This window comes from Capricornis sumatraensis, chromosome 21 (genome assembly GCF_032405125.1).
Source record: "Capricornis sumatraensis isolate serow.1 chromosome 21, serow.2, whole genome shotgun sequence".
NCBI classification, from domain to species: domain Eukaryota; kingdom Metazoa; phylum Chordata; class Mammalia; order Artiodactyla; family Bovidae; genus Capricornis; species Capricornis sumatraensis.
This window is the reverse complement of record NC_091089.1, coordinates 28,679,615-28,751,703: the sequence shown is the minus strand read 5'-3', so window position 1 is coordinate 28,751,703 and position 72,089 is coordinate 28,679,615. Positions and strand designations below refer to the sequence as shown.

Sequence of the window (72,089 nt, the reverse complement as noted above, 5' to 3'; positions counted from 1 at the left end):
TTTCTTTCTAATGCCGCATTATCCATTAAATATTTTTTTTTAACGCTGTCCTTATTTCTTTGAAGTTTTCTTCCAAATTGTGCTCAGTAAGAGTGTACTCTTCAATTTCGATTACCTTTCAAAATGTATTTTTAAAATAAATAAGTGAAACAAACAATAAGTCAATTCTTATTATAAACTTGCTTCCTTGGTGGCTCAGACAGTAAAGAATCCACCTGCAATGTGGGAGACCTGGGTTCGATCCCTGGGTTGGGAAGATCCCCTGGAGGAGGGTAAGGCAACCCACTCTAGCATTCTTGCCTGGAGAATTCCCATAGACAGAGGGTTGGCGGGCTATGGTCCAGGGGTTTGCAAAGAGTTGGGCAGGACTGAGCAACTAAGCACAGCACAGCAATAAAAAGAAGCCAATGAATGAATTCCCAGGCAGTTGTGGTGAACCTGACCGTGTCTGCTCGTACCTTTAATAGATGCCATTGACATGTGCCACCGTGGAGTGCTATAAACAAATATATCCTTAGAACCACAGAATTTTGAATTATTTACTAACTACTTTGACAAGTATTATTCAGTATCTACTCTGTCTCCGGCATGCTCCCAGCACTGAGATTGCTGTGGTGCCTAAAACAGAAAAGGCTTGTGCTCCAGGTAAACACCTAAGGCAAACACCTCTTCATCTGCAATTCATCTCATGCTGATGCTTTTGTAAAAGAAAAGGCTAATCTCAAGTTAAGAGATTTGTATGTATGCATACATCATTTATGTATGCAAAATGATACATAAACAGCATTCTATAAGGATGGAAAATCACCTTGCATAAAAATCATTTGCGATGTTAATCTCTCAATTTGTACTTCCCTCTCGTTCCCCCACTGTGTCCATAAGTTTGTCATCTATGTCTAGGTCTCCACTGCTGCCCTGAAAAATAGATAACCAGTGGGAATTTGCTGTATGATGCAGGAGTTCAACCCAGTACTCTGCGACAGCCTAGAGGGGTGGGATGGGGTGGAAGGTGGGACAGAGGATGGAGGAGGGGACATATATATACCTACGGTTGATTCATGTCGATGTATGGCAGAAACTAACACAAGAATATGGTAAAGCAATTATCCTCCAATTAAAAATAAATTCATTTTTAAATCATTTGTTAAATCTGCTCATGAATCGCAAACTGTTACCACCTTCTGAGGGCCTCTCCCTGGTGGCTCGGTGGTAAAGAATCTGCCTGCCATTGCAGGAGACCCATGTTTGATCCCTGGTTGGGAAGATCCCTTGGAGAAGGAAAGGGCAACCCACTCCAATATTCTTGCCTGGAAAATCCCATGGACAAAGAGATCTGGCAGGCTACAGTCCATGGAGTTGCAAAGAGCTGGGTACGGCTGAGCGACTAAACAACAGCCTTCTGAAGTGGACCTAGGGACAGGAAGCTCACTGTTTTGTGGGATCACTTCACCTAGAACCTATTTGCTCTTGGCTTCTCTGACAGCCAAGTCTCCTGTTTTCTTTCTCTGCTGGCTGTGTCTCTGCATTCTCATTGCCGGGCTTCCTCTGCATGATCTGATCTCTGAAGACTGCACGCAAACACATCTTTTCATATCTCTGGACTCAGGAGGCTCCTACCATCGCTGGGTGCTTTGCCGCTGCTCTTCCCGCCTCCTGGAACTCTCTTCTGTCTCTCTCTCCTGTCTCTCCTCCCACTCATCCTATAAATAGCAACCCTTATTTCCTTCCCCACAAGGTCAAACCTTCTCTGATAGGGTCAAATCTTTCTTACCAAACAGCTGCCTCTTCTTTAGAACACCTGTCACAATTACAATGTTAAATTTGAGTCATTATTTGATTAATATTTGCAGGAGACACCAGAGATGTGGTTTCCATTCCAGGGTTGGGAAGATCCCCTGGAGAAGAAAATGGCAACCCACTCCAGTATTCTTGCCTGGGAAATCTCATGCACAGAGGAGCCTGGTGGGCTACAGTCCATAGAGTTGCAAAGAGTTGGACACAACTGAATGACTGAGCATGCACACACATTCACCAAAGACTACATTTTCATGACTGCAGTTGAGTTTTTTTGATTCTGCCCATCTCACCAGCATTAATCATCATGAGTCCTGGCACATAATAGATGCCTAATAAATATTTATTGAATGAGTGAGTAAATGAATAAATGAATGAATGATTCCTGACAAGCTCTTTATTTTCCTAATTTTAATGCTTATTGGCCTATTAAAATAAATCGTGTCTTGAGTCAAATTCAGCAGGGTGGGCATTCCTCATCTGATCTCAAACATGATGGAGTATTGGTATATTTGTCAAAATGTAAGCTGGGCCAACCAAGAATTTCTAGCATGGTTTTTGCACAAAAACAAATAGGCTAAAGAGCCTATTTTTAAATTAAAATTCAGAAAGACACCAGTGCAGAAACAGGAACTTATATATGATGAAAGTATGGACAGTATATACCACCGGAAAAGAAAAGAAAATTATTTAGTGGTCTTGTTAGGAAAACTGACTCATTATTAAAGAAAAATAAAACTGATTCTCTGCTTAACCTCAGTGAGAGATAAACTCATGTCCAAGTTCAGGAGTTTCCCTTTAAGGTCATGAGCAGTATCTTAAGTAGGCTTTAGAACTGCCCAATAGTCTTACTCTATGTCTAGTCCTTTCGCTTCCTCACTCTCCTTGGCAGTATTTTTGTATTTCCTTACTTCTGCTCAAGCTTCCCAAACACCCTCCTTTACCCTCAGTTTCTGTTACTGACTTAGCTTTCTATTTCACAGAGAAAATAGAAGTTATTGAGGAAAACTATCAAGCTTCCCCACACTGACCCAGCTGTCTGCATCTGTGCCGTGTACATGGCCTTTTCTTCTATATGTGGAGGAACTCTCTGCTCATGGTTAGGGTCACCTTTTCCATTTGGGCATCCATTCCCATCTCTCACCTACTCAAGAACATCGCTCTAGCAATTCTTCTCCTTCTTTCCTATGTCTTCAATTTATTCCATCTCTATCTCCCCTGGGCTTCCCAGGTGGCACTAGAGGTGAAAGAACCCTCCTGCAATGCAGGAGACCCAAGAGATGCGGGTTCTATCCCTGGGTCAGGAAGATTCCCTGGAGGAAGACATGGCAACCCACTCCAGGATTCTTGCCTGGAGAATCCCATGGACAGAGAAGCCTGGTGGGCTATAGTCCATAGGATCACAAAGCATCAGACAAGACTGAAGCAACTTAGCACACACCATGTCCCACAAGTGTATATATATAAACAAAATGAACTTCTAGTTACAACATTGATTTGTAATTACAAGCATAGAAATTTAATTGTCATAAAGACAATTCTGTGTAACTCCCTCCAAAGAAACTGATAGTAGGGATTAATTTACTAAACTGAGGTTAAATGTTTTTCATCTGATCAGTTTTGGGGAAGCCAGTTTAAAAATGTGGAGAGATACACAGGTAGATATATACATAAAGCTATAGATAGAGAGAGAGATATTTGGTATGTAGGGAAATAGGGAAAGCTGGTCAACAGGTGCAAGCCTTCAATACAAGATGAATAAGCTGTGCAGACATAATGTACAGAATGATGACTATAGTTAATAAATTATGATTGTTGTTCAGTCGCTCAGTCGTGTCCGAGTCTGTGATACACCCAAACAAAAAAATTAAAGTATGTGAGTTGATGAATGTGTTAACTTGATTCCAATAATCATGTCATAAAGTATACAGATATGAAATCATCATATTGTACACTTTAAGCATATCAATTTGGTCAGTTGTACCTCAAAAAAACTGAAAACAAAAACAATCCAATCATTCTCCAAGCATTTACCTGGCCAGATACCACATTAGTATTTTTAGCCTAGCTCCACACGGAGCTCAGTCCCAGCAGAGTGGGTTTTCTGGGAGACATAGTCACTAATCTAAAGTTTGTTTTTAATTCTGAAAAGCTGTTCAAGTATTTCAAATATTTTTTATTGCTAGGGCTCAGGGCTGCTGCTGCTGCTGCTAAGTCTCTTCAGTCGTGTCCGACTCTGTGCGACCCCATAGACGGCAGCCCACCAGGCTCCCCCGTCCCTGGGAATCTCCTGGCAAGAACACTGGAGTGGGTTGCCATTTCCTTCTCCAATGCATGAAAGTGAAAAGGGAAAGTGAAGTCGCTCAGTTGTGTCTGACTCTTAGCGACCCCATGGACCGCAGCCTACCAGGCTCCTCCATCCATGGGATTTCCCAGGCAAGAGTACTGGAGTGGGCTGCCATTGCCTTCAGCCATCTCAAAACATGCCTCCATGGCATAGTGATTATTTTGAGTTAAAGTTATTTAAGAAATGTCTAATACAGAAAGGACACTCTGACCCTCCTCTCTGTCTCCCTGAAAGTGAGAAATAAATCTCTCTATGCCTTCCTGGATCTGGAGGTAAAAGGTCATCCTTATCACAGAGACAAGGAATTTGGGCTGAGAAACCTGTATAAACAAACCTTTTACTTCTTTAATTGACTACCCCAAGCCCAAACTCTGTTTAGATTCTTTACCAATTAAGCACCAAAACCTAAGCTGCTTTGTCCTGTCAATTCCTCACAAATTTGTTTCTTTGTCTAAAAAGTATAAAAGTTGCCTGCTTTCGCCACTCTATGACACTTCTGTGCTTGCAAATTAAAATGTTTTTTTTTCTCCCATTAATCTGTTTCCTGTAGATTTTATTATTAGTCTGGGCACAAGAACTCAAGAGGATAGAGGGGAAATTTCCTCTTCCCTGACACTAACTAGCCTTTTCAGGAATATTCTCAATACACAGCAATCGCCTCTAAATTGTCTTCTTAGGGACTTTCCTGGTGGTCCAGTGGTTAAGAATCTGCCTTGCAGTACAGGATTTGATTCCTGGTTGTAGAACTAAGATCCCACGTGCTGAGGAGCAACTGAGCTCTTGCTCCACAACTGGAGAGTCCTTGAGCCACAAGGAAAGATCCCATATGAAGCAACGAAGCTCCCATAAGCAGGAACCAAGACTTGACACAGTCAAATAAATACATTTTTTAAAAATATTTTTTTGCTGTGGCTAACCTTCTGAGTGCCCTTTATACAGTTTGCTGCTGGTTCCTGAAAATTTAAATGTACCTTTTTTTCTACTTTTTGCTTTCTCAGCCTCAGCAATAACAATCATCACCACATAAATAAAATGAACCCCCTCCTCACTCTCTGAAGTCTTTTTTTTTCCATCTTTTTTTCCTTCACTTTTTTTAAATTTTTTAATTTTTTTATATTTTTACTTTGCATTACTGTATTGGTTTTGCCATACATTGACATGAATCCCTTTTCCTTCATTTTTTGATAAAAGTTTCATCCAGATATAATCCACATCCTTTCTCACATTGATTTTATTTCACCCAAAAGTAATCCTCACTGACATGCCACTGACAACTTGATTTTCATAACAAAACCCTCTAGCTTAGAGTTGGGGTGAGGAGTTGGCGGGGAGAGTTGGGGGTCAGAGAATGAAAGAGGTGTAAGGGGAATGCCTAGTCAGTCCTCATCAAGCAGAGGAAGGAAAAAATGCTTTGAATATACATGCAGGAAAAAGTAGTTATACCATTTATTAACTAGATAGAAAACTAAATGTTAATAAAAAGTGCTCCCTGTCCTAAGTGAGCATCCAGTGTTTGGGGAAGGATTACATGGGTATTAAGCAATAAAGAATGGGTAGTGGGTGTGCGGAGCATCAAGTCTGTTCATTGAACAGGAAGTACCTTCCTGAGACTCCTGTAAATACCACAAGCTCAGAATATTCCAAACAGCAGCCACTATCTCTCCACAACAAAACAGCTTTGCTTCTCTCCTTGTGATTAATGGTTTCATGATCCTCCCACTTACTCAAGAAAGTATCTAGGGCCTCGTCCTCACACCCTCACATACTGTCAGTCTCCAGATTCATTGCTGTGTTTAACCACTCAACCCTTACTGGACCATCTTCACTGGTCCTCCAGCTCTACAACCTCTCCAGCCCCGCCCCTGCCCCCAAGTGGTTTTCAAACTGTGGTTTTGGGAGCTCAAGTAGACCTTGGTTTTTGCTTGTTTCATTTTGCTTTGGGTCACTTGCTTTTGGCTTTGCTTGGGTTTGGAATCCTTACTTTCGTTCCACCTAGAATGTCTTCTACCACTTTATTCATGGAGCTTTCTCTACTTGCCCATGGAGGGGAAGCATTGTGAGTTTTCTGTGTGCTCACTAGCTTTCATAGTGTGCCTCTGTAATCTGTTATCTGGTCAAAGTGTTGTAATTATTCACTTCATTCATCTATCTCTTTTGGATGCATTCATGTGCTATTCTTTTTATGCTCTGCTAATTGCAGAATTCTGGGTTTGATGTTTGTTTGGACAAAGAGGCGATGGTGTTGTTACTAACAAAGTTAGGGATGGCAGGAAAGTGTTAGTGCATGTAGGAGTTAAATCACCTGCTTTTGAAGGTACTGAATTTGAGATTTCTGGGAGCCATCAGACCAGAAAAAGCAGTGAAATGAAGTGAAAGTCACTCAGTTGTGTCCGACTCTTTGCTTCCTCATGGAATGTAGCCCACCAGGCTCCTTTGTCCATAGAATTCTCTAGGCAAGAATACTGGAGTGGGTAGCCATTCCCTTCTTTAGGGAATCTTCCCAACTCAGGGTTCGAACTTGGGTCTCCTGCATTGGCAGGTGGATTCTTTACCATCTGAGTCACCAGGGAAGCCTGGAATAAGCAGTATGGATATGGAATTCAAGACAGACATCTGCTTTGGAAATGCAAATTTGCCTACTATCAGGATATGAAGAGTTAAGAGCAATTCCACATGGAAGCCATCTATTTAACCCATTGATTTTGATGTGGAGAGAATGAGTCTGATGTGAGGAAGATGATGTGTCTTCCTCTTTACCACAGAAATGTCCCAAGTGAAGATCAAAATTTATATTATAAAAGGTTGTATGTAAAATATTAATATTTAACACAGATTCATAGGAAGCATATTTTCTTTCAGGATTGATAAGCTTAACATGCTTTTCCCACTGTATTGTGGACCTGAGAGAGCCATTTCAGGAACAATGCTCACGGGGTCATCTTTGCTCAGACTTTGATTTAAATCTTTGCTCTATGGAAGCCTAGCAGTCTGATCTTAAGTGAGTTAACCTCTCCCAGCCTCAGTTTTCTTATTGGTCAAAGGAGAGTAAACATCTAAACTTGGAAGTATGTTAATAATTTTTGTCAATGAGATAACATTTGTATATGTATCCTATAATGCTTTCACATAGTAGGGGCTCAATAAATGTGTTCAACAAATATTTACTGAGTTCCTTCCATGTTTGAGGCACTGTTCTAGACACAAAGATCTCTGCCCTCATAGAGCTTCCACTCAAATGTGAGGATGGGAGTGAAGACAATAACAACGAACGTAATGAAGAAGCAAATTACACTGCACAGAAAATGGCAACATAATCCATTTTATATTGAAAAGTCATGGAGTGCAAGCAGTCATAACCTTTAATGCCTGCAGGGTCCAGGAAAGTAATTAAACTTATTAGGTTGCTTTAAAAAAGCAGTGCTTTTTCATTACTCTGCTTTTGAGAAGATAAAAGCACAGAAAATATGTCTCTTGTCTTCACTACATCTACCTTCAGAGAACAATAGTACAAATGTCATAATAAATGGCAGTCGACAGCCTTCTTATCTGAGACAGAAATGGCAAGCCTCAGAGGGCACTGGCGCTGGCAGGGGCCCTCAAGAAGTCACTTGTCACTTCTTAGCAATTGGTAGCCTTTGGGAATATATACTCAGTGTTGCCACACCTGCCAATTTTTCAAGGGAAGTCACAAATTTGCACGTGGAGTGAAATGTCCTAGTTTTTTAACATAGCAGTTTACTCGTAATATTTTCAACTGTAAAAGCTTCTCTTCTCCTCAACCTCAACTCCTCCCTCCCCTCCCCCAACAAAATTTGCAGGTCACATCTGGCTTAAGGATGTAAACAGGTTTTAATCTCTGAAAAGACTGAGGTTTTATTTGTGTGACTTTTAAAACTTATGCTTTGCAATATTTTTTAAAACTTGACAAGTGAAAGAGCATGACCCTTCAGCCTAACTACTCTGTAGGCCCTTAACTATTATATAAGTGATAAATATTTTGTTAAGAATCTTACTTGCCTAAAAAAAGTGAAAGTATTGGTCACTCAGTCGTGTCCCACTTTTTGCGACCCCATGGACTGTAGCCCACCAGACTCCTCCATGGGGTTCTCCAGGCAAGAATACTGGAGTGGGTTGCAATGCCCTCCTCCAGGGGATCTTCCTAACCCAGGGATCGACTCCAGGTCTCCTGCATTGCAAGTAGATTCTTCACTGTCTAAGCCACCAGGGAAGCCTCTTATTTGCCTGGAGCAGGATAATACTGGTTAAGAATAAGAAACCATGGGCTTCCCTGGTAGTCCAATGGTTAGGGCTCCATGTTTCCACTGCAGGGGTTGCAGGCTCGGTCCAACATGCAGTGCAGCACAGCCAGAAAAATTAAAATGAGATTTTTTTTTAAAAGACTAAGAAACCATATTTTCCCATTGTGTTCACCCACAGATTACCTCCTATCATTATTAAACATCTTCCTTAGTTACAGTGCCCTGACTTTAGTCAGCTGAAATACCACATTTCTCACTCTCTCTTAAAGATAGGGATAGACAAGTGACTAAGTTCTACAAAGTGTATGTAGGCAGAATTTGTTGGAGGAAGTCTCTGGAAATGCTCCCTAAAAAGAAAGTCTTCCTCCTTCCTTGTTTTTCTACTCCAGACTCAGATGTGATGGCTGGCATTGCATTACCCATTTTGTGATTGTGAAGCAACTTGTACAGAGGATGGTTGAGCAGAAAAGGGGAAGGCTCCTGGAATACAGATGACATTAAGAAGACTTCGTACAAGTCCAAGACTCTCTAAACTTGTTCTACATTAGTGAAAATCAACTTTTACCTATTGATTTTCTCAAACCACTTTATAAGTAATTGATTAAGAGATAATTAGGAGGCAGAGTGAACTGGCTGTAATTCTATGTGGGATACCGATGTGGGGAAAGGAGTCAAGGGTGTTGCCTATGGTTCTGGCTTGGACTACTGGGAGACACTATGCCCTGAGCTGACGGGATCAGATGGTGCATGACTTAAATATAAATAAATAAATAAACCACTTTATCTCTGTCATCAAATAGTCTAATGCAAGTCCTAGCTAATTCACTGAGGTCATTTTAAAAATATCTTTTTGTATAGTCTCTAATACGAAAGAATAGAATTCCATCTAAGTCAATCAGTATATGGGATCACCATTTGTCATACAGCAAAACCATAAAGTTGTCTTCTTTGTCACCTGCTGAAACTTCTTCAACTTCCTGTGTTTGTTGAACTCACCTTTACTCATTGTGAAGTCTAGTTGAGTTGGCATAAGAAGCATTTTAGATTGTGATGTAATTCGTTAGATTGAATAATAGGAAAATAAGTTGTATTTATTTTTATTTATCTGTATAGTAATTGGGGCTTTCCAGGTGACACTAATAGTGAAGAACCCGCTTGCCAATGCAGGAGACATAAGAGATGCAGGTTCGATCCCTGGGTCAAGAAGATCCCCTGGAGGAAGGCATGGCAACCCACTCCAGTATTCTTGCCTGGAGAATACTGTGGACAGAAGAACCTGGTGGGCTACAGTCCATGGGGTCACAAAGACGTGACTGAAGCGACTTAGCATACACCTATAGTAATTAACTGAAAAACAATGCCTTGGGATATTAGAATGCAACCAAACATTGAATCCCTCAGGCTTAAGGGAGCACATCCATTTGATCACACAATTTACAGGGACAGAGACTGAAGCAGTAGAAATAGTATGTTAAATCTTTAAACGTGTGTTTTAAAATTAGAGAAGATATTTTTATTAAAGATTTTTACTTAATGCATCAATTAAATATTAAATGTCATGTATATATACTATAAACATACACACAAGCAAACAAATAAAAACCCTTGTCAAGCACAGGTATAAGGGAGAACACAATGATGGCTGAAACATCATCCTTGCATTGAAGAACATCTGTCTGGCTGATAAAATCAACAGTAAAATCCTTTTTATAGTTGAAGAGTTGAAGTAAATGAGATTCAATGAATTGTTAAAGATCATACACCAGATTAATAGAAGAATCCAGATCCTTTACTGCTAAAAACATGGCTTCTGACAAAGTCAGGCTTCAAGAGTTAAAAAAAAAAGTGTGTTCAAATGACTCAGAAAAGGTACCTCTTCTGGACTTCCAACTTCCCAAGTAACTCTCAGTGGTAACGAATCCACCTGCCCAGCAGGATCTGATCCCTGGGACAGGAAGATCCCCTGGAGGAGGAAATGGCAACCCAGTCCTGTATTCTTGCCTGGGAAACCCCACTGATAGAGGAATCTGGCAAGCTACAGTTCAGTCACAGAAGAGTCCGACACAATTAAGCAACAAAACAACAACAAATAATTAATGCTTTATTTTGTCTCGGGACTGTTCAGAGAACACTGAACTATCTTCAAAATCAACCATTTTTGACATCTTAGTCTAAATAAAATGAGTTCCCAATGCAGATTAATTTTAATTTTATTGAATCATGACTTAAGTAAAGCAATTATTTCTATCCAACCTCTATTATCCCTACATCAGATTAGACTAGCTACTTTTAACAGAAAATCTAAAATTGCCTTGCTTAAACACAGAAAGCTTTATTCACTCAAGTGGACAAGTCTAGAGGCTTGAAGTCCAGGCTCCACAAAGCCACTAGGGATCCGGGCTCCTTCTGTCTTTGTGCTCTGCCACTCTGAACAAGCCGCTCATGGTTACCAATTTGCAGCATCACAAGATGGCTGCTTGAGCACCAGGTATCACATCTATGTTCCAGAAATCATGAAATGCAACTGAGGGAAACAAAACAAACACAGAAACTAAAGACATCTTCCAGCTAAATCAGCTCCTTTAAAACACCTACTCAAAAATTTCAGACACAGCAATACACTTACTTCTCACTGACCAGAATTTAGTTTGAGGGATTGGGACATAATGGTTTCCTATAGCAATCTCAAATGAAATTAAGCTCAATCTGTAAGAGATAGCTAGGTTAGGGGATAGCTGGTAGACAATCAGCAGGGTCCGCCAGTGGACTCTCATGAGATATCAAGGGATATATGTTTGTCAGTGTCAAATGTCTCCTTAATATTTAACTTTATTTTCTTTAAGATTTTTTTTGATGTGGACCATTTTTGAAGTCTTTATTGAATTTGTTATGATGTTTAGGTTCTGGTGCTTTGGCTGTGAGGCGTGTGGATCTTAGCTTCCTGCTCAAGGGTCAAACCCACACTCCCTGCATTGGGGAGCTAAGTCTTAACCACTAGACCACCAGGGAAGTTACTAATATTTAGCTTTAAATAGGTTTAATATTAAAACATCAACACTAAATTAACATTTAATTTTTAATAAGTATTTGTAATATTTGTTGCTGTTTAGTAGATAAGTCATATCTGACTCTTTGCAACCCAATGGACTATATCCCTCCAGGCTCCTCGGTCCATGGGACTTCCCAGGCACTAATACTGAAGTGGGTTGCCATTCCCTTCTCCAAAAGATCTTCACAATCCAGGGATGGAACCCATGTCACCTGCACGGGCAGATGGATTCCTTACCTCTGAGCCACCAGGGAAGTCCATTTGTTATATATTTAATATCATGTATAAGGGGCTTCCCTCGTGGCTCAGAGGTTAAAGCGTCTGCCTCCAATGTGGGACACCTGGGTTCAATCCCTGGGTCGGGAAGATCCCCTGGAGAAAGAAATGGTAACCCACTCCAGTATTCTTGCCTGGAGAATCCTATGGACAGAGGAGCCTGGCAGGCTACAATCCACGGGGTCGCAAAGAGTCAGACACGACTGAGCGACTTCACTTCACTTCAATCATGTATAAATATTGAATTATTAAAATGAAAGTAACTCTGAAAATTTGTTTTCATTTTCTTCTGCTTGATTTTCCAGTTTGAAACTAAAAGAAATAATAATGAAAGAATATGTTTACTCAGTAAAACACAACTGGTTCTGACAACTTCCTAGCCACACCTATGATACTCTAAGTCAACTACACCCAGAAAAATAAAAGGTTAAAAAGGTACGTGGTGATGAACTGGCTTAGTAAGAAAAGAATATGTCAAGACACCTATTTGCTAAAATGATCTTAGGGTACTGCATGCATTGCTTAAACTGTCCAGGTTATTCAAGTTGGTTTTTAAACATAGTTTGGTAAATTTGTTGCCTAGACATAATCAGAAATACTGTCAAAGTCTACCATTGTATATTCTCCGACATATGGCACCATAAGGTACAAAATTCACAGGGAGTCAATTATCCAAGTACAGAATAACACAGAGTGGGGTGGAGGGTTCTGCTGTGTGGGTGGACAGAAGACAGAAGACAGCTGGTCTTGAACTGGGGTCACGAGGTGAGCCGGGACAAATTTCCCTACCCTTTGGCCCCCATAGACCTGCTGTCTGAGACTATCTGTGCACTCACTTTAACTGGCTAATCGTGTTGTTCTTCTATCAGTTTTTTCTGATTCCAATCATGGGATCGTCTACACAGTGCATGTCAAAATTTCACATACAGAGGGATTTCCTGGAGGATCTTGCTGAAGTGCAGATTCTGATTCAATAGGTCTGGGGTGGGGCCTGAATCCACCTTCTTCACCTGCCCTCAGGTGCTGTGAACAGCACTGAGTAGCAAAGACCTAGTGCAGAGTTGTGAACTTGTACCCTGCAAACACCTGGAGGGCCTCCCCTGGGAGTTTTTAGTGAATCTGAGGAAGAACCCAAGAATTAGCATCTCTGGCACATTCCCAGGTGATGCTGATGCTGCCAGTTCAGGAATCACACTTCAAGAACCACTGGTTTAGAGTTTTCATTATGATCTCCAAGAGGTGAGAAATATGGTGCATGTAGAATAATCTGTCCCTCTTGTGGAATGCCTAGTATGAACAAAAGGTCTTTGTGAAGTTGGATTTTAAATTTTGTGTAAATGAATTATATAAATGTCATTACACTCTTAATTTCTAAGTTTTCTAAATATTTTAAGAAAGACAAAATCAAAACAAGAAAATTCTTTCATTTCCACATTGGGTCAAAGGGTTCCTTTTAGTTTCTCTCGAACTATGCCTGGCAGAAAATAATTCTATTTGAATTTTTGGTATGAATTCTAGGTAAAAACTCAGGTATCTCAAAAGAAGCATTGAAGTTTCTTTTTAATAATAATTCCATGTTTTAGCATTTAACGGTCCCTAAATATGAACAAATAAAAACACTCCATGATTATAGGTATTCACCATTGCACTCTGACAAATAAACTTTAAACATTTTGAAATCTCATGTATTCTCAGGCCAAATACAGAGGACAGTCACACTTATTTCTTAATTGTTTTTTCTCTAACATTAGTAAATAAACATCTTCTCTACAGACTGATTTTATAGAATGCTTTTTATTCCTATTGTTCAAAACACTTTAAGAAGTAAAGATTTTTAAATAATTTGATCTACCTGCATGAAACGCATATTATAAATATACTTGCCACATAACATTTCTTAAACAATTATTCCACTTATATATTAGAAAGTGGTTATCATTTCATTTGTAGTGGCAAGGATTTGAGATCAACTGTGGTTTTTACTTCTCATGCAACACTATCCTTTCAAAGAATTTGTTTAAAACTATGCTCGCTCAAATTTACTAGGCCCTATGAAATATGCAAAGGTCTATCCATTCTTAGTAATGCTTTCTGCTGCTATAAATAGTCCTCTTTTCTTTAATCTAACCATGTAGTAAGACAAATGCAACGTCTGGCCAAATGAAAAATGTTCCTTCAGATTTATTAGAAAAGCAGATAAAAGAGACCAAAAATATGCAGCAATATACGGTTTGTTTCATTAATCTAATTAAGGAATTTCAAGTAGTACAGGACTTGTATGACTAAACACAACAAAAAGAGTTAGCTTTTCCTCTCTATGATAATGAAAGTCCTCAACTCTAGAACAACTATTGTGAATATTTTCCAAATAACAGCATATTCTGTTCTCTAAAAGTAAACACATGCATAGATATCAAGTTTTACAAAATATTTTTTTAAAACCTAGGAGGAATTAAAAGCTCAATAAAGTTAAGGAAGTATTTAACAAAAGTTCATTTATAACAATTATGTCAATTTTCTTCTATTTTGGAGTTTCTTGATGGAGTTTTCATCAAGTTTTTCACATGAAATAGTTGGAGATCTTGATAAGATAAGAAAGTTTTAATTGTATGTTTTCCATAACTATAGATTTTATTATTGAAAACAATTCAGAATGATTAACTTACCAACAATTAAGTGAAAATTAACATACATGAAATAATTCATAATATACAATATTCTATTAACTAAATTCATAAACAGTCTAGCAAAGTTTCATAAATTTCATTAATCATATAATTAACATTTGATTTTGAGTGTAACTAGAGAATAACTTTGAAATTCCTAAATCAAAATACATCATAGTTCTTCTATGAGATGAATTTTAATATTTTGAAACATCTTAAAATAGTCAAAATTCCTTAATATGAATTCATTTCCTACACTTTCTAACAATTCTGGTCATAGTTTTAAAGTATCTTCTCTTGTTGATTTGAGAAATCAGCCTTTGGCCTTTATTTGTACCTTATGTTCAGATACAAATTTTCTTTTTCACACTTAAATTTAAGAAATACGAAGACATAAACAAACATGTAAGCTAATTTTCAACTAATTATTTTTAATTGCTCAGCAAACATTCTGCACCTATGTTCAAAAATATAACTTAGAACATTATTATGATATATTTCCAAAATTTTAATATTATAAAATTTCAAAACTAGCATCATTGTCAGAATAACATGTACACCAGATAACAGATATTCAGAATCTGCATTACACTCCAAAATTATTTTACTGACAATGCCCATAAAAATAATACATAGAGGAAACCTTTTAAAATAAAAATTTTACTTGCTAAAGCTACTTATTTATTCTGCTCTACTATTCAGTTTCATTTCAAGAAACATCTTTATTTAGATGCTGTGACTAAGAAGGAGAATAATTCACAAAATTTAAGAAAATTAGTCACTCATTATTTTTGAAGATTAAGTAGCTAAAAGATGAAAAAAGATTTTTTGTCTGAATGAAAAATTTCCTTGTGATATATACTGCTAATGTTTTATGAATCTATAGCATTTGGCACAAAAAATTAAAATATTATTTAAATATATGTTTTTTTCTAAATTAATAAAATAGAATATCTTATTAAAATGCTATGTATTCAAAATAGCTCATTAACTCATGTTTTCATTCTTTTATCCAGCATCACTGAACAAATGTTTGGTAAGAATTGAGTTAACATATTTCAGTTTTTTAACATATATATACCAGACACTTTTTCTTATTTAACATTTTCTGAAAGTGATTATCAATGTAGCCTGAGTATCCATTTCAGTATGGATAGCCATTCAGTGTTTAGCATATTCAAAGGGCTATCAGGGTTGTAAGTCTAATGCCTACTGGTCTAGTTACTCAAATGCTTGAGGATGGTGGGATGGTGTCAAACTAGAGAGAATATGTCCTTGCCAAGGTATTTACATTTTTAAAAAGTAATAATGCATCACGGTGGACCAACAAAACAGATTTGCGTGTTTCAGTCAACCCGTGGGCATTAAGGCTGCAAGTCATTCATGGAAATGCTTTTCTAAAAAAAATCTCAATGACTCAAATTTCTGTGAGCCTTTTCTGGTCCACATCTTTCCAACAATTCTAGAACCTGTAGGAATCTGATAACGCATCCACATCAACAGAGATCCCAGGATCAAGCTGGGAGCACCTCCACAGGGTGAAAACACAATGAAAGATGAGCTCTTATTCACCAAATCAAAGACTGCATCAGAGAATGCACAAAAAATTCTTCAGCATAAGCCATTCAGGTAAAGGAAGCAATTCTGTAGCACCAAAAACAATACTTCTAAAAGCATAATTGTCCCCAAGATTCTGAAGAAAATGTTTCATTTTCATCTAAAATAACAAGGTATTTTTCTTTAATCTCCACAATCCCTGACTCCCTCACATACTCTTCCAGAGCATACCAAGTAACATAAGTTTTCAAACAGAAGGTGTGAGAAGCACACAGTGCAGGCCCGGAAAGGGCAAGAAAATGTACATGCATAGAAAAGGAAATTAACAAATGAAACACTGATTTCTAGAGAAGACAAAAGTTATCTCAGACAAGGAGAATTTAGGGGAGCCGGAAGTTTACCTCCATAAACAAATACTTTAGCAGATGCTGCTATTGTTTTACATTCAATAACCTCCTACATATGCGCTGGTAGATGTTACGCTATTAAAAGGCACATTTTATTTCTTTACACATGTTTTCGCTAGCGTCCTAAATTTGGGTTCCAGATGATCTAGGAAGTCAAGCCCCTCTTCTTCCTGCCGATCGCTGCAACAGCCCACTGAGCCGGCCACAGACCCTTTCCCTTCATAGTTATAGGAGCGAACGTAGTCTTCGCAGAGCTTGTGTTCCTCGTCTTGTCCACACAGATACACCTTCTGTGTTGAGAAAGAGCACATTTTATTAGTTTTTTTAAAAAACACCTAAATGTATTAGCTTAAAAATAATGGCTTTGATTTACCTTTTACTGTTTAATTTTTAACCAGAGTGTGTCCTCTAATGGATTCCTACATATAAAAAATGCACATGATTGGTCTGTATTATATTCATTCTTAAAATATAGCAAATATATAAATGCTCCTACTGAACACATTGATAAAAACAAAAGCTCCACATGCATCACACAACTAGCTTGCAATTTCCCATTTAAACATGAGATTTGTATCACTGAAATGTGTCTACAACTTTTTTTACATATTTAGGGGAAACAAATATAAGCTATGACCCTTATGTTTATACATTATTACATACTTATAATAATATATATAACTGGCTAATATTAATCTACATTGACTGATCTGAACATAAAATGAGGAACTAAAACCCAAAATAAAAGCTTAATGATCTGTCTGGTTGATGGCAATCATTAAGATTTCATAATCACATGGAAGATTCAGCATACTAAGAATATTTATAATTTGTGATCCACGTAGTGCCCTGTAACATTTCACTGTAGGTGATTTTCCCGGCAATTTTTAGGAAAGAAGCTATGCTGCTGCTGCTGCTGAGTCTTTTTATACTTACTACAGTAGAGAAATGCCTACATATGCCACTCCTAGGTCAAGTTTTGGAAACCTTATTTTAAAAACTGATACGAGGTCATTTTTCTCTTTGGGTTTGGACCTAATATTCATGTATCCAAAAAGGTGGTGAGCTCCAGATGTATAAGGAGTGAAACTTTGGGGAAATCCTGATTTATAAACAGAGTTTAACTTTCATGTAAAGAAATGAAGATGAAGACACTGGCACTTACTTCGCCGAGCCGAGGTTGGGTGAAGTTGTGCCAGTCACTGTATGTGTATCTGCCAGTGTCCGTCACTCCCTTAACAGATTCCAGGGTCTGATGTCCGCCTCCTTTGTTGGTATCCAAAGTGTAGCCGCCTTTGACCATCTCAAAACTTTGCTGTGTTTTGACTCCTTGGCCACCAAGGGTGCCAACAGACATGCTTGTGTCACCAACGTTGGACGTCTGTGTGGGGAGTCTAATATTTGCATCCTAAAATAAATAAATCAAATTGTAACAAACAGTTTTCTTTCATTTATTTCCCACCATGGACAAATCTCATAGGGGTAAATCTGAGGGCTTCCCTGATAGCTCAGAATCTGCCTACAATACAGGAAACCCCAGTTCGATTCCTGGGACAGGAAGTTCCCCTGAAGAAGGGATAGGCTACCCACTTCAGTGTTCTTGGGCTTCCCTTGTGGCTCAGCTGGTAAAGAATCCGCCAGCAATGTGGGAGACCTGGGTTCGATCCCTGGGTTGGGAAGATCCCCTGGAGAAGGGAAAGGCTACCCACTCCAGTATTCTGGCCTGGAGAATCCCATGGACTGCATAGTTCATGGGGTTGCAAAGAGTAGGACATGACTGAGCAACTTTCACTTTCACAAGGGCAAATCACTTAACTGCTGTGGCTCTCTAATTCCCCATATGTAAAATCAAGATAATAATAATACTCATATCATTGGTGTTATAGGTCAAATCGCATCCCCCACCCCAATTCAATCATTAAAGTCCTAACCCTCAAGTGTCTCAGAATATGATCTTATTTGAAGATAGAGTCATTTTGAGTTGAAATTAGTTAAATTAAGAGAAGGTCCTCATCAAATAAGATGGGTCTCTAATCCAAAAGGGGAAAGTTGGACACACACACACATACACAAAGCCATATGAAGACTCAATCAATGATGTCATAAGCCAAAGAACTACCAAAAGCTGGGAGGGAGAAGTGTAATAGAATCCTAGCACCTTCAGAGGGAGTAGGATTCTGTCAACACCTAATCTCTAATATTTAGCCTTCTGAACTGTGAGACAATAAATTTCAATTCAGTTACATTCATTTTGTCATGCTTTGTTATTGTGTTGCCATGCCCTCCTCCAGGGGATCTTCCTAACCCAGGGATCAAACCCAGGTCTCCTGCATTGCAGGTGGATTCTTTACCAACAGAGCTACCAGGGAAGCCCCTGTTTGGCTTAGTAAGTGCTCAAAAGTATTCAGTTCATTTCAGTCACTTAGTCATGTCCAACTCTTTGTTACCGCATGGACTGCAGCACACCAGGCTTTCCTGTCCATCACCAACTCCTAGAGCTTGCTCAAACTCATGTCCACCAAGTTGGTGATGCCATTCAACCATCTCATCCTCTGTCATCCCCTTCTCCTCCTGCCTTTAATCTTTCCCAGCATCAGGGTCTTTTCCAATGTGTCAGCTCTTTGCATCAGGTGGCCAAAATATTGGAGCTTCAGCTTCAACATGAGTCCTTCCAATGAATACTCGGGGTTGATTTCCTTTAGGATTGACTGCTTTGATCTCTTTTCAGTCCAAGGGACTCTCAAGAGTCTTCTTCAACACCACAGTTCAAAGGCATCAATTCTTTAGCGCTCAGTCTTCTTTATAGTCCAGCTCTCACATCCATACATGACTACATCCATACATGGCTAGAAAAACCATAGCTTTGACTATACAGAGCTTGGTCAGTAATGTTCCTGCTCTTTAATATGCTGTCTAGGTTTTTCATAGCTTTATTTCCAACGAGCGAGCATCTTTTAATTTCATGGCTACAGTCACCATCTGCAGTGATTTTAGAGCCTAAGAAAATAAAGTCTGTCACTGTTTCCATTGTTTCTCCATTTATTTGCCATGAAGTGATGGGACCAGATGCCATGATCTTGGTTTTTTGAATGTTGTTTTAAGCCAGCTTTTCACTCTCATCTTTCATTTTTATCAAGAGACTCTTTAGTTCCTCTTCGCTTTCTACCATAAGGATGATGTCATTGGCATATCTGAGGTTATTGATATTTTCCCTGGCAATCTTGATTTCAGCTTGTGCTTCATCCAGCCCAGAGTTTCTCATGATGTACTCTGTATATAAGTCAAATAAGCAGGGTGGCAATATACAGCCTTTTTGTACTCCTTTCCCAATTTGGAACCAGTCTGTTGTTCCATGTCTGGTTCTAGCTATTCTTCTTGACCTGCATACAGATTTCTCAGGAGCATTAGCTGTTATCATTATTTGGGCTTTCCAGGTAGCGCTAGTGTTAAAGGACCCAATTCCAAGGCAGGCAGGCTTAAGAGACTCAGGTTTGATCCCTGGATCAAGAAAATCCCCTGGAGGAGGACAGGCAACCCACTTTAGTATTTTTGCCTAGAGAATCTCATGGACAGAGGAGCCTGGCAGACTGCAGTCGATAGGGCTGCACAGAGTTGGATACGTGCAGCAACTTAGCTTGCATGCAGGTTATCATTATTACTATTTTACATAATAATCAACTGTTATCATTGAACTTGGGCTTCCCTGATGCCTCAGATGGTAAAGAATCTGCCTGTAATGCAGGAGACCTGGGTTTGACGAATAAGAGAATGGCAACCCACTCCAGTATTCTTGCCTGGAGAATCCCACGGACAGAGGATCCTGTGGGGCTACAGTCCATGGGGTTGCAAAGAGTTAGTTGGACTTGACTGAGTGACTAAGCACAGCACAGCCTCATTAAACTACCATACCAAAAACGGTGAAATCTGATTTACCATCACTTCTTCTCCAGGTCCTTCAGTATTTGATACAATTAAATTTTGCTGGGCTACATCTTCTGGAAAACATTTCTTTACTGTTTTCTTAACAGTAACACAGAAACATGTGAACAAAATACCTAAAAAATAAAAAATATATAAGTAAAATCACAATTTTTCATGCTGGCACTGTAGATCATTTGATTTATAGTAAATTATTATAATCATTTGAATTATATAGTAAATCATTTGAATCAGATTTTTTTTAAGTTTCTTCACAGAACTTTAAAAAATTGGTTCCATAAATTGAGATTTCTTTGGGTCATACAATTTAAAAGAGATTATTAACAAATATATACAGACTATCTCTGTCTTAGTGAGGTTATGTTATTAGGGTAAACAAGAAACAAATCAATAGAAAGAGGAAGTGAACATAGTCTGTGAATAGCTCTCTTCCCAGGTTCAGATTTCAACCTTTTCCTTCTTTTCTCCACACTGAAATAGTAACTTCATTTGATTGGACTTTAAGCTAGTATTATTGGCATTAAAGTCCATAAGGAACAACTCAAAGATCTTAGAATCACAAAACAAAGAACATTAGACATAAATCAAACAGGAAAAGCCATTACATAAAACCAGTGCTTGGTTTTGAAAGCATCCATCAGGTGCTAAGAGGAATATCCAGTTTAACCCGAAACACAAATCACTGGACACAGACACAGCAAAGGCTATGGGAAAAGTCTGTAAATGCAAATAGACTGCGTGCAGTCAAACAGATTTTTGAAAAAGAAAGAAGGAAGGAGGGAAGGGAAAAGAAGCAAAGGAAGGAAAAAAGGGAGAGGAAGGGAGGGGAGAAGCCTGAGCAAAGATTTCCATCACTTTTGCATCTCCAAAAACCAGTTTGCAGAATGCAAAAATCTTCCATTGCCTTTCCTCAGTGACTCATCATATGCCCGTTTCCCTCACACTCTGGAGTCTAATTAAGATGTGTGCTAAATGATGTCATTAATATTCATTAATATCATTGACCACAAACATCTAAGTAAATTTTTAAACTACTCTTTTCACTAACTCTTTTCATGCATCCACTCCATGAATGTGGCTGGTTGAAAGATAATCATACTTTGCATGGGAGGGAAACTTATTAATTTTACCCAACCTCTTCATTGCACCATTAAAAGAGCTTAAAGAAGAGGAAATGATTTATCCAGTGTCTCACAGCTAATTATTGGAAGAACTGTGGCCATAGTTCTGAAAACTCCTTTTCTTCTATGACTCACAACTCCAAGCCATTGAATTTGCACAAGATTTTTAAAAGGACACACTTCTCAAAGGCTATCAATGTCACTAATGTAAAGAATTGTCTTATATTTTTTAAAATATTAGATAACATTTCTAATATTAAAATATTACATAACACATTCTATATAATTATACTTACATAACAACAACACAGAACCCAACACCATGGCAAGAATTGCCCATTTTCCAAGGAATACATTTGCTAGTGACGCCTCTCTCGAAAGTTTATTAGGCATTCTACATTCGGATGGAATTGTACAATCACATACTCTCACTGATAACATGTGTGTTGCAGAAGCGCCATGTCTGTCTTTTATTTGGATAGGAACAGTGTAATAGTTATAATCAAGATCTTGCCGCCCCCGAAGAATGGCAGTTTTACCTATGCGGAAAAAAAAAAGAGATTTTGATTTCTTGAAAAGACAGGAAAACTAATGGATATTGCTTTATGCTCATCTTTACTATTCTATATTTACTATGTTATTCAAATATTTTATTAAAATGGATTTGTCTGTTTTCTTAAAGATATTCAGAATAAGAATCTAATCATATTACTCATTGTCTTAAGAAACAAGGTATTATCCTTTATCTGGGATCAATAAAATATTTTACTAAAATTAAGATTTATTTAGTATAAGTAACTAAGGTAAAAGTCTAGGCCACCAAACATTCTAAGGTCCTATTGATTAGAAGGTTTAGCATAATTACACACCATCCTTTGTCTCTACTGTCCAAAGTTTGCTCGCAGATTTCTCGAGAATGAATTGAAAAGGTGGCCCATTGTCAGGTCCATCTTGATCTGTAGGTTCGAGGACAACATAATCCTTATCATGCCGGCACATTGTCAGTTCTTCTTCTTTTATCTGCGGTGGGTGGTCGTTTTTATCTTCCAAAAGAACTACTAACGTTCCAGTGCAAGATCTGCCGTCTAAGAAAAATAAAAGATAGGATCTTTCTCCACTTGAACACTTCTTTTCAACAATCTCTATGATGTACAGTTGACATCTGCTTTCTACTAGTTGTCTGAACTTGAATTTCACACTTTCCAAACCACAAATACCACTGCTACCAGTACAAAATAGTGACATTACTCTTCCCTGGAGATTGGTAGCTGTATCAGATAAGTGGTTTTTAAAATTAAAAGGTATGAGATTATGAGTAATGTCACTACAGAATGACCGATTTAGAAGATAATGGATTTCTTTCATCCTTCTTTGAAAGTGCATTCGTGTTTAAAATATAAACACTTTACATTAGGTCACAATCACTTCCTGACTTTCTCTCCTGACCCTTTTCCTCATATACTCATTGTTCAAACTTTGTCATGAGTGTGCTTAGTCAATCAGGCATGTCCAGCTCTTTGCGACCCCATGGACTGTAGCCTGCCAAGCCCCTCTCTCCATGAGGATTCTCCATGCAAAAATACTGGAGTGGGTTGTCATGCCCTCCTCCAGGGGATCTTCCCAATCCAGGGATCGAACCCAGGTCTCCCACATTGCAGGCAGATTCTTTACCATCTGAGCCACCAGGGAAGCCCAAACTTTGTAAAACTGATCATCAAATCCAGAAACTGTGCTCCATCCTGTGTGCAGCTTTGGCACATGCTATTGCCACTGCTGGGAATACTTTTCTCCTCCCCTTTGCCTGATAAAATCTTATTATCCTTTAAGAATCCATTCAAATGTCTCCTCTGCATGAAACTTGCCGTGACTTCTATGGACAATGCTTGCCACATTCTCCTTCAGTTTCTCAAAACCCTTGTTCATCTTTAGCTCACGCACTTAACTTTTCATCCTAAGGGCTACTTTGTTTTCATCTTGACAGTTCAGTGATCTGCCCAGTATTTCCTGGCTAACTGAACACTTGTAGTTCAGTTGCTAAATTGTTTTGAACTCTTTGCAACCGCATGAACTGCAGCACCCCAGACTTCCCTGTCCTTCACTGTTTCCCAGTTTGCTCAAACTCATGTCCATTGAATTGGTGATGCCATCCAACCATCTCATCGTCTGTCACCTTCTTCTGGTTTTGCCTTTGATCTTTCCCAGTGTTAGGTAGGTAAAATAGGGAAAAGGAGTCCAAAATGGCAGTGGCTAAAAGACAAGGAAGGGAAAAGCCCACAAAAACAGAACAAGAGAAGGTCTGAGGACCGGAATGAGGACCTCAGGTAAACAAAACAACACTCCTGGCTGGCCCAATTTACATAGGACAGGCCCAGGGAGAGAGAAACATATAAATAGAGGAGCCAAAGCTAGCTCTCTCTCTCCCCCACACGCTGGGGCGCTCTTCTCCTCGTGTCTTTGGATTGATTTTCCTGCTATCTTCTAAGTAAAATAGAGCTGTAACACTGACCTGATTTGTCTAAGAGCTATAACATGGTCCATTCGAGACCTGAGAGCTATAACACGGTCTATCCAAGACCTAAGAGCTGTGACACACCTAGGGGGCTTTAATGTCCGTCACTCCAAATCTTTGTTGTGACGAGACAAAGAACCGAGGAACATACACTTGCGTGACACCAGCATCAGGGTCTTTTCCAATGAGTCAACTTTTCGCATTAGGTGGCCCAACTATGGGAACTTCAGCTTCAGCATCAGTCCTTCCACTGAATATTTGGGGTTGATTTCTTTTAGAATTAACTGGTTTGATCTCCTTGCTGTCCATAATTTGAAGGCATTAGTTCTTTGGTGCTTAGCCTTCTTTATGGTTCAACTCTCACATCCTTACATGACTACTGGAAAAACCATAGCTTTGACTATTTGGACCTTTGTCAGCAAAGTGATGTCTCTGCTTTTTACTGCTTAGATTTGTCATAGCATTAATTTTTATACTTAAAAAAATCAATCGAACAAACTGTAAAAAAGTTGTATCCCCCCCACCCTAATCTAATTAATATGCTTTTGAGAATAAGAACTCTTACCTCCAGAACTCCACTGTTAATGGCCTAATGCTTCAACACATAAATCTAAATAAATATCTTAAATTAGCATAATGCCCATCGTGCGTGTTTAAAAGAGAATGAAGTTTAGAGAACATGTTCAAATTTTAAAGCTTGTGATAAAATTACAAACTACTCTAAATAGTAAGGTTTCAAAATTGAAATAAACAGAAAAATAACTGATGAAATTCCTCTCTTTTGTTGCTTTGAATGCTGGTCTAAATTTTGGTGCATAAACATTGAATTTATCATATAGACTACCATAAATCATGTGCAAATTTAATGTTCTTTCTTTTTAGGTTAAAATAACAATTAAGCCATATCAAGTAGCATATTTCAGTGAAATTTTTTTCTGTGAATAAGAATTTATTCAAAGTGACTTTTAAATTAGTTACTTACAAGGTAACAGCAGTATATACCTATTTAAAAACTATTCAATCTAAACAAATTTAACAACATCTAGAAATTTAAGAGAAATAACAAGTTTTGTTTAAAAAAAGTCTACAATAGCATAGATATCTCCCTGGTGATTCAGATCGTAAAGCATCTGCCTGCAATGCAGGAGACTCGAGTTTGATCCCTGAATTGGGAAGAGCCCCTGGGGAAGGAAATGGCAACCCAATCCAGTACCCTTGCCTGGAAAATCCCATGGATAGAAAAGCCTGGTAGGCCACAGTCCATGGGGTCACAAAAAGTCGTACAGGACTGAAAGATTTTACTTTCACAATAGCATATAAACATTTTGAGATTGCTATGAATTTGTAAATAAATTTGAGTACAAATGACAACTTCAACACCTAAAAAAGAAGTGAGAAGTGGGAAAAAATAAGCTTTTTTTAATGTAAAAAATAGTTACAGGTACTAGTGTGAATCAACATGTGTGTTAGGATTTTAACTATTAAGATATAAGAAGAAAGCTATTTCTCTTTAAGGTACAATAGAAATCACCCTTTAAAAAGTGAAATAAAGAAATAGGGCAGCCATCCAGCAGCAAATAAAGATTCATTTAATTCCGTATTCAACCAACATTTATCACATAAATCATTATTTTCCATCACACTCTCTGTTTTAAGCATGTTAAAAAAGGAAAACTCAAAACTGTTAAGACGGATAGTAGGCAAAGCCACAGCTGAAAAATAAGTCCTAGATGTCTTCTAAAACTACAAAATCCTGATTGAAATTTTTTTCCTTCTGGGAAACAGAGCAAAAAAAAAAAAAAAAAGAAAGTAATTCCTGATAATAGTTGAAGACTGTGAAAAGGTAATTAAGTATGTATGTTTGCCCGTTTCTAAACCTTATTTTGGGCTTTCCAGGTGGCTCAGTGGTAAAGAATCTGCCTACAGTTCAGGAGACACTAGTTCAATCCCTGGGTCAGGAAGATCCCCTGGAGAAGGAAATGGCAATCCATTTCAGTTCTTTCTTGGGAAATCCCATGGACAGAGGAGTCTGGCGGGCAACAGTCTGCGAGGTCGCAGAAGAGTCAGACACAACTAAGGAACTAAATAAGAACAAACCTTATTTTAAGTTAAACACATAAGCAAATGCCAAGAATCAGTGAGTAAGGGATGTCATAATCTCCAGGCTAGAAAGTACATCTTGGGTTAACTAAAATCTAAATTTACAACAATAAGAACTCTGAAAAGCAAGAGTTCCCCATTGTTATTTAAATGTTTCCAGGAACAGAAAGTTCACTGGGTTATAAATCAGCCCACTACATATACAGAACTCTTTCATTAACGATTGGAAAGTTTTCAGATTCTTTCTTACCAAGCTGTAATACATCTCCTAATCATTTCCAATTTTTTTCTTTTTTTGGACTATACACGCAAAAAGTTTACCTCTTCCGCATGACAACCCTGAAATACTCATTTTAAGAGAATTCTTTTTACACTCAAGCATACCAAAGCATTTGTAAACTTTTGAACTCAAGTTTCTACATTAAAACTAAGTGATCCAAGTGCCTGTTAGGCACCTGAATTTGCAAAGGTCTAAGCAATAAAATTCACAACCTGGAACCTGGAGACTCACAGAACAGCAGAGGAATGGCGAATACCAGTACCTACACGAAGCAAACATGCCAAGATCTCTGCTAGATGCTTGGTAAAAAGATATTTAGCAGAGATAAGGGTCTTTATATGAACATGAGTTCATAGCCTCGCTAGAGGGAAAGACTGTATATGAGAAACAAAGAGAGCTCCATTTTTATAGAGAAGACACATCATCTATATGTGTCTTATACTTAATTATATATAAGTATATATACTTATACTGTGATAATTACAGTATTGTTCCCAGGGAAGCAGGGTTAAAAAAGTATTCAGAGAGGAACTCAACAAAGATTAGTGAGAGTTATCACAAACGTCATCACTGCCATCCATTTGAAGAAGCAGAGGGACCTGAATTTCAAACAGAAGGGGCAGCCTTATTGTAGGTGGAGAGGGTACAAACCAGTGCTTTTAGAACGAAAGCAGAGAAGCAAGCAACCTGGTTGACAAAAAAGAACTGACACAAAAGATACAAGGAAATTAACTGGATACCTAGATGATCATCATGAACTATATATGAGCATCAAAACTAAATATTCATGTAGAAATATAAGTAATTACTTATATATTTGACCCTTGGAAGCATATATTAAAATGGATTAAAGTTTAAATAACCAAAATCCTTCACCATATAATCTTCCATTAAAATTTCTAACACCCTATCTTTCCTTCTTGAGCACATCCAGGTTATCCATGAGCTTGAGACATAGATATGACATTTCATTTGTTTGTACTATGATCACTATACTTACAGACATTCTTTTATCACCAAAAGACAAAGTTAACTTCTTATATCTCTGTTTTCCATATTTTCCTTCTCCCTGAAGAGTATTTCCTTTTTTATCACCATTTCTGTGAAATCACCTCCCTTTATCCTTTCAGCTTGGTAACACTTTAACTGCTTTCACTTCTTATGATATTCATACATTCTTTGATGGGGAAAGTTTTCATACCAGAGAATCTTTTATAAGAATATAATCATCCTTCAACTGATATTATGTGAAAAATTTGATTTTGTCTTATGAATCCTAGTTTTCATGGCTTAGAACTTAGGACTTAAAAGACAATCAACATTGGTGCAATAAGTGAGTAAATATAAATCCTTATTTCACATCATAATTGTGTTCCTGAACCAATCAGATTTCACCTTTGCTTTTTTATAAGCAGCAAATCACCATGATTATAAAGTAGTGGCAGTTTTAAGTGTATTTCTCAGTTCTTGTTTCCCCCAGGGTTTAGTAGGGTATTTTCTTTTCCTACTTATACTGAAAGATTTATAATAAAAGATTCTGTGAGAGCTGCCAAGAGGAGAGGAAGGACTTGTCTAGTGGTCCAGTGGTTAAGAATCTGCCTGTCAGTGCGGGAGACACAGGTTCGATCCCTGGTCGGGGAAGATTGCACATGCAGTTAACCCCGCACACCACAACTATTGAACCAGTGCTCTAGAGCCCCCAGAGCCACAGCTACTGAAGCCTGCAAGCTCTAAAGCCCATGCTCTGCAACACGAGAAGCCCCCGCCATGAGAAGCCCTCACATGGCCATTAGAGAGTAGCCCCTACTCAGTGCAACTAGAAAAGAGCCCATGTAGCAATGAAGGCCCAACACAGCCAAAACTAAATAATAAGCGAATAATTTAAAAAAAATTAAAGGAAGATCATATCACATGATTAGGCAACAATATTCAAATTGTGGTTTTCTTTCAGACTTTGAAACTGAAATATTTTCCACTCGTGGGCATACTTTTTTCAGACTGCTTGGTTTTCTCATTGATTACGACGTGCGACAGACCATTCCCATTCCCAGGCAACAAGAATACACCAAGGCTGAGAGAGAAAGCAAAGAAAAAACCTAAATGGGACAGATGTGAATGGACTGGCTTGCCCTTGCCATGTACATCATAAGCAGCAGCATCTTTATTAGTTTAACCTTTGTCTCTCAACAGAAAATCTATTTTTTTTAAAGTAGATGTGGCTTTTATTGTAAAGCTATAGAAAAAAGTAGAAGTATAATATGTGAGAAAATATTTGTCTTTATCTTATTATCAAACTATTAAAGGGTAAAATGAACCAGCATGAAGAAGTAATTTTTCATAAAATGAACAAGTCATTTCATGGCTTTGGACCATTTCTGCTTTTTTTTATTTCCATGGGATTGGACTTGTTTATTCATGCACTTGCCCATTCCTGCTAAAGAAATTCAATGGTTCTATAGAAAAAGACCAAAAACAGAGAAAAAGACCACAGCATTGCTGTACCAGCTTGTTTGTTTTGAATATCCAGTGTATAAAAATATGCTAACCATACCATTGTAGAGCTCTATACCAAGATCACAGGTATAGAACCCTGCACCAATGTCACAGGACAAAAATCTCTGAAACTGACCAAGCCCCATAGCAACTGTTGCCATGAGCCTCTAGATCTAAACTGGCCAGTTCCTTGACCCCATATTAGGTAAAATACCCACCCTATAGCATCCTAACCAATCACCTAATGCCGCCATTTTCAGTAGGAATTTTCTGTCTTGAGGCCATAAAAATCAGCTACTAGCCCAAGAAAAGAGTTGATTCTCCCTTGAGCCGGCCTGTTCTAACAGCTTCTCCCACTCTAATAAACTTAATTCATCTCTCATTCTGCCTCATTTCCGGAAATTCTTTTCCAACCCATAGACCATGACAACCATCTTGGATTAAACAGATAGTCAAAAACATAGGCTCTATCAGAAAAACCCAAGTTCACTCATCTTTATCATTTATGGAAATTTACCCCAAATGAGTGAGTGGATAACTGATGAGATGAAATGCCATATTGTAACTTTTACTTATGTTTTTTATAATCTTCTCTTAAAGTCTATTTTTATAATGTATACATAGTATGGTATGATGTTAGCATATTAGTATATATATATATTTATAAATAAACACACCAATAAATATCCTGGGGTAGTTGTTTGGCAGGTCTCAGTCTATCAATAATCAAAGTCGCAGCTGAACTGACCCTTGTGATTATAATGATTGCAAGATGCCCTAAGTAAAAACCATCAGGAAGCTCTGGGGGCAGGGGAAGTTTTATTATTTACCAGTCGTGGAAATGATACATCACATAGCCAGAGTAAGTTTGTGGGGGGCGGTGTGGGACAAGGGGAGTGACATCTGGGATTTTGTTTGCATTGAGGTGGAGGCTGGAGCCTTGGGTTTCACAGGCTCACTCTTTATTGATGAATTTAAAACACAAGAGCAAGAATTTAAAGCACAGGAAGAGAAAAACAAGCAGCTCAAACAGTGAGTTATTGAAATCAACCAAGATCTCCAAAACAAAGGAGCCTGGGGAGATGGGATAGGGGGTTGACATGGTTCTGGATCTAGCTCTGTGGCTCAGAATGTGTTTATTTGAGATCGCAGTCAACGCTTAAGTCAAGCACTTGCATTGCAAAAAGAGAAACCAACTGACAGAGCTTACACTGCAAAGGTTCATATTAAAAAATGATTTACTGCTTGGAGGGTTGTGTTCAAAAGGGTTTTGAGATCACTATTTTAGGACATTTCTTCACAAGATAGGTTCTAGAATTAACCTTGGAGAATGATTGCGAATCTCAGTAAAAAAAGACTTCAAAAACCATTGTTTGGACATTTATTTAGGAAATAGGATAAATGTTTTATTCCCCAGCAAAAAAACGACTCAGAGCAAACCTATCTGAACCCATCTGTTTTGGGGAGTTGAACCCCTCCAGCAAGTTCAAATCAGAATAATCTAAACCTAAAAATCCTGAAAAAAATAGAGATCCTTGATGATGCCACCAGGTCCATGGCAGACATCAAATAATATGAACCTTGAAACTGAAACCTGCAACTTTTGAGTTAGTGATACACTGAGACCTCAACTGTGTGGTTGCCAAGAAATTAAGCAATCATGATGCAACCATTGTTTGCAATTAAACAATCACTGTTTGTATTAAATTTTGATGTGGAAACAAACAAATTTAACTCCAAGATTTCCTTAAAAATATGTCCTATATTTATATTTTATTTCTAGAAACTTGCACTCACCTGCATCGAATGCAATCACAGAAACATTGTATTGGTTGTTTTTTACAAATGTTGATTCTCTATCTAGCACTTTTACAGTTTTCAAGTCACCAGTGTATTCATTAATTTCAAACCAGTTATCTTCATCTTGTATCTTCTTATACCTAGTTTTCAGAAATCAAATGTAAAAGTTCAAACCAAAGAGTGGACACAAGCTCAAAATCTGTCATTCTGAAAAACGCATAGAATGTTCCCAAATTCGAAATTAATCATCAATCACAACTGGGGCTTCCCAGGTGGCTCAATGTTAAAGAATCTGCCTGCCAGTGCAGGAGATGTGAGTTCCATCCCTGGGTGGGAAGATCCCCTGGAGGAGGAAATGGTACCCTTATCCAGTATTCCTGTCTGAAAAATTCCATAGACAAAGGAGCCTAGTGGGCTACCATCCATGGGGTCACAAAGAGTCAGAGTCTACACAGTCCATGGTGTCACAGAATCAGACACTATTGAGCAACTGAGCGTGAGGATGAACATCACAATTTAAAAGAAGAAAATTTTGAAAATATCTTACCTTAAGCCCTCGCCAGTGCCCCTATCCGGGTCCACCGCTTTGTATCCAAGGAGTTCTGTGCCTGCAGGGAGGCAATCTTCACTCTGAATAACTTTTACTGGTGGTTGGCATTCAGGACCCTCATCATGGTCTTTAACTTTAACAGTGACAATTGTAGTACACATAGTCGTAGTCGTTTTTGAGTTTACTGCTTTAGCGAATTGTGCTTCGTTAAGGACACCAATTTGCAAAACAACTTGGCGATTGACTTCATAGTTCAGTGGCTGTTCAATAAGCACACTTGAATGAGTCAATATTTAACACTATATACAGAAGAGGAAAGTATGATTCTAAGTTTTAGCACCAAAGGGAGAATCATTATGTATGAAATGTTACCAGAAGTTGCAGCTCATGTTTTAACAATGGATAATCAGCTTCCTATAAGCGACAAACACTACCAAGTGCAAACTTGTTTATTTTTAAGATTCAACCAATTTTTTTTCTTGCTTTCCTTCAGGAAGTTCCTGCCTCCATTTTTTTTTAAAAACAAGTTTGAATATGAATAAAAATACAGAATATTTGAATGAATTTCAATGGGCAATTTCTCATTATTTTATTATTTATCAAATAGGGTAACAGTGATAACTAAATCAGCAGAAGTCCCTTTAATAATTAGATAGACTGTAATCAAGCAGGACCCTATGGAGCCTTCCTAGGGCAGCCTTGTCCCTCATATCCTCTGCTTTAGCTCCTCTCTGAAGTACCTAGATAATGACACCTGGTGCACACTTGTTGAGTTCTTTTAAAGATGTGAAACCCTGCCCCCAACCCACCAAATGGAAGATGTTAACTCCTTGATGACCATGAGCACATAGCCCTTAGACCTAAAGATTTATACTGTTAACTCCTGTTATCTCACCATCAGCCAATCAGAGCACTGTGTGGTAGCTGACCACAGACCTGGAATGTCCCTTCCTCAACCTTGCCTTTGTAAATGGCTTGTTGAAACCCTTAGGGGCTTCCCTGGTGCCTCAGACAGTAAAGAATCTGCCCACAGTGCGGACCTGGGTTTGATTCCTGGGTTGGGAAGATCCCCTGCAGAAGGGAATGGCAGCCCACTCCAGTATTTTTGCCTGGAGAATTCCATGAACAGAGGAGTGTGGTGGGCTGCAGTCCATGGGGTCACAAAGAGTCGGACAAGACTGAGGAACTAACACACACACACTATAGGGGAGTCTGGGGTTTTCAAGCACAAGTCAGTCACTCTCCTTGTATTGGAACTTTTACAAGAAAGCTGCACTTTACCACAACTGAGTGTCAGTAGATTGTCTTTACCACGCAGGAGTGAGTGGACCCAAGTTTGGCTCCGTAATAAGACTACTAGGACATGAGATTTGGCTATAATGGAGCAGTTACTGTGATTATCTAAATCAAAAGATATAATTGTATTATCTAGCAGCACCTTTTCAAAGTACATAATATTTGGGTTTGTTCCTGAAGGGAATAACTAGAAAGAATCTCCAAACAATTAACAATTAGAGACTAAATCTACCAAAATAACAAAAAAGAGAGAACTAAACCTAGGAGAAAAGGTCAAATATTTAAAAAAGAAAGAAATAGAGAAAAAAAGATAGAATAGGTAATATTATAATTAAAGGACATTTTCTAAAAACTTAATGAGGAAGGCAAAATTTATGCATATCCCTTCTAAGAAAATACACTGCCTCTAAGAAATTAATATGGAAAGTTGTAAGAAGTTAGTGAACGTTGCAGGTAGAAGGTCTCAAAAAGAAACCAAGTTCAGTTAAAGTGAACATTCTCTGAGACAGCAAATGCAATTAAATTTTTAAAATCCCAACATACTTGTTACCTCAAATATTGGAGAATTAGTGGGAATAGATGCTAAATGTTTAGTAAATAGTCTGTTTTATAAAATATACTGTAGAGTGGTAAAACTATAATATGAGTGTGAAGAGAATCGAAAAGTCAAGAGGTTAATTTCAAATATTGATTTTTCCATTTCTCTCCGTCTTATACTTCATAAGGAATTAGATGAGTGGGTGTCTAAGACCGCTTCTAAAGTTAGTATCTATTTATTAGTTTAATATGTCTCTGCCTTGGTTTTCCCCATATATAGAACAATCAGTTTGGTACCAACCACCTCTTCCGTCTAAGAGAAAATGAGGATAAAATAATAATAATAAAGCTCATGTATGAAACAATATAAATCATTTCAGCATTGCATTGCAACAACTCTAGTTATATACATACAGGAATTACTATATACATACACACACACACACACACATATATATAAATATTTTTTACCTTGACAACACACAAGACTGCTTCATTTGTATTTGGGTCTGTACTGATTTGGAAGGTTCCGTTTTCATTTCCCTTTAGGATCTGGTACACAGCTCTCGAGTGAGGTGTGTTTGGCAAATCATGGTCATGTACCGCCATTCGTAAAATTTCAACATCAATTCTGTTTTCTTCTACTTCTACAGTATACTGAAACAATTGCCCATTGTTATTATAAATTCATAGTTTTAATGTAATTTTCTATTCAAAGTTTTATTTAAAGGAAAAGAAAGCAAAGTGATATGGAAATGTGCAAAAACACAGTGGGAAGGATGTACACATTTAACGCATAATGCTGTTTCGAATCTTGTCCATTCTTCATGCTTTACCTTTTCAACTTCCTGACCAACAAAGGCCTGTCAAGTCAAAGCTATGGTTTTCCAGTAGTCATGTATGGATATGAGAGTTGGACTATAAAGAAACTGAGCACCAAAGAATTGATGCTTTTAAACTGTGGTGTTGGAGAAGACTCTTGAGAGTCCCTTGGACTGCAAGGAGATCCAACCAGTCCATCCTAAAGGAAATCAGTCCTGAATATTCTTTGGAAGGACTGATGGTGAAGCTGAAGCTCCAATACTTTGGCCACCTGATGAGAAGAGCTGACTCCTTGGAAAAGACCCTGATGCTGGGAAAGATTGAGGGCAGGAGGAGAAGGGGATGACAGAGGATGACATGGTTGAATGTCACCACCAACTTGATGAACATGAGTCTGAGCAAGCTCCGGGAGTTGGTGATGGATAGGGAAGTCTGGTGTGCTGCAGGCCAGGCGGTTGCAAAGAGTCAGACAAAACTGAGTAACTGAAATGACTGACTGAGGTGATTTTTCTAATTCAAGCCCTCAGATCTAGCTTTAGTCTGAACCTTTACAATATTTATAGTCTATTACTCCTCTTTTTAAAATACATAAATGTTTTCTATTAAGATATTAAACCTTCAGTTATTTAAAGATAATTGTAAATTGTATTTTTTAAACTTTTAATTCACAGACAAACACTTTAAGGAAAAAAATTTGCCTTCTTTGAGAAATGAAATCATAATTTCTCTCCCCTAACCCCCTCAAGAAATATGGTTACAGAAAAGGACTTTAGAAAGATGATAGCCTAATAGCCTTTGGAATATAACAGGTCTAGATTCTTTTTTTTTTTTTAATAATAGATATAGATTCTAATCCTACATTTTTCTCATATATGATCTCTTGGTAAGAGAGCATGGGCAAGTTACCTAACTGAACTTTCATTTCCTTCTATGAAATATGAGATAAAACATATCCTTATAAATTACAAAGATTGATGTAAACAATTAGATGAATGTGCTTCTCACTGCAGGTTTTCTCTTCTTTGACTTGTATTCTGGTATAGGTTAATGAAAATGTGAAGATTACTCACGAAAAGTTCAAGGAAGAATCATTTTCTAGAAGTATCATCCAATATATATTTCTTGTATTGTGTACTTCCTAAGTGAAAGCTTCCTCATATATAACCCATATATAAAGAGCCTGTGTATAGATGGCAGTGGGCAACCTATACTATTGAGCTCTCAGTGGAGCAGAAGATATAAACTAGCCCCTTTGCTCTCTTATGAAGATGAGGTGTAAAGAACACAGACAAATGCCCTCTTTTCCTCACCCTGTAAAAGGAATTTAACTCCAAAGAATTTGATTCCAAAGCTTGGTATCCAAGAAACACCAACTATATTAATGAATTCCGGGCTAAGAACCTGATGCAAAGAACTGACTCGTTAGAGAAAACCCCGATGCTGGGAAAAATTGAAGACAGGAGAAGAAAGGGAAGACAGAGGATGAGATGGTTGGATGGCATCACCAAATTGATGGACATGAGTTTGAGCAACCTCCAGGAGTTGGTGATGGACAGGGAAGCCTGGTGTGCTGCAGTCCATGGGATTGCAAAGACTGGACACCACTGAGCAACTAAACTGAACTGAAAGACTTGTAGATGACTAAAAGAGTACTTATTTTCCTTGCATCCTAGCACTGTGATTATTTTTACAGAAATCATATTTTTATGTGGATGTTATTTGTAAATGGTATCTATTAAAACCAAAATATATAATCTCATGGAGCTACCAGACTCTAGATCTGTTTTTTGAAGATGTAAATGAAGCTAGATAAATGAATACACATATATACTCACAGAAGTTTCTGTAAAATATGGTGCATTATCATTTTCATCCTCAAGAGAAATAGTAATTGTTCCTGTATTAAATAAACCAAAAGGTTGGCCCCCCATGTCTCGAACTTCCATTATTAACTTGTACGTATCACATTTCTAAAAGAAAGGAAAAAGATACACTGATGAACACATAACTTGTGAGTCTCATAGCCATTTCTCAGGCTTTGATTCTTTCACAAACATTCTTTTTTGATTAAAAAAAAAAGAAGCCACCATAAATGCAAATAAAGAAAAGGTATTTCAGTCAGTACAATGAAAAGCTGGTGTTTCTGATTTAATATTTTAAAAAGTAAAGCTGTTTTAATATCCACACATCAAACCAGGTCAACGATCTCTGAGACCTTGTATCTTCCCACGATCTCTGTAGGAAGATCTATATAATGGAAACATTCTTGGAGAGGTGGCCACCAAGAACTTTACTTTAACTTCTCTGGGAATTCATGATCAGTTTAAATATAGTTTAGTGATTGAGAAATTAAGCAATTCATTACTTCTCTATCCAGTAAAGGTGTAGTTGTGGTGATGACACCTGTGTCTGGATGTACGGTGAAATGTCTTGGATTGTTTGGAATTTGCTGCAAGATTTTGTATTTCAGACGAGTATGTAGAGTGTCAGGTTCATCGAGGTCTATTGCGGTCACTTTTCCCACTGAGGTTCCTGTTTAGATAAATCCAATGCTGTCAACAACTTAAAGGAGTGATCTAATTGAATTACAAACAAAAATAAAATCAAGGCATTGCTGTGGCATATTCACCCCTAAAACCCCCAAGTTGATTAATTTATCAATAAATAAGCCTGCCACCTGATGAGCAGAACTGACTGATTAGAAAAGACCCTGATGCTGGGAAAGATTGAAGGCGGGAGGAGAAGGGGACGACAGAGGATGAGATGGTTGGATGGCATCACTGACTTGATAGACATGAGTTTGAGTAAGCTCCGTGAGCTGGTGATGGAGAGGAAAGCCTGGTGTGCTGCAGTCCCTGGGGTCACAAAGAGTTGGGCATGACTGAGTGACTGAACTGAAGCATGCATGCATGCTTAGTCCTGTCTGACTCTGCGACCCCATGGGCTGTAGCCCTCCAGGCTCCTCTGTCCATTTCTCAGGCAAGAGAACTGGAGTGGGTTGCCATTTTTTCCTCCAGGGGATCTTCCCAACCCAGGGATTGAATCCACATCTCCTACAGCTCGTACACAGATAGGCAAATCTTTTTTATCACTGAGCCAACAGGGAAGTGCCTAAATGCTCTCCCACAGCTTTAAGCTCCCCTTACCTGGAAACTTCAATTAGGTGGCTACCACTGATAATATGATTTCTATTCTACATAGGTAAGAATATTCACCCCACCCTTGGGAACAGGGGTGCTCAAATTCTTCCTCCTAATCTAGTCCATGACCATTTCTAGATGAGACCTTTTCTATATATCTTGTTTCTTTTATATTCAACTTGATAATGTTAAAGGAAAAGACTAGCTTTGCATATGATAACAAAGGTTTCATGCTATTTTACTTTAATAGATGTGCTGAATTGCTAATACATACAAGACAAACATTACACAACAGTCTGAGTGTCATTTGGACAAGCTTTATGGCTCAGAAATCAGAGTATTGGTAATGTTACCTTAGCAAACCATTTCTTGTGGAGAGTAACATTAAATATGCACACACAGTGACAACATAATGAAGAAGGCTTAGACACTAAGAACACATCTTGTGATTTTATAAATTAGACTTGTTACACCCTTTGGTTTGATGAGGTCACAATCTTGGCTGCTAAGAGCATCAGACTAGTTTAAAAAATTTTTTTTCCAATTTGTTTGGAAAATAAGCAAAGTAAAGGAATACATATGTTATAAGCCTGATCAGCATTTCCATACCATAATCTATTTTTGAGTCCTTGAAAAGGTATTGTGACTTTGTAAAGATTCAAAAGATCTATTGCTTTATAAATACATCATGGACACCTGTGCACATGATCAAAATAGAAAATATAAACAGCATTTGTCTGTCATTGTGGATTAATCTAACAAAGTTAGAAACTTAGTGGATCAGTTAGCAGCCTTCTACATGTGCTTAGAAAATTAATACAAAGACTTTGACTTTGAAGAGCCTATGATCTTACAAGACTACAAAGTTTTATGTAGAATATTTTTTATTCATTTGGCCACACTGGGTTTTAGTTGTGGCATGTGGGATCTAGCTCCCTGACCAGGGATGGAACCTGGACCCTCTGCAATGGGAGCATGTAGTTTTAGCCATTGGACTGCCAGGGTCTGTATGTAAAATACCTTGAAAGTCAAACATTTAAAAAATATTCTGCCTAGCCGTGCTTAAAACAGTAATAAAGAATTCAACTGAAGCAAAAAATCTCATGTTTTCCTAAAACATGAACTTACCAGTTCGGCAATTCTCAGGCACAGTAAAGACAGTCACTTTGTTTTCAAAATATGGGGCATTATCATTGTCATCTTCCACTTTGAATACCAGGGGAAGTGGGTACTCAGGTGCATAACCATCTGCAGTGGTTGCATAGGCATAGATCTAGAAGGTAGATGAACATCATCAGCTGATTCTTAAATAACAAATTAGGCACAAAATTGAACTTAGCAGTTGGGGAAAGTCATAATACTTAAAAAAAAATCATTGGCAAAGGTCTATCTAAGAATGTATGCAACAGAGAGACAACACAGCCCCACAATCTATGCCCGCCCTCCAGCTTCAATCCTTTCTCATTGTTTTCCCATCAAATATCACACACTCCCACTCAATGAGGCTTCTCTGGTCCCTGAATTAACTGCATACTGTTCTCCTTGTTAGAATGCATGTAGACTTCCCCAGGTTGTGCTAATGACAAGTTGTTATTGTTTTTTTTTCCTAAAGTTTGTACAAAATATGATTCTAGTTATTTGTAGACTTATATATGGACAACAAAGGATGAGATGGTTGGACAGTATCACCAACTCGATGGATGTGAGTCTGAGCAAGCTCCAGGAGGTGGTGACGGACAGGGAAGCCTGGCATGCTGCAGTCCATGGGTTCACAAAGAGTCAGACAGACATGACTGAGCAACTGAATTGAACTGATACACATATATAGAGAAGGAAATAGTAATCCACTCCAGGATTCTTGCCTGGGAAATCACATGGACAGAGGAGCATGGTGGGCTACAGTCCATAGGGTTGCAAAGAGCTGGACACGATTTAATGACTTAAGAAATAAACAATATATATCAACTATTTCTGGGTGATTCATTTATGCTCTTTTCTCTATTTACCTGTATTTTCTCATTTTTCTGTCCTTAAAGATGTATTTCTTGTGTAGTAAAAGTGTTAGCAAAATTATATATGCATTCCAAACTCTATCTCAAAAGGATATATCTTGGCCCCAAATGCAATGATTTGATGCCCTTTCTCTTAAATACCATAAGATTATTTTTGAACTCTTCTTATGCAGTATACACACAGTCAGTCTTTGGTAAATGGTTGTTGAGTTAAACAGATTTTCTCCACTAACAGAAACAACTAAAGCTGCCCAGAGTGAACTCTGTGTGAATTCAGTTCTTCACTGTAGCTAACTTTCTTGATTCCCCTACTGTAACCATTTTCTAGAATGAACCAAGATTAAAATCCCAGGTATCTAACCCCTCCCTCTTTGGCCTTATGTTAGTCAATTGCCAGACCCTAGAGAGTGAAGCATTTCTGTGCACTAGGTTCTTGAGATTACAGCATTTCTGTGTCTCTTTATCATTCATCTCCTCTTTTCTATTTCCAAAGCCACCATCCTCATGTGACCCCAAATGCATCCTATCAACTTTCCTGTTGTATCCTACACACACGTCCAACCAGTTCAGTTCAGTTGCTCAGTCATAGCCAACTCTTTGGAACCCCATGGACTGCAGCACACCAGGCTTCCCTATCTATCACCAACTCCCAGAGCTTGCTCAAACTCATGTCCATGAAGTTGGTGATACCATCCAACCATCTCATCCTCTGTCGTCCCCTTCTCCTCCTGCCTTCAATCTTTCCCAGCATCAGGGTCTTTTCCAAGGAGTCAGTTCTTTGCATCAGATGGCCAAAGTATTGGCCGACCAACTTGCCAACCAACATCCGACAAACTTTCCTATAATTGTCCTGACCTTCTCCAAACTATGTAGCTTTCAGGAGTCAGATGCATTTCCATAAAGCACAATTTTAATCATGATATTCCTGAATAAGACTCTTCTGTGATCTCACCATTATCTACCAAAGTAACAGAAAATCCTCATTGCTGTGTTGAAAGGCCATATTACATCTTCGCATGCTCACCTGACGGGAAAGACATTTCCACTTCTAATCTCTAGGAGAGAAGTTTTTGAAATAGCCGTCCATGTTCCCTATGTTCCCTTTTTCACTTTTCCCCAAACAACCTCCAGCTGGGCTTTTTCAGTAATAAAACTTATACTTTGGTTTTCATCCCTGTATCTTAATAAATTCCACGCTAAGGGATCCAGTACTCTTGCCTGGAAAATCCCATGGATGGAGGAGCCTGGTAGGCTACAGTCCATAGGGACGCTAGGAGTCGGACAAGACCGAGCAGCTAACACTTTTACTTTCATCCTGAAACAATTAAATCAGAATTTCTGGGAATTGGCCCAATCATCAGTATTTTTTTTAAATTATCATGTGATCAGAGCTAAGTTATTATTGAGAACTTTAAATTCAATAAAATTCACTGCTCTTGTCCCAGGATTATATACATCAAAACCTGTCCTTTAAAATTGTTATTAAATATTCCCTTTCCCCTCTCTTTTCTTCCCTTGTAATAATCATCCTTTTTCATCTATTGTACCAATAGAAATTTAAAGTTTGTATGACACATGAACAATATTTAAAATATAAAGACAAATCATTGATTCTTCTGATATATATAAATAGCTTGAAAATACTAAACCAGTAATAAAAAACATAAATCTGAATTAATGATGCACTCATCTTACCGGAAACTCTTGATATTGCTCACGGTCTATGCTTCTTGTACAAAATATATCCCCTGTATCTTTCTCTATGAAGAACAGATTGAAGGGCTCTTTGTCTACCCCTGGTCCACTTATGGAGTAAAAGATGGTGTAGTTTTGTGCAGCATCAGACTGAACCTGTAACAATAATTGACAGTTTAGGAAAAGAGCAAATATATCATGATAAATCTTTCAACCTAATCTCTTGTGATAGTTTATTTTTTATTGTTGTTGTTTAGTCACTAACTCATGTCCGACTCTTTTGTGACCCCATAGACTGTAGCCAGACAGGCTTCCCCGTCCATGGAATTTCTCAGGCAAGAATACTGGAGTGGGTTGTCTTTTCCTTCTCCAAGGGATCTTCCCAACCCAGGGATTAAACCCAGGTCTCCTGCAGTGGCAGGCAGACTCTTTACTACTGAGCCACCAGGGAAGCCCTTATTTTTTATTTCTTGCTCTCTTTCCCATATATCTATTCTTTCTTTCCCAGTGTCTCCCATATTTTTAAATTCTCAATTATATCCTGCATTGTGCGAAGCCACAAACTCTGTCACTTATTATTGAATACTAAATTCTTTGAAGTTATCTGCATATGTATGGAAAAATCATGGCATTGATTATTCTTTTTCTATTCTGATTCACTTATTCTTATTCCTGTATACAGCCATGATTTCAGTGGTTTTGAATTATTTGGAATGGAAATTTTTGTGACTAAAAAACTGGAAATAACACAACTTTCCTCCCATAGTTAATGCATCATAAATTGTACAATTTCAACTGAAGATCATGGCATCCGGTCCCATCACTTCATGGCAAATAGATGGGGAAACAATGGAATTAGTGACAGACTTGATTTTCTTGGGCTCCAAATCACTGCAGATGGTGACTACAGCCATGAAATTAAAAGGCACTTGCTCCTTGGAAGAAAAGCTATGACCAACCTAGGCAGCATATTAAAAGGCAGAGACACTACTTTGCCATCTAGTCAAAGCTATGGTTTTTCCAGTAGTCATGTACGGATGTGAGAATTGGACTATAAAGAAAGCTGAGTACTGAAGAACTGTTGCCTTTGAACTATGATGTTGGAGAAGACTCTTGAAAATTCCTTGGAATGCAAGGAGATCAAACCAGTCAATTCTAAAGGAAATCAGTCCTGAATCTTCATTGGAAGGACTGATGCTGAAGCTGAAACTCCAATACTTTGACCACCTGGATAAAGAACTGACTCATTGGAAAAGACCCTGATGCCAGGAAAGATTGAAGGCAGGAGGAGAAGGGGACGACAGAGGACAAAATGGTTGGATGTCATCACCGACTCAATGGATATGAGTTTGATCAAGCTCCAGAAGTTGGTGACGGACAGGGAAGCCTGGCATGCTGCAGTCCATGGGGTCGCAAAGAGTTGGACAAAACTGAGCAACTGAACTGAACTGAACTGAAAACTGGCCTAAATTAAGTGGCAGTAATACCACTTTTTGGAAAACAGATATATTCGCCTTTTTTTGTGAGGGTAAGTGCTGATAAAAGGGAGAATTGAATTATGCAAAATCTGTAGGCATGTCCTCTGTATGTGAATGCTAAATTCTGGCAAGATATTTGGGAGAATCTGGATGCAGACCTAAAAGAATCAGAAACTCAAAATATACAACTTGTTTCTAATGCTAAAATGTGACTTTTGGAGGGAAGTGATAAAATTCAAACTCTTCTACAGGACCCTAGTTCTCATAAATAGATGGTCCTTATTAGTACCAAGAGCTTCTCAAATGGAAAGTTTTAAAAACAAAGAAGCAAAGCTAACATATAACATCAAATGAGATGACATGTACCTGCTGCACGTGCTGTGGAAATGGACCTAGTGAGTTCTCCATCAGTGAACATGGAATAGGCGCCCATCGCCTCTTGCTTCGCCTAAGGACTGCGTCTTTCATATGTCTCTTAGGAACCTGCATTGGATGAGAGGTGAAAAAATACAGCATTGCTTATCATTCTGGATCCAGTGATTTTTCAGATAAACAGTAACATGAAGAAAATAGGTAACAGTTGCACATAACAATTTTATGGATAATGCCCAATTTCTGTTTTTTTGTTAGTAACACACACACACACACACACACACACACACACACAACCAGTTTCACCTATTTCCTGTTTTAATCACTTATCACCTAACCATCACCAGAACTTTATAGGGTTTTGATAAAAGATACTATCTGAAGAAATACTGACCCACTAAAAAGAAATAATCGAAAAAATAAAGAATTGATTTTATTCCACTAAGAGTGGTACAACCAAAATTTGCTAAAATACTAGCTAACTTGAAAAGCATTTGTATACCTATATAAAGACACATAGTATGTGTTCCAGCATATTTTATTTCATATGGAGACTCTTTACAATTTGGATATAAAATAATATTGTATAAGCCTTATGTTACATTAAGGCTTACGTTAATGTTATGTAATTATATAACATTAAGTCTAAATGTTAAACAAATGTAAAGGATATGTAATATGTAAGCATATTCTAAATTTGATGAAGATTCTCACAGTCAAAAGGAATTGAGCTGAAAAACTTCCTTATAAATCAAATCACTTATTAATAAATTATCTTTAAGACCAAATTCATTGTGCATAATTTGTTTAAAGTGAGATTTATATGAATTCCAGGAACCTTCTCCCTTCCTAAGCATCACCACTCCCTGCAAGAAGACTAGCTCAGAGTCAGAACATTCAAACCAATCCTGTGGACTGGCCATACAGCATTCTCTGAAGAAAAGGGCCTTGTAAAATGTTCTGTTAAGATAGGAATAAACTGGAGACCTTCTCATCTTTTCTTTAAAGAGAGACTCAAAGCCACAGTCACTCGAGGGAAAGCCATACAGGGTGGAGTGTCACACCTCCAGCCAGAATCAATCTTCAATGAGTCTTAGACCTGCCCTGCCTTGTTCTGCAGGTAAGTCACTCTTGTTGCCACACCTCAGAACATCATTTGAAACCTTTGATATTCTGCCTTTGTTCCCTGGCTACAGAGCTGTTCATTTTTACACCACTTATAAATCACTCTATTACTCATTAAAGCAGTCTAGTCTTTACATATGTTTGTTATAAATGGAATAGAAAAAAAACTGAGTATTCAAGAACAAGAATTTTAACAAGGATGGAAATAAATGAGATGAAGGGCTCTGGTGAGCAGATTATTGTGCTTAAGTCTTGTCTAATATACCTTCTTTCCTCCTGCTTCCAGTATGATTTCTATCTCCTTCTGCCCCTGTCCCTGACTGTCTGAGAGCAAAATGGAAAAGCTCTTCTTCTCAGAAGACAAAACAAGGTCATGTGTTGTGTAAATGGAGCCATCTTCTAGAATCCTGAAGTCAGGATCACTTGACTGGATTAGGCTGGCGGACTGGAGACACTCCTTCAGATTCACTGCCGGGAAGAAATTTTACAGTAATTTGTAAAGTGAAACAAGGATAGAACAAGTTTTACAGGAATGACAACCTCTAGTTAATGTGGGAGAAGCAAAAAGAGGGAGGTTACGCTAGGGGTGTGTGAAGTACTTACTATTCTAAAACTTATAGGCCATAAAAATTAAATAATTAAATTGATGGAGTTGCTGTCTCCACTGATTTCATTAGCAATTAATTTATGGATAGATATAAAATACTTTTAATGTCACTGGATTTATTGTTTCCACTTTAACTCATTATTATGCACAAATGCATCGTTCTCTATTACATGTAGTATAACTAACTGCATGATGTCAGATTTTGAACTTTGAAATCATCGGTGATAGCTATTAATAAAACTGTCTTGCAAAAAATTAGAAAACTGTTCTACACTTGAATAATATTTCTCAGTAATATTGCACATACTACTTCTATAAAATCTTTTGGAAACTTAATAAACTCCATGCTTAATAATCCCTAGTGGTTGTATCAAAATATTTCCTTTGCAGATTCATATTTAATATATTAGATTGGCTAAAAAGTTCATTCAGATTTTTCCATAGGCTGTTACAGAAGAAACCCCAATGAACTCTGTGGCTAACCCAATATTTATCATATTTACTATGTGTCTTGAGAGTGTAGGCTGTGTATCCTTTTAGTACCTTTGAAAGAAAAAGGAATTAATTTAAAACCTCCAAACACTGGGCAAAGCATTGTCTGTCTTGGAAAGAATACCACTTCTGTATATGAGATATGTTTTTCTAGTCGTAAACTTAAGGCTAGTGAAAAATATTGATGAAATGGATGTTATTCCTGGACTTAGAACAACCAACTCATGTCTCAGATATAGCTGTAGCAGTGTGTGTATGCATCCTCAGGCTCTCAGTTTGTCTGACTCTTTACAACCCCATGATTGTAGCCCACCAGGCTCCTCTGTCCATGGGATTTCCCAGGCAAGAATACTGGAGTGGGTTGTCAATTCCTTCTCCAGGAGATCGTCCCAGTCCAGGGACTGAATCCACATTCTCTTGCGTCTCCTGCATTGGCAGGCAGATTCTTTACCGCTGAGCCACCGGGGAACCCTGGCTGTGACAGTAAGACTGCTGCTGCTGCTGCTAAGTCGCTTCAGTCGCGTCCGACTCTGTGCGACCCCAGAGACGGCAGCCCACAAGGCTCCCCTGGTCCCTAGGAGTCTCCAGGCAAGAACACTGGAGTGGGTTGCCATTTCCTTCTACAATGATTAAAGTGAAAAGTAAAAGTGAAGTCGCTCAGTAGTGTCCGACTCCTAGCGACCCCAAGGACTGCAGCCCACCAGGCTCCTCTGTCCATGGTATTTGCCAGGCAACAGTACTGGAGTGGGTTGCCATTGCCTTCTCCGACAGTAAGACTACTTAAAATTTTATTTGACTTTCAGAAGCTTTTCTGTAAAATAGATCACATAAATTCTTGCTGGGCACCTGGTCTTTGTCATCAATCTCCAGGATAAATTTTCTTTTGGGCACTTCAATTTTGTCATGTCTATTTTCTATCTGATCAGTGAAAGAATGTTGGTTTGGCAATTTTGGCAGCAGATCAGTCATAGGAAATTAAAATACGTTTCTCATTTTGGTGCTTTGTTTGTACTAAACTAAGATAATTTAGACTTCTGATGTTTGCTGATTTTCCTGCCAAGAAAAGTAACACAGTTAACTTGGTGCTTTAATTGTTTCTAACCACAACCAAAAAACAAGTTATCTTTCAAGTCGAATTTTAATGCCAAAATGACTACCGTATGGCTTGAGCAGCCGAAAGCTAAATGTAGCAGTCAAAACTATGAAATTCTTAACATCCTTTCTCACCTTTGCCTACAAGTGCTTCAGCCCGAAGATGAGAAGGAACTTGCAGAGAAATTTTCTGACAAGCATCGCAAAATAATATTAAAACCTCAAAAGAAAGAAAAAAATCAGGAGTTACATTTGATCAGAAGCTTTCACATTACAGTTTTGTCTTACTGATAAAAATATTGTGAATTTCAATAACAAATTAATCTTCTAATCTTTCAATATTTTTCATATTCATTTAAAAAGGAAATAGCAAAGAAAGTGGCTTTAGGAACACAACAGTCATTTAGTAGCAATGAAAAAATTAAAATGAACAGAGTTCTTAGAACCTGGATTGTATTGCATCATTTCAAGAAAATGTGTTACAAACTATTGACTTTATATGTAGAGTTTATCATCTCTAAGGTCATTTGTAAATGTCTTTCTGATTTCTCAGCACGAACAAAGTACTTAACTTTGGAATTCAATAATTATGTATTTGTATACAAATCATCCTTTTCACAGCCCCAAGCAAACTGAGGTACTTGAGGATGTTTTTAACCTCCTAAAGATCAACATCCACCAGTATTCCCTGACCTCAGATTACTCCTCAAAAAGGCTTGGCTCATAAACTTCAAAGTCTAAATGATCTCATTCACAAAATTAGTCTAAAAAAGAAATATATTTCAAAATATGGAGAGTAGACTTCAACAGGGTAAAGATTTTTAGTTCAATTCAAGACACAAATATTGCTTTACCAAGCCATATACCTAACTCAAGAAAAAACCGAGCCTACCTGAAAAATTAAAGAAACGCTATCAGTTTTAAAGTGAAGTCGCTCAGTCGTGACCGACTCTTTGAGACCCCATGGACTGTAGCCTATCAGGCTCCTCCATCTATGGGATTTTCCAGGCAAGAGTGCTGGAGTGGATTGCCATTTCCTTCTCCAGGGGATCTTCCCGACCCAGGAATTGAACCCGGGTCTCCCACATTGCAGGCAGATGCTTTACCGTCTGAAGTGTCTGTAAATTCAGAACCTATTTTTCTTGGCATTTTCTGTTTATTTGCTTCCTCTACTCTTTTTCAAAATGACTGTTTTATTATTATGTAAATATAAAATAGAGCTTTAACAGGGAGGTGAATTTTATAACCAATATTTCTCTGAGGACGTATTTCTAGAGTTAAGGGAAAGTCGCTCAGTTGTGTTTGACTCTTTGCGACCACATGGACTATACAGTCCATAGACTTCTCTAGGCCAGAATACTGGAGTGTAGCCTTTCCCTTCTCCAGGGGATATTCCCAACCCAGGGATCAAACCCACATCTCCCGAATTGCAGGCAGATTCTTTGCCAGTTGAGCCACAAGGCAAGCCCTTCTAGAGTTAGGGGACCCATTATTTGAGAGAAGGAAAGAAAACCATCAGCTATACTATGGATGTACATTTCTTTTCTAACTCAACCCAAGTCTATTGGCTATATCATGTAGGCCTATTTGAATAGTCTGTAATTTTGCAATAACTCTGTTAGATAACACCAAAAACTGGAATTTAAAAAGTTGTATTTGTATTCTGGCTTTAAATTAAATAACCTTTTTTTAAAAAATGGGTCTTTTTACTACTTACTTGACTTCTTAATATTTTCATTTCTAATGTCACGGAATGTACAAAAATATACCTAAAGAACTTTCTGTATATAAAAAACTATATATTAATAATGGTCTAAGTATATAATGTGGAACAGCATTTTGTAATTAGAAACAGATATGTGTATATACACATGTAGATTCATAGACCTACACATCTATACTATATAGTCACACATTATTCTCAGAGGATACATCTACATATCCTCTCATACCTCCATCATTTTTCCTTCCTGCCCTAGGGTCTCCACTGGTTCTGCCTCACAGACAGAGCAGATCTCTAAGACATACAATATATCACAGTCTTCAAGTTAAACAAGCAGCTTAGTTATTTGGAGGAAGCTGGGGTCAGACTCATTTTTAGGCATCATGGGCATAAGGAATGGATGGGCAGTGGATGAACCAAAGGGTACTGTACAAAGCAGAGACCAAAAGTAAAAGAAATCTGGGTGAATATCTTGGAAAGCTTTCCCTTCATTTTACCTAACTAATAATACTAACTAAAGATCTCTGTTCTCCCCCTACACATACCCCCAGACAATTATAGGATGAGCATATGACTATTAACCCCACTTAGTGTATTTTTTTTTTTAATTTATTTATTTGGCTGTGCTGGATTTTAGTCACGGGATCTTAGTTGAGGCATGAGAACTCTTAGCTGTGGCATGTGGGATCTAGTTCGCTGATATAGGAATTGAACCTGCGTTGGGAGCATCGAGCCTTAGCCACTGGACCACCAGGGAAGTCCCCTAGTGTACTATTTATACAGAGAAAATATTTACCCTTTTACAATAAAATCTTTAAATACTGAAAATATAATCCGAAGCTAAAATATTTTATTAAAATGAAAACAAGAAAGAAATTCAGTGCTCAGAAATGCCAGATGTAGATGTGGGACAACTTCTCTCTCCCTAACCCCCGCCAAAGAAAAAATTAGCACCTAAATACACAGTTACAAAAAACATAAGTGGAAGTGAAGTTCATGTATTTTATCCATGAATGTCACATTTTTCTTGATTTTTTTTTTTTTTTTTTCCAGTTAAACGCCTTCCTTGAACTAAGAGCTCCGCCCTTCTCTCAGCCCTTTCTGGCTAAAATGAAGCGAGTCCTGGATAGCTCACATCTTCAAGCAGACTCCTTTTCCTCTTCTCGAAGCTCAGGGGAACTAAGCAGGTGAAACAAGTACAGCTTATTTAGTGACTAGCAGCAAAAGCAAACCTCAAAACTTTCCGGGCCAAATGCCTGAGGAGTGAATTCATCCCGTTGCTCCGTAGAAAAACACCCTAGCAAGACTGAACAGGGGATTCCCTTGAAAAATGAACAGCTTGGTGGTGGAAACTTGAAAAGCAAACCAAACACCAGCCGTCCTGGGTCCCAAGTCTCTCTGTGCTTCCTTGAATTTTACTCAGCTCTGCTCCTGTTCTTCCAGTCTCCCTTCTCTGCCTTCCACTCCCGCCCTCCTCTCTTTCAAGCCCGACCTGAAGGAAGGCAGCACCGAGTAACATGCTTAGACTCCCTAATCCTTTGCTTGTTACTCACCAGGAGAGAGAATAGGAGCTGCTTCCAGAAGATGCTCCCTGGGGCGGCAGAGGCCACAGCCATCAGAAGTGGTCCGGATGCTCAGGGATGGTGACTGGATAACAGGGCAGCTTGGAATACACGGGGCGGCTTCGGCAGATTCCCCACGGCTGGCACCTGGGCAGGGTAACCTGTTGTCACCTTGGCGCGGATGAACTTGGTTTGGAGAAAAGTCAGCAGGCAAACGGGAGAAATGACAGGAGAGGGAGCAACGGGACAATTGCTTTCCTCCTATTCCCGGGTTAGTCTTCGTCCTTCAATTCAGTTACCTCGGAATGGAAAGAGGTTTTCCTACAACTGGGGAGGGTGGGGTACAAAACACCCCCAAACGCAGCCACTGGCTCCTCCTCACAGCTTTCAAAATTTCTCCTGCCACTTGACACATCGGCAGAAGCAACAGGGAACACCCTCCATCCTCGGCCCTCCTCCCTTCCCCCCAGGTCGATGCTCTGAAGTCCTCCCCAGTTATTACCCACTCCCACGTCCTCCCCTCCTTCCTAGCCTTATTAACCTGTCTTGCCCCTGGGCACAAACATAGATTGTGCATGAACTCCATGCAAAGAAGCGATGCCTCCTCAACCGCCCTTGGCAAATCAGGGATACACAGGCATGTGCAATCACATACATCAGGAGTTATCTCCCCATCTAAGCATTTAGGTGTAGTCTGTCACACACAGCAAAGCCGTTCTGCTAGAGATCGAGGGCCGCCGTCCACAGTAGCAACTTCGCAGATGGTGTTGTGTCTGCTCCTTATTATCCACTGCACACTGGTTTGATTCTCTAGCTGTCAGAGGAATTTACTACAGTGTATATCGATGTTGTAACAGTAAGTGAATGAGATATAATTTTCTTATTGCAGTCTTCAATTTTTTTAAATTCCATTTATTTAAACTGGAAAAAAAAAAAAACAACCCTGAGTTCACCCATTTCTTCCACCATTTCCCACCTCCTGCTTCTCTTCTAAACCACCAGTCTGTTCTCTGTATCTACGAGCTTAGCTTTCCATCTATTTATTTTTTTCTTAGATTCCACATGAAAGTAAGATCATGGGCATTTGCCTTTCTCTGGGCAAGTAAGATCATGGGCATATGCCTTTATTTCATTTAGCATAATGCCCTCAGGTCCATTCATGTTGTCGCATGAATAATATTCCATTGTATATATACACACCACAATTTCTTTATCCACTCGTTCATTGATGGAGACTTGATCAATGGAATCCAGGTTGATTCCATGTCTTGTCTATTGTAAACAATTCTTCAAAGAATATGGGGTTGCATATATCTTTTCAAAGTAGTGTTTTCATTTTCCTTGGATAAATACCCAGAAGTGGAATTACTGGATATGGTAGTTCTATTTTTAATTTTTTGAGGAACCTCCATACTGCCTTTCATAGTGGTGGTACCAATTCACATTCCCATCAGCAGTGCAGAAGTGTTCCTTTTCTCCACATCCACACTAATACTTACTATTTCTTATCTTTTTGATGATAGCCACTCTAACAGGAATGAGGTGATATCTCATTGTGGTTTTGATTAGCATTTCACTGTTGATCAGTGATATGAAGCATCTCTGAATGTGCCTACTGACCAGTCTCTATGTCTCCTCTAGAGAAATGTCTATTCAGATCTTCTGTCCATTTTTATACTGGATCATTTGCTTTTCTGCTATTGAGTTGCATGAGTTCTTTTCATGTTTTGATATTAGCTCATTATCAAATATGTGATTTGCAATTATTTTCTCCCATTTAGTAGATTATCATTTCATTCTGTTGATAGTTTCCCTTGCTGTGAAGAAGCTTTTTAGTTTATATAGTCCCACTTGCTTATATTAGTATTTGATTTTGTTGTTTTTGCTTTTGGATTAGATTCAAAAAATCATGGCCAATATTTAGTTCAAGGAGCTTACCACCTCTGTTTTCTTTTAGGAGCTTCATGCTTCCAGGTCCTATCTTCAAGTCTTCGTCATTCTGAGTTTTTGTGTGTGGTGGAAGATTGTGGTCCTGTCTCTCTCTCTCTCTCTCTCTCTTTTTTTTTTTTTTTGCATTTAGCTGTCCAGTTTTTCTAGCACCATTTATTGAGGAAACTCTTTTTCCCATTGTATATGCTTAGCTCCTTTGTTGTAAATCAAATGACTACATTAACTGTAGGTTTATTTCTGGGCTCTCTATTCTGTTCCATTGATCTGTCTGTTTTCATGCCAATATCCTACTATTTTCTAAAAAATAATGTTAGGCAGTACTTCTCATAGAGTGCTTCCTGATTGGGGTCCTCCTCTCCCTCCTTGAGGAGGTAGCGCCCATTGGCCAACATCCTCCTCCCTTGGCACACTTACCTAAAGTTTCACTCGAGAAACCCTGAGGCTGACACCCACCCCTGTGTGCCTGGGCCTCTGGCCATTCCAAGCCTGGCAGGTGGGTCTGGGGAGATGCCCCTTTTACCGGCAACTCCATGGGTACATGGACCTGCACTGCTCGAGCTGCCAAGCCTTGCTCACTGCACCACTGGATCCAGATTCAGCTGGCCAGACATGCTGGGTCTTTAGCTCAGCTGGTGCTGCAACTGCTCCACTCTGCTCCTGCAGCCACTCTCTGAGTGAAATACCACACTATTTTGATTGTGATAGCTTTGTGATGGAGTTTGAAATCAGGTCCCACAATGTCTCCAATTTTATTGTTTCTCAAGACTGCTTTGGCTCTTTTGGGCCTTATGTGGTTCCATACAAATTTTAGGACTGCTTTTTCTCTTCCTGTGAAAAATACCATTGGAATATAAAATATCAATTCTCTTCTTATTGCATTCTTTTTATTACTCATGTAAAGATGTTTTCCCTTGAATATCTTTATTTGAGAACACCTGTAATCTAAGACCAACTCTTTTAAAAAATCACTCCATTCATCCAAATTACTTGTACATTACATGCAGGACGTTCTTGCCTAAAAGTACATTTTCCCATCAAGCTTAGTTTTTTTAAACACTAATGACCCTGGCAATGGCAACTTTAGCATCAGTTCTCCCATCATAACTCAATGAGTTCAATACCAGTATCACACACACAGCAGCAATGGAAGTTAGGAAAGGAGGGTAAATCTTTTCATATGGTAATTGTTTAATTTGGAGCATCAAAAGGAAACTTAAATTCATATTTAATTAGACACTACTAAGAATCAGAGGGAGAAGAAAATGGCAAACCCACTCCAGTATCCTTGCCTGGAGAATCCCAGGGACAGAGGAGCCTGGTGGGCTGCCGTCTATGGGGTTGCACAGAGTCGGACGTGACTGAAGCGACTTAGCAGCAGCAGCAGCAAGAATCAGAAACCACCAACAGGCATTTCACTAAATCCTCCCAAACAGCCCGGTGAGGGCTCCTTTTAGATAATGAAACCGTGAGAAAGGAAGTAACCAACCTCCGCCCATTAACCCAGAGAAAATGGAGAAGTAAACATGTGAACTCGAGTCTGACTGTCACCAAGGTGCAACTCCTTTCACTCTTTCATGCTATTCTGATAATAAATGTATATCAGTATACTGAAAATGGCAGAAAATGATGATCAGGAATGTGAGAATTCTGTCTTGTTGAACGATAAGCCAGTTTGAAACCAGCGAAATGTATTCAAAAGCAGATATATGCTATACCTCTTAATTGCAGTCAATTATTCTAGAATACTATGGGCATCTGGCCTCTTTTATGAGGGTCTTTCTATAGGCAAAGTAAAATGGCTATTCAACTACTTACTTTATAAATGTTTATACTTGAAATTGAGCTTCCCTTGTGGCTCAGATGGTAAAGAATCTGCCTGTAATGCAGGAGATCCAGATTCAACCCCTGTTTTGGGAGGATCCCCTGGAGAAGGGAATGGGTACCCACTCCAGTATGCTTGCCTGGAGAATCCCATGGACAGAGGAGCCTGGTGGGTTATAGACCATGGGGTCGTGACTGTGGGATCACAAGTTGACCGTGACTGATCAACTAACAGAGACATATACTTGAAATTAGTCTTCTTGCTCTTGTTACTTATATTTCTACCTCAAAAGAAAAAAAAAGGTACAGTTCAATCTCCATGCTTCAGACAAAGGAAAAATTAAAGATTTTCTTTTGATAATCTGACAGAGTATATAGAGATGGAAATAATAATATAACTGGAAAATAAAAGGTCCTGGAAAAAGAACTGAATGATATTTTGTAGTACGTTATTGCCAAAGATAAAATCACCAATAAATATATATTCTGAATCTGTGTTGCAATTGATTTTCACTAAGAAAATAAAATCATTTCAATTGGCAAATTTTATATTTGATGTTTTGGAAGAAAAGAATGAAAATGTAGAAACAAGAATAATTACCAAAGCTGAAGCTCCAGGACTTTGGACACCTCATGTGAAGAGGTGGAAAAGACTCTGATGCTGGGAGAGATTGGGGGCAGGAGGAGAAGGGGATGACCCAGGATGAGGTGGCTGGATGGCATCACGGACTGGATGGACATGAGTCTGAGTAAACTCCGGGAGATGGTGATGGACAGGGAGGCCTGGCGTGCTGCGATTCATGGGGTCGCAAAGAGTCGGACACGACTGAGCGACTGAAATGAACTGAACTGAACTGATATACGTAAATTCAACTGAAATTCTGTGTATTTTAAGCATAATTATCTAAGTATAGATTTAGATAATAAACGTATATTTAATTATATATATATATTCCTGAATTCAAAGACTAAAGTTCTTCAACTCTTGAATCCTAGAAAGTTGGGTTATATTTTCCAATTAATGCAGTCATAATTGCATCTTCCTATGTTATGACATTCTCCATTGAAATGGGGAAGAATGCATTACAAAAATTAAATTGGTGATACTGAAAAAATTAGCATGTATGACCTGTAGAAGAGATGCAAGGCATTTATTGCTAAGTTCAAGTTAATCCAGAATCTTCTCCATCATTCTGGAATCTTTTTTTTTTTTAATTATACTTCTTTTAGCCTGCCCGCTACATGGTTTTTGTTTTTCCTCCAATTAACTCTTTCTTGAAAGTAATTTTGAAAACTTTTTAAAAGGCTAACTCTGAATCATTGGTTTGCAAATTTACCACATCAACAATATTTTCCCTGTATTTGCTACTTATGCACAAAATTTTCCTTAAAAAATTAAGTACTTTATATGAAAACAAGTTATTTTTATAATAAAATAAAATTATAATAAATCAATTACCTTAAAATCAAGTTAAATGAAAGCAAAATTTATCCCTTTCAATTTCCTGCCATCAGGTTTTTCAAAAAGAGCTCTATTTTATATTTATGTGTACATTTGATGTGTTTTGTTTCTTTTAATCTGTTTTTGAATTAACAACATAACTGACTGATAGTGTAGTACAGTGGTTAAGAGCTTAGACTCTGGCTTCAACTCCTGGCTTTACTATTTAGTCACAATATGCCATTAGGTAAGTCACTTAACCTTTTGTGCCTCAATCTCTTCATAGTAAAATGGGGGTAATAATAGCTGCTCATTTAGGCTATTATGAGGGTAAATATGATATTACATAGAACACTTTGAACACTGTCTGGTTCATAGCAAGTACTAGTGTTTTATACCATATAATTGGCCAGGAGTATAATAAAAAATCAGAGACTAAATTTTAAATGAAATACACACTAAATTATTGCAAATCCAAGGTCCCTTGAAAATGCTATCTAAAGATATATAAGCAGATAGATTCATTGAAGAAATATTTAAAGGTTTGTATACTGGGCTCTGATCCCTGCTAGACAATTAGCACCATATACAGGAAGAAAAGAAGATGAAATCCTACTATTCAAACAGACGTACTTTGTGGAGCAGAACACAAATGTATTCTCTTTTAGTTCAAAATCACAGCACAGCACATAGGTTAAAAAGAGGCACTTTAACAAATATTAAATATTTTAACAATTTAGAGAGAAATTAAGAAAGATAAGGATTACATGCTTAACAGAGAGACTCCTGTAAAAGAAAAGAATTAATTTAAAATATGTATATATTGCATATTTTGCTTTCCACCATAGATTTATTTGTTTAGATTTATTTATTTCTCACACAGAGAAAGATTTAAGTTTAAAGATCCACCTGACCTTTGCAGTTCTTTAGTTTTTAGTTTAAGAAGTGTCAAGAATACATGCCTATCTATGAATTTCAAAGAATGTGTCTTATAGAAGCACGTGACAGTTTTCATAAAAGATATTTATTCACAGCTAACTTGCAGAAAGTGCTGCTTATGAATAAAATCTAGGCCTCAAAATAGCCTCTTGCTCATAAAATATTATCTACGTCAGGCTACCCTGTTTATTCTGAAAGACTTTGGACTGGTAGGAATGCTTTACATGTTAATGAAGCCCTCACAAAGCATATTTAGGTTAAGTGTATAGGACTGAAGAAAACACAAACTACAGGAGTAACAGAGTGTGGGGGCTTAATGTGGAAGATTAGAAATGTATAAAGGAGTTAAAAATAAGTTAACTGTAGAAGCCATCTGGTTCTCAGAGATCCAGTGTGCCATGGAAAGTCCCTACAATTCCAGTGAACTCATGGACTTTTATCTGGGTAAAATGTTACTAAAAATTAGAAGTAACTCATAGCTATTGACAATTACTAAGGAATGATTTCTTAAGGCTGTTTGCATAGAGTACTGACTAATTTTATGAAAAAATGACCACTTCCCATTATCATCAAAATTGTTGGCAGACTTATGAAAAGAAACATCAGCATAAATATCTGCATAATTTAGAACTCTCTCTATTCAGCACACACACCCAACTTAAATTGGCTTAAGAGAAACAAAACAAAACAAAATTATTGAGGATAAAGGCATTTGTTAGGTCATGTAATTGGGAAGTCCAGGGATGTCCTGGATTCAAGCATAGTTAAGCCAAGCGATCAAATGATGTCACCAAGATACTGGCTGTCTCGGACTTTCCTGGAGGCCCAGGGGTTAAGAATCTGCCTGCCAATGCAGGGGACACCAGTTTGATCCCTGGTCCAGGAAGATTTCACGTGCTTCACAGCAACTAAGCCTTTGTGTCACATTTATCTGGGTAAAATGTGAGCTGGGTAAAATGCCGAACTTGAGCTCGCACATCACAACTACTGAAGCCCATGGGCCTGAAGTCTGTGCTCTTCAACAAGAGAAGCCACCACAGTGAAAAGCCTGTGAACCACAGTAAAGACCCAGCGCAGCCAAAAATAAGTGAATAAATAAAGCTATTGGTTCTCTCCATCTCTTAGCTCTGACTTTCTGTTGGTTTCACTATCATTCAGTTTTCTCAGTGCAGAGCCAAAGATGGTAACCAGAAACTCTCAGACTACAGTCAGTTGTTCAGTAATCCATAGTTGAAAGAGCATGTCTCATTTTTACTAGTTGGAGTAAACACAATCCCACTGGAGAATCTTGCCCCAAAGGCTAAACTCAAGGGAAGGCCAGAGCACATGGGCGAGAAGTGGTGAGGAAGATCTTGCTCCAAGACAATTGTCAGCTATTGACAGAAAAAAGTACCTGGAAAAACAAATTATATGATGCCCAGTAAACTGACCTTTTCTTTATTCTCATTTCAACCATGTCAGTGGATTATTCATCAATCATTTATTAACACCTTCTGTTTCCTAAGCACTACTCATGGTGCTGCTGAATGGAAGCTGGAAAAAAACACCATCTCTGCCCTCATGAAGCTTACAGTCTACTATCAGTTTTGAAAATTAAAGTACTTCATCCTGGTGAAAGAAACACAATGAATATTTTAGACTTTTATTCTCTTTCTGATATTTACTCCAATTATTACTTTCAGGGCTAGTTTTCAAAATTAAGTTTTTTAAAAGTATTTTAAAATAACAGATGGAATTTTATTGTCAGTTATTCATATTACATATTAAAAATCATGTTTTTAAATGTTGATTTTTAAACATAAAAGTATATATTCCCTACCTAAACTCTGTTAAGATAGAAAATGAGGAAGGGAATCTTCACCTATGATCTAAAGGGAATCTTCCAGGGTATATATTCCAGTCCAGTTTCTGTATATAGAATTTTTTAACATTGTTACACTGTGCTATAAATATAATTACATAGCATGCTTTGTCCACTTAAAAATAAAACAAACATTTGTCCTATGTCATAAGTCCTACATAGATTTACCAGTGACTGTATTAAACTTCTTCAAATAAATGATTGATTTACCTCACTGCTTAATATTGGGTATCTGTCATTTAATTTTTTATTTTTATGGTTATAAAGACCATCTTGACAGATGCACCCCTTCTCTAGATTTGTTTGCTAAGTTGCTTCAGTTGTGTCTGACTCTTTACAATCCTATGGACTATAGCCCACCAGGCTTCTCTGTACATGGGATTCTCCAGGCAAGAATACTGCAGTGGGTTGCCATTTCCTCCTCCAGGGGATCTTCCCAACCCAGGGATCAAAGCTGCATCTCTTATCTCCTGCATTGGCAAGCGGGTTCTTTACCACTGGTGCTATCTGGGATGGCTCTCTCTAGATTTAGGAGCATCTTTTCAAGATAGAGTCCTACAAGTCCTACAAAGTCCTACAAAGTTCTAGATCAAAAATATTTAATTTAATGGGACTTAATAGCTTTTAGTATATAAAATCAACTTGTGTCACAAAAGCAGAGTACCCATGTACATTCTTTTTTTTTTTTTTCCTAATTTTGTCAACCTGGATATTTTCTTTTTTAAAATTAATTAATTAATTTTAATTGGAGGATAATTACTTTACAATACTGTGGTGGTTTTTGCCATACACTGATATGAATCGGCCATGGGTGCACGTGTCCCCCCATCCTGAACTCCCTTCCCACCGCCCTCCCCACCCCATCTGTCTGGGTTGTCCCAGAGCACGGGCTTTGAGAACACTGCTTCATGCATTGAACTTGCACTGGTCGTCTATTTTACATATGGTAATATACATGTTTCAATGCTGTTCTCTCAAATCATCCCACCCTTGCCTTCTCCCACATAGTCCAAAAGTCTGTTCTTTACATCTGTGTCTCTTCTGCTGCCTTGCATATAGGATCGTCATTACCATCTTTCTAAATTCCATATATGTGAGTTAATATACTGCATTGGTGTTTCTCTTTCTGACTTACTTCACTCTGAATAATAGGCTCCAGTTTCATCCACCTCTTTAGAACTGACTGAAATGCGTTCTTTTTTTATAGCTGAGTAATAATATTCCCTTACCCATCCGCCTCCCAGTGGACATCTAGGTTGCTTCCAAGTCCTAGCTGTTGTAAACAGTGCTACAATGAGCATTGGGGTACATGTGTCTTTCAGTTCTAGTTTCCTCCATGTGTGGGAGCAATCCCCCAGCAGTGAGATTGCTGGGTTGTATGGCAGTTATATTTCCAGGTTTTTAAGGAATCTCCACACTGTTTTCCACAGTGGCTGTACAATTTGCATTCTCACCAACAGAGCAAAAGGGTTCCCTTTTCTCCATACCAGCATTTATTTTTTTGTAGTCTTTTTGATGGCAGCCATTCTGACCAGCATGAGATAATACCTCATTGTGGTTTTGATTTGCATTTCTCTAATAGTGAGTGATGCTATCTATGTACATTCTTACTGACAGTGAATGCAACAATAAACACTCTCACCAGGGTCAAAGTTATCATATCACTAAAAATCTTTCTATGTTACTAAGTAAAAAAAGTTATAATTTTAATTTGAATTATTTACCTAATCATGATGTATAGCACTTTTCACAACTACCAAGCCATTGTAGTTTTTTTTTTATAATGCCTATGTTCTTTTTTATGTATTGGCACATATTTGAAACTATAGAACATACCAAACAAGTTAATAATTAAAAGACTTTCTTCAATGGAGCTTCTTGAGATGAGAAAGTTTTTAGACTTAATTTCTAGCCTTTTGTAACTTTGTGATTGAGTCAACAGAACCCATTGACTGCAAAAGTATTTCTGCCTTCTAAGTCCATTGAAACACTAATCTTCCCTAAGAAACTACTGATATTTTCTGAAGTAACAACCATGAACTCACTCAGAGCTTTATAAATTGATTTTTGGCTAGATTGAAATATGTGTTGTTGTTTCTATAGCAAATGTGATTCATACTCAATGGAACCATTTCTAATTTCTTTCATTCTTGAACTAAAAGTAAAACCCATTCCCTAAGGTTCTTGTAGCTTGTTTTGGATGTCATAAAAATAAATCTCTATTGATCAGATTTTGTATAGTGTTTCATGAAATGCCCCTAAGAATTTGTTCTTATCTAAGGTTAACTGAACAAACTGACTGTCAAATCATCAAATCAGTGGTCCTGCTGCTGCTTAAGGCTCAAAGAGTAAAGAAGAGGGATTAAATTGTTGGTCCTTAAGGGTTGCTATGAACTGCGGCTATTTCTTATATGTAGTGTTATTTAGTTGCTTGCTGCTAAGTTACTTCAGTTGTATCTGACTCTGTGCAACCCCATAGACAGCAGCCCATCAGGCTCCGCCATCCCTGGGATTCTCCAGGCAAGAACACTGGAGCGGGTTGCCATTTCCTTCTCCAATGCATGAAAGTGAAAAAGTGAAAGTGAAGTCACTGAGTTGTGTCCAGCTCTCAGCAACCCCATGGACTGCAGCCTACCAGGCTCCTCTGTCCACGGGATTTTCCAGGCAAGCGTACTAGAGCGGGGTGCCATTGCCATAGCAGTGTCTAACTCTTCGCAACTGCATGGACTGCTGCCCAATAGGCTCCTCTGTCCATGGTGGGATCTCCCAGGCAAGAACACAGTGGTGGGTTGCCATTTCCTTCTCTAAGGGATCTTCTTCACCCAGGGATGAAACCCAATTCTGCTGCATTGGCAGGTGGATTCTTTACATCCTGAGTCATATACAGGAAGATAATGAGAATGGGAAACAGAAACTGCTGTGCATGATCAAACACAACATGTTCTCCCGCATGAACAGAGAAACACTTTGTTAAGTGTTTTATTAAAAGTTTTTAGTAAAAAGTTTTAGTAAAAGTTTCCCTATGCACATTTGAACTAGACTGTTTCTGAGAATATTTGTACTTCGAAGATGTGCCTGGCTGCCCACTGTGCTTCTCTTGAGACTGATCAGAGGTCTCAGGTACAGTGAAAGAACTCGGCTTTATCTCAGCTTGGTCTCAACTATTGTGCTGACTCTTTTGCTATTTTACCTTTATTTAGAAAGAAAAGAATTCTGTCGTCTGTTTTGCTGAACCCCTGATGGTGTTACTTTCATTAACACCTTAAAATTTTAACACATTAAAATTCTTATATAAGAATTTTTAACTCATAGAATATATAATGCATAAAATAGCGATTGATGGAGAAAGGGAAGATAGTGCCCCATGAATATTTGTGGACTAAGTTATATTAAAAATACACATCTACACTTTACGTTTGTATTAACTGTGTAAACACATTCCTTTATATAAACGGATTAAGAGTGATTAACATTAAACAAAAGAAACCACACCTTTTAAAGCATACTCCCTTTATGAAATAGCCTCAATTAGCCACTGGACTCAAATTACTGTTGCATTGTAGATGCTTCTGCAATCAATTGGTAACATACAATTCTCCAGCCCTGGAATAATTTAGGGAAAGTGAGTCTAGAAAGCACTGACCGTAGGAACTCCCAGACTTAACTCCCAGAGTTTGGATTCATATTGGAATGGGCCCAGTATTTTGCCAGGTCGTCAGACAGTGTGAATTAGAATAAGACCCCTATTTATCAATAAGGATTTGCTATGTGTCTATTGGAAGGACTGATGTTTAAGCTGAAACTCCAATACTTTGGCCACCTGATGCGAAGAGCTGACTCATTGGAAAAGACCCTGATGCTGGGAAAGATTGAAGGCAGGAGGAGAAAGGGACGACAGAGGATGAGATGGTTGGATGGCATCACCGAGTTAATGGACATGGCTTTGGTTGGACTCCGGGAGTTGGTGATGGACAGGGAGGCCTGGCGTGCTGCAGTTCATGGGACTGCAAAGAGTCGGACACGACTGAGCAACTGAACTGAACTAAACTGAAGTGATGTGTCTCACACTGCCTGGGAATGTGAGAAAAACAAAATTTGTAGGGGAAAACAATTATGCCCTAAAAAATGCTTACAATGCTGTGAAGTAGACAAAATGCCTGTGTTTCGAAGAGAGAACAGAACAAGAAATACATGAAAGAAAGAAAGTGTTAGTGCCCAGTCATGTTCGACTCTTTGCAATCTCATGGACTGTAACCCATGAAGCTCCTCTGTTCACGGAATTCTCCAGGCAAAAATACTACGGTGGGGTCCCATTCTCTTCTCCAGAGGATCTTCCCAACCCAGGGATCAAACCTGGGTGTCCCACATTGCAGGCAAATTCTTTACTGTCTGAGCCACCAGGGAAGCCCCATGAAATACATGAGCACATGCTAAATATTGGTCAGGATTTCAGTTTTCCAGCATTCAGAGGAAGGACATTCACAGAAGAGCAGAATAATCAGAAAACCAGAACATCTTAGCCAGTATTAGGTGACCAAGCATAGAAACCAGCATGTTCTTCAAGCCTAGACCAAGGACTTCAAGCACAGACCAAGAAAATGGTCCTGAAATCAAAGTAAGTGTGTATTAAAACAAGGATAAACAAGTTAATGGTGCCTCACTAACTGTAAGTGAAATGGAGGTGCAGAAAGAAAGTGTATCTTGTAAATGGAGAATTGAAAGATAGATAGGAATTAGATAAGCAAAAAGAGGATGCAGAACATCTGATCTAAAAGAGGCACGTGGACACGGTGCCCCTGCCCAGGGTTGCAGTTACCTGCCTTGGATTCCAACCTGTGGCTATCAAGACCCAATTGTCCTATGTCATTTTATATAAGGGACTTGAACATCCACAGATTTTTGTATCCTCAGTGGTGTGAGTCGGGCATCCTGGAACCAGTTCCCCTTGGATACCCAGCGACAACTGTAAATTTGAACAGAGGACTGACCAAAATGGATTAGGGTTACTGGCTAGTACAGGTAGGACCAGCTTTACCAACTGATAATTAGCATGCCCCTTCTTTGTATCTGGTGCTTTTCTAGGTTTTCCAGGATTACAGACATGGCCTCTTCTTAAAGTGTGAAAAAAAGAAACAGATGAGAAAAATTATCACACTGCCTGATGTAATCGGAGCTATGAACAAATGTCATGAGAGTACAGAGAAGAGAGAGTCACTTGGCACGGTGGATAGGAGAGCAGCGTGTTAGATTTGGTGCGTCATAAAGGAGGAGGCGCTGTCTGAGTGGCTCTTGAAAGATGAAGTGAAGTTAAGCAACTGAAGTGATCCGAAGGAAGAACAATCTTCAGAGAAGTTTATAACCAAAACCAAAAACAGTGTGAAGAACAACGCTTATTCAGGAAATGATGAGAAACTCCCAGGATGGAGGAACTTGAAGATGTAACACGTAAAGGATCATTAAAGAAACTGGGAATTTCCATCCTATAGAAGAGAGGATTCAGTGGTGATATTATATAATAGTTTTTCCAAATATTTATCCCACAGGGAAAATCTTACACTTGAATTTTTTTGTTGTTTTTCTTGCTGTTATGTTTTAGAACAGTTTCAATCTTCGAGAAAATTTTCAAGAAGAGTACAAACTTCCTAGACACTCTACACTCACTTTCTCCTACTATTATCTTACATTATTGTGATACATTTCTTATAATTGGTGAGCCAAGATTGATACATTATTATTAACTAAAGTCCATACTTTATTCAGATTTTTCTTTAGCTTTTATTTTGATTCCTTTTTCTGTTCCAGCCTCCCATCAGGAGGCAGATGTCATATCATACAACATTCAGTAAGTGCATCTTCTTACGTTCTTCTTGACTATAGTAGTCTCTTACATTGTCCTTGCTTTCAATGACCTTGACAGTTTTCAAGAGTACTGGTCAGAGACTGTGTGTCCTACGGGATTTGTCTGATGTTTTTCCCATGATTAAATTGCGGTAAAAGTGCCATTTTCATTACATCATATCAAAGTACATGCTAGCAACATGACATACTTAACACTTGTTTTGAAACATGCTGAGAAACAGATAACATTCAAAAGGAGATGGTTATAGAGAAAGCTTTAAATACATTAGTCAGAAGGACTCAGGATCAGAGAGAATGAAGTTCCTTGTCTGAGTTCACATGGCTAGTAAGTAGCTGGACCAAAACCCAGACTCAACTGATTTTAAGTTTCTTCTTCCACTTTATTAGGTTATAATGGATTAAATTAAATGAATAAATGCTCATAACGTTACCGCCAGGCATGCATGGAAGGCATGTGTCCTGGTTCTTTATACCGAACTATGTACATCTCTTCCAAAATCTGCTCTCAGAGACATCATGTTGGTAGCTTAAAATCAACAATGGTGGGAGTATTTACCCCATGGCAAACACCATAGGCTCTAAATCAGAACATTTTTTCAGAAATTTATTTTTCTGGAGAATTGATTGTTAAACAACCAACAGGGATAACATTGATTATTTATTTTATTTGTTTTATTTTTAGACTAGGATAGTCTTACTCTATTTTCGATTGTGAGGGGGGAAAATAATGAAAGAAAATATATCAATATGTTTCACCTTCTTGTAAAGAATTAAAACAAAATAAGCATTTTGGTTTCTAAGTAAAAAATCTAACTACAGAGGGCTTGAAGATTCAAGTGAAAAACAGCCACAGGTAAAAGCAAAGAGTTCAGCAAAAAAGGAAAATAGAGAAAGAAACTCTGTGGGTTCTTGCCCCTTTATTTTGTCATTATTTTCATTGGTAATGATGCTGTTCTATTCATTTTTGTTTGTTTGTTAAATCTGGAAATCCTAGTATGCTTGAAGCAGCAAGCTTGAAACCTCAATAAACTTGAGCTTTATTTCCTGAATACAAGTTTCAAAGAAGTCTTTCTCTGTGAAATGCGTACTTCTAGAACTCCATGCTGATTTAAGAAGTACCAATGTGCTTAATAGATACTATAAATTAGAATGCTGCTTATAACATTTAAACTATGAAAATATAGACAGAATTCCTTCCTTCTCACCCCACCCCAGAAACTTAGTTGCAATTTGAGTCCTGGCTGAAAGGCACCTGTCTAACAAGAAACACCTTTTACAGAATCTCACTGGGCAGAGTCACTTGAAAAGTCTAGTCAGCAGAATGGAGCTTCCTTCCCAACCCCAGTTAGTGATGAAAGTGTTAGTCGATTTCTCTGTGATTCCATGGACTGCAGCTTGCCAGGCTCCTCTGTTCATGGAATTCTCCAGGCCAGAATACTGGAGTGGGTTGCCATTCCCTTCTCCAGGGGATCTTCCCAACCCAGGGATTGAACCCTGGTCTCCTGCACTGCAGGCAGATTCTTTACCAGATGAGACACCAGGTATTACCTCCCAAAGGAGGATGAGGACTAGGTGTTCTGACAGGGGGGACTTGAAGGAAAGCACTTGATCGTATGTATTCTATATTCAATGTCAGACTCTGAGAATGTCATTTAAGAATCCCAAATTCATGTGGATAGAACATGGTGATTCAGTCAGTGAAGAAAGTAGCATCTGATTGCAAAGCAATTTTCCCTAAGGAAAAATATCGTTTAAAAAACTCTTTCCAGTGTTTAGGGTGATTAAAAATACACAAATATTTTGCCGCTATTTAGTTTTATTTATATTGTGGGCATCTGTGACTGTGTGTGCATAAAATGAATATTGCGAATTGGTCCTTGAATGCTCTGAAAGGGATGGATGGTTAGTTAAACCAAACACACGTGCATAAACACCTATGCAAGGAAAAGTTAGAAAATTTTAAAAGAGAAACTTTCTTTTTTCAATGAGAGGCAGCAGTAGGATGGATTGGAGGGAATTTTGTCATCAAACAAAAAACAGACCAGTTGAGCTTGTTCAGCATTTTTATTGGACGTATCCTGTGTTTCTCAAACTTGGCTGATTATCAAAACACCGAGGGTGCTTGTTAAAAGCACAGATTCCTTTGGTCCACTTCAGACTTAAGGAATCAGATTCTTGAGGGAGTGACCAAGGAAGCTACAGTTTTAACAGTTGCCCCCTGGTGATTCTGATAACTAGCCAAGGAGGAGAAACACTGCTTAGGTGAGGGGTTCTCAACTTCAACCAGTTATAAAATTAAAAAAAAGAAAAATTACTGATGTCTAGGTCCCACTCCAGGCCAATTAAATCCAAATCTCTGGGATTTGAGCTCAGATACTTAAATAAACAAAGTAACAAAACAAAGATATCCTTCCAGGTGATTTTAATGTGCTGCCAAGAGTGAATAAGCCAATCTAAATAAGCTAAGAGAATCCTCCTCTAACAAGAACTAACGAACTTTTCACAAGAAATGCCTTTTGTCCAATCTGTGGATATCTTTAGAAATTTAAAATAAAAGGTTGCAAATTTGGGGCACTTCTGCGTGTTTCGATGACTACAAAGAAATGAGTCTATTTCTTCCTCTTGTCATTTCATGTATTAATTTTTAAATAGAGAAATGGAAGGTAGAGAGGAAGAAAAAGTGGATTTACTTCCATGCATATTCTGAGTATTTAAAATCTCTAAGGACATCTCACTCATTCCCCAAACAATTTAAACCAGAGCATACATAGCAACTCACTCCAGTATTCTTGCCTGGGAAATTCCATGGACAGAGGAGCCTGGCAAGATGCAGTCCATGGAATCACAGAGAAATCAACTAACACTTTCATCACTAACTGGGGTTGGGAAGGAAGCTCCATTCACACACACATGCTACCCTATGTATACAAATATCTGCTTGCTATTTAAGAATTTTCTCTTTATTTTCATTACTCGGTCTTATAGATAAAATTTTCTTCTTTAATTTTAATAAGGTCCAATGAACATTAAAATAAATAAAAAGTGGCTCATGGCTAAGATCAATATCATTGGAGAAAACTTTCTTTAAAAAAAAATATGTTTCTTTAAAATTTCCAGTTTAGACTGGTTGTGAATCCCAAGCGTTACTTATGCAATAAAACATAGAACTAAGGTAGTTATCAAGAACAAGATACGAAGCTGCAGATTTACCTATAAAGGTTTTCTTTGAACAGTCAAGAGAAATGTCATGCTTTGTATTCACCAAATTAGGAAGATTTAGCTTGCTTTCACATACTTTGTATATTCTAATTAAAGGGCTCTATGAAACAATGTACAGCATTTTTTAAAGTAAACCTTTTTAAAAAAGTTTTTTCGTTTGTGTGAAATGCGGGATCCTAGTTCTGCAGTCAAGGCTTGAACCTACACCCCGAGCATTAGAAAGGCGGAGTCTTAGCCACTGGACCACCAGGGAAGCCCCGACCTTATTTTTAGAGCAGGTTTAGGGTCACAACAACATTGAGAGGAAAGGACAAAGAGTTCCCACATACCTTCTACCCCCACACATTGTAGCTTCCCCTATTTGCAACATCCCCACCAGAATGGAACATTTATTACAACTGATGGCACACTGATACATCATTGTTATCCAATGTCCAGAGTTCACATTAGAGTTTATTTCTGTGGTATATACTGTATGGGTTTGGTGAAGGTACATGTAGCCTCCATTATAGTACTGTACAGAATAGTTTACCTACCCTAAAATTAGGCTGTGTTCCACCTATTCATACTTCCTCCCCACCCCAACCTTTGCGGACCACTGATCATTTTACTGTCTCCACGATGTTGCCTTTTCCAGAATGTCATATAGTTGGAATTATACAGGGTGGAACCTTTTCAAATTGGCTTCTTTCATTTAGTAATATACATTTCTTCATTTAGTAATATAAGTTTCTTCATTGTCTTCATGACTTGACAGCTCATTTCTTTTTAGTACTAATTAATATTCCATTGTCTGAACGTATTGCAATTGGTGAGTCCATTCGACTGCTGAAGGACATCTTGGTTTCTCCTAAGTTTTGGCAATGGTGAATAAAAGTGCTATAAATATCTGTGTGCAGGTTTTTGGGTGGACATAAATTTTCGGTTCTCTTAGGTAAATACAGAGATACTATTGCTGGATCATATGAGTATGCTTGTTGTTGTTATTTAGTCACTCAGTTGTGTCAGACTCTTTGCAACCCACAGACTGTAGCCCACCAGGTTCCTTTGTCCAAGGGATTTTCCAGGCAAGAACATTTACGCATGCTGAGGCACTTCTGTTGTGTCCAACTTTGTATGATCCTATGGACTGTAGCCCACCAGGCTCCTCTGTCCATGAGATTTTCCAGGCAAGAATAATGGAGTGGGTTGCCATTTTCTTCTCCAGGGGATCTTCCTGACACAGGGATTGAACCTGTGTCTCCTGCTTTGGCAGACTGGTTCTTTACAGCTGTGCCACTGGGAAAGAAACTGTCAAGCTGCCTTTAAAACAGCTGTTATCATTTTGTTTTCCTTTTATTCCACATCCTTGTCAGCATTTAGCGGTGTCAGTGTTCCAGATTTTAGCCGTTCTAATAGGTGTGCAGTGGTATCTCATTGTTATTTCAGTTTGCGTTTCCCTGATGACATGATGTGAAGCATATTTTCATATACTTATTTGCCATCTGTATATCATCTGGAGAAGGTAATGGCAACCCACTCCTGTATTCTTGCCTGGAGAATCCTGTGGACAGAGGAGCCTGGCAGGCTACAGTCCATGGGGTTGCAAAGAGTTGGACAGGACTGAATGACTAACACACACACACACACACACACACACACACACACACACCATATTTGATGAGGACTCAAGTTCTTTGGCCCATTTTTTAGTTGACTTGTCTGTTTCTTTACTGCTGAATTTTGAAACATTCTTTGTATATTTTTGGCTGCCAGCCTTTTATCAGATACATCTTTCACAAATATTTTCTCCCAAAGGTGTAATATTTTTGTTTGCATGTGTGCACTTTTAGGATACATTACCAAGTTATAGGTGAACATATATACATTCTGTGGCTTCCCAGATGGTGCAATGGTAAAGAATCTGCCTGCCAATGCAGGAAATTCAAGAGACTTGGATTCAGTTCCTGGGTCAGGAAAATCCCTTGAGAAGTAAGTGGCAACCTACTCCAATATTCTTGCCTGGAAAATTCCATGGACAGAGGAGTCTGGTGGGCTACAGTCCATGGGGTTGAAAAGAGTTGGACACAAATGAGCACATATGCATAACACATGTACTTTCTGTATGTTCGTTTCTGTATATTCCTTTCATTTAAGACAATCGTGTAGGTATTTCCTAGTTTATGTTTATATTAGCTTAGTAGGGCTGCTGTAACAAAATATCACAAACCGGGTGACTTAAACAACAGAAATTTATTATCTCATTGTTCGCAAGATGTGAGCAAAGTGTTTTTCCAGGGGGAAGGATCTGTTCCAGTCCTGTCTCCCTGGATTAGAGATGACTGTCTTTTCACATGCCCCTTAACATTACCTTCCCTTTTTATGTGTCCCTGTGTCCAAATGTCCCATTTTTTATAAGATACCAATTATATTGGATTAGGGCCCATAATAATAGCCTCATTTTAGCTAATGGGCATATGCTATGACCCTGATCCCACGTAAGGTCACATTCTGAGGTATCAGTCCTCAGCATATAAATATTCCTGTGCGTGCTAAGTCACTTCAGTCATGTCCAACTCTTTGTGACCCTATGGACCGTACCCCACCAGGCTCCTCTGTCTATGGATTCTCCAGGTGAGAATACTGGAGTGGGTTGCCATGTGCTCCTCCAGGGGATCGTCCCAACCCAGGGATCAACCCACGTTCCCTGCAGCTCTTGCATTGCAGGTGGATTCTTTACTGCTGAGTCACTGGAGAAGCCCATATGAATATGGGGGGAACACAATTCAACCATAGAGATGTTGAAGTCGTTCATTCAACTCTTCCAACCCAATGAAAGGAGACAATTTCACTCCCTGTGTTTACACGCCCCGTTAATGACATATAATTCCCCTTATGCCCAGGTGTCTGCTTGGATGTTACCTGTGTAGGCAAACCTTTCCTGGTTCATTACCCCCACGTGAATTGGTACTGGATGTGTTTCTCATAGAAAGCCTCCTTTTACTCTGATTAGTCATTTCCAGTTGACGGGCAAGTTTTCCTTCCTGGACAATAAATTCTTTCTGTTCAGGGACTGTTTAATCCCATTGGCTAGAATTATGCCTCCCACAGAGAAATAAGTAAATTTTTGTTGAATAAAAAAGAAAATGACAGGCTTAGGTGTTAAGAAATTAATTGGTCCCCATGAGACCACACCGGTAAGTCGTCATTCTTGCCTTGACTTAGCCACGCCCTATCCTTCTGTCTGGAATTCCTCCTCAGCAGTTAGTTCACTCCTGGCTCATCCCCCTTTCCATGGTGGTGGTGGTTTAGTCGCTCAGTCATGTCCCACTCTTTTGTGACCTCATGGACTGTAGCCCTCCAGGCTCCTCTGTCTATAGGATTTCCCAAGCAAGAAACTGGAGCGGGTTGCCATTTCCTTCTCTGGGGGATCCTCCTGACCCAGGAATCCAACCTGAGACTCCTGCTTTGCAGGTGGGTTCCTTACCACCTGGGAAGCCATGAATCAGCTTATGTCTTCCTCTCAGAGAGCTTCTCCTGGCCACCTGAGGGCAGATCCCACGATCGCAATGACTTTCTCTGCCAGTCCCTTCTTTGCTTCCTTCCTAGCAGTTATTACGATTGCACACTGTATCTCATCTATCTTTGTCTCTTTGTCTATCTTCTCCATTAGAATGTGCCCTCCATTAGGGCAAGGCCCCAGGAGTCTTGCTGAGCATCATATCCACAGAGTCCAGCAGCATCCAGCACACAGATTTTGTCCCTTCCCCTGGCGCTGGGGTTTCCCTGGAGCCGGAGGGGGGGGGCGGGGGAGGGAAGCTTATGATGAATAGACTATTTCTCTTGTTCCTTCAGGAAAAATTAACAGGCTTTTGTATTCTGAGTTTGGAATTCCTTACCGAAAAATCTGTTACAGAGTCCTAAAAATTATTTTCAAGCAGCGGACTTCCCTGGTGGTTCCCTCTGTGCTTCCAATGCACGGGGCCCAGGTTCCATCTCTGGTCAGAGAACTAGATCCCACACACTGTAACTAAGAGTTCAAATGATCCCACGTGCTGCAACAGAGATCGAAGATCCCACATGCCAGCACAGCCAAATAAGTAAATAAATTATTTGCAAGCATAAAAAGGAGAGAGGTAAAGATAGAAGAAAAAGGAAGAGGAGAGATCGGAAACACGGCTGAACTCCTGGAATAATGCTCTCATTTAGCATTATGTGCTCATGCTAAGTTGCTTCAGTCATGTCTGACTCTTTGCCACCCCATGGACTGTACCCCACCAGACTCCTCTGTCCATGGAATTCTCCAGGCAAGAATACCGCAGTGGATTGCCATGCCCTCATCCAGGGGATCTTTTGGACCCAGGGATCAAAACTGAGTCTCCTGAATTGTATGTAGATTCTTTACAGTCTGAGCCACCAGGAAAACCCCATTTGGCATAATAGGTAATGTCATTTAGCCATTTAGTCTTTAAAGGGTAGGTTTGCCTCTTATGCTTGTGTGCTTTGAGTTAAAACATTTTTTTGCACATGAATTGCTTAATTTGTGAAATTTGCAGTCACCTGGATTAAATATTGAATTTGTTACAACATTGTTTCTTTTTTATACTTTGGTTTGTGAGTTGGGAAGCAGGCGATATCTTAGCTTCCTGACCAGGAATCAAGCCCCCACCTCCTGCATTAGAAAGCAAAGTCTTCACCGCTGGCCCACCAGGAGAGTCCCTCAAATATTCATATATAAATCTAAAGGTAAGTACATTTCACAGCAAACAGCATTCTGATATAAGGTTGCAGAGTTTCTGTTTTTGTTTTCATTTTTGACCTCTTCATTTGTATGAGAGAGAACATTTTAATAAAAATCATTTGATTTCTTTTTATTTTATTGAGGATATTAAATATTAAACTCTAGTTTTAGCTTAGCAACTTAGTGGAATTGCATTAATAAAAGAGTCAAACAATATTCTTAGGAAACTTATTTAGGAAATCATCCCAATAAAGTAGCTGCTAAGCTTCTTGGGAGAATTTACTTCAAAAAGATGACTCCTACTGTTATAAACTACAAGTCTACTAAAGATAGTATAACAACATAAGATATAAACTCCCAGTTATCCTCTGTGTACAACATGAAAGTATCTGTATTTAGATTCTGCTTATAATCCTTGCCAGTGTGTTTTAAATGTCATAAAATTGCATAAAATGACATTTTCTGAGGAATAATTTATTCAGGACTTAGAGTCACTCCAAACCTGTGTGATGGGGAAATGGAAGTGACATGGCAAAAAAACTGTACGATCAGGAGGCAAGATGCTCTTTGTATCTGTATTAAGTCAGCCAGGAAACATGCAGATCTGGGAAAGAAACAAGAGAAGGCAAGGCTAAGAGATCGAGGGTGGAACATACAGTGTGTCCCATGCATTACATTCATTTCTCGGAGATGAATTTAGGCTGTCAAAGACCAGATAATTTTGACCTGTGGTGCTGAAGACTCTTGAGAGTCCTTTGGACAGCAAAGAGATCAAACCCATCAGTCCCAAAGGAAATCAACCCTGAATATTCATTGGAAGGACTGATGCTGAAACTCCAATACTTTGGCCACTTGATGTAAAGAGCCGACTCATTGGAAAAGACCCTGATGCTGGGAGAGATTGAGGGCAGGAGAAGAAGGGGATGAAAGAGGATGAGATGGTTGGATGGCATCACCGGCTCAATGGGCATGAGTTTGAGCAAACTCCGGGAGACAGTGCAGGACAGAGAAGCCTGGCGAGCTTCAGTCCATGAGGTCGCAGAGAGTCAGACACAAATGAGTGATGGAACAATAACGAAGGAAAGCTGTCTTCCCAAGGGAAGAGAGAGTTTTAAGATTCAGCAGTGATCCCTGTAAGCTGTCAGGATTCCTGGCTTCAGACAAGCGAAATGAACACCA

The 72,089-nt window shown here is 38.5% G+C and overlaps 1 protein-coding gene across 2 annotated transcripts; it reads right to left on the bottom strand.

The window, feature by feature from the left end:
* Positions 1-16,447: 16,447 nt before the first annotated feature.
* Positions 16,448-49,154, bottom strand: DSC1 (desmocollin 1). Of its 2 annotated transcripts, none has more exons than XM_068993950.1 (16): positions 49,092-49,154; positions 45,951-46,035; positions 43,890-44,092; positions 42,494-42,610; positions 40,650-40,805; positions 38,071-38,215; positions 36,168-36,334; positions 35,638-35,772; positions 33,452-33,637; positions 31,145-31,407; positions 30,595-30,737; positions 22,285-22,500; positions 21,712-21,954; positions 20,289-20,410; positions 17,521-17,763; positions 16,448-16,645 (listed from the first exon to the last, which is right to left on the bottom strand). In XM_068993950.1, exons 1-16 carry the CDS (start codon positions 49,152-49,154, stop codon positions 16,448-16,450), a joined length of 2,685 nt encoding a protein of 894 aa, XP_068850051.1. The 2 variants fall into 2 exon arrangements, with proteins under 2 accessions (XP_068850051.1, XP_068850052.1); XM_068993951.1 differs by lacking the exon at positions 16,448-16,645 and adding an exon at positions 16,739-16,774.
* Positions 49,155-72,089: the final 22,935 nt, after the last annotated feature.

Bases quoted from the DNA above. Each gene is read 5' to 3' on its own strand.
- DSC1 (XM_068993950.1), bottom strand. From the start codon at position 49,154: ATGGCTGTGGCCTCTGCCGCCCCAGGGAGCATCTTCTGGAAGCAGCTC. The intron at 35,773-36,167 runs GTAATGAATTGC...CCTTTCTTTTAG, and splicing joins CACCTTTACTGGATAGAGAA to AAATGTGATACGTACAAGTT. The intron at 22,501-30,594 runs GTGAGTGCAAGT...TATTTTTCTTAG, and splicing joins TGTGATTGCATTCGATGCAG to ACGGCAGATCTTGCACTGGA.